Source organism: Rhipicephalus microplus, chromosome 2 (assembly GCF_043290135.1).
Source record: "Rhipicephalus microplus isolate Deutch F79 chromosome 2, USDA_Rmic, whole genome shotgun sequence".
Classification (NCBI taxonomy): domain Eukaryota; kingdom Metazoa; phylum Arthropoda; class Arachnida; order Ixodida; family Ixodidae; genus Rhipicephalus; species Rhipicephalus microplus.
In genome coordinates, this window is record NC_134701.1 from 32639992 (window position 1) to 32712080 (window position 72089).

Genomic DNA, 72089 nt, shown 5'->3' on the forward strand with positions numbered 1-72089 from the left:
TCAAAAATGGGACGTGTTCCCGGAACCGTCTGGAGCTGTATTCTCCCCATGGCCCTGGAGGCGAACCTGGAGGGACCTGGCGAACGAGCGCACCTGACATCCGAGCCCCGTGGAAGCAGCTCGTCTTTCCGGTGCATTGTCTGGCGGCGGGGGTGCTGTTATGCCAGCGAGTCCTCGTCAAACGTCCGTGCCTCTGAAAAAGGCAATCTGGGTCAAGGCCAGCCCGCAGTCCGCCTGGCGCGATCAACCCGACGGCGTGAACACGCGCGGCGCCCCTCTGGCCCACGTGCATTGAGTCAGCTGCGCACGCGACAGCGAGCCGGCGTCCTCGTGTCTGGTGGTCGGACGCATGGCGCGGCTACCCCATTGGAGGAATCTGCCCTGACGACTAGCGGCGCTTCTGATTGGACATTTTGGTTGGACCCGGTGTAAATAAAAGAAGCCCTGCGGCGTGTCGCGATGGGCAGTCCTATGAGAGAGGAGTCCCCATGTCGGAGAGCCGACATGTGTGTGAGTCAGCGGTCTTAGGCGAAAAGTTGACCTATGTATTAGAGAGGAGAGCTCGGCTCTTCGAGTCTCTGTCGGCCCCAGTGCCGAAATTGTAACGCCTCTGTATATATGCTGTACATAAACCTTGTTTAACTCACCGTCGTCTCGTCCGCTCGTCTTATCAGCTCTGCGCAGAAGCAGTCGCGGGCTGAGAAACATACGCTACCAAACGGCTGGTGACCTTCCCGGCGGAGTTGAAAGCAGTGGCGCCTTCGGGGCCGTGTCGGCGTCGCCGTCTTTCGCAACAGTGGTGGCTTCGGCGGGATAGGTCCGTCTTTCGCAACAACCCTCAATCGTGCACCCATATCTTGCAGTGGGGAGGATCGTTTTTTTTTGGCTAGCTTTGGAGTTCAGTCGGAACGATTCTCTTGTAGTTATAACCGGGCACACAAAGGTAACAGCAATTGTTGCATAGCATCCGTTTGCGAAAAGGGCATGCTTTTCAGACACAACAAAGAAGCAACTGAGACGCTTTATCCCGTTAATCTGTATCTGTGAGTAGGTTTCGTGCGTCATTTGTGCGTGAGACACGTGGGGCACGTTTCAATCTGTTTGCCATTCTGCGCGTGACTTTCCAATTTGTTGCTATTGCGTTCATTGCTTCGTCTTTGCAACAAAGCTGCGAATTTTTTTGTTGTACCGATACCTATGAAGAAAAGATCAGCCATGTTTCTTTGAAAGCTTAAAGTATCGTACCCGCAGAGCTATGATTTTCGCAATTTTGGTGCGCGTACACAATCCCTCGCGCCACCCAATTTCGGACACGCTTGTTACGAATTTCGTCCATTCGTGATGACCTTGACTGCAGCCACTGAAAGTGTCAGTACAGTGTGTGTGCAATAAGTGAATTGAACGTGCGCGAACGCAGAGAGAACAGAGGTGCAGGAAACAGTCCTAAGCAGATGTTTCAAAATACGCTACCTGCGATGCGTATGGTACCCGAAAGTGTTATAGAACTAAAACCTTTGCGATGTTGCTAACCTGTACAAGCGTTATTTACTCCCCTGTTGCAATTATCAACGTTTGTTTACAATTGCTGCCAAAAGCACTGTTTTTTTCTTTTTTGTGAGACACCCGGGATGGCGTATCCACTACATGTATGCCACGTGATTGATATGCCCTAATAGGCATATCAATTACACGGAAAACCGACAGGCATATATAAGCATATATGCACTGGCTGATGTATCCACTACATATTTGTCGATATTTACCTGTTGCTTTTTCAATTAGTTTGTATGCCTATTCAGGCATATCAACAACACTGAAAATATACAAGTAAAGTTAGAACAGTTACTAAAGATTACTCAAAACTGCGTGGCGTCAGTCAACTAATTCCTCTCGTCGATTTAAAAAAACTAACTCACATTCACGATTTGAATCACTTTTAACGTCGTAAACTGGATGATGTTGAACGTTTTGAGAATGACATCTAGTTTAATGCTACTCAAAAGTCTTCCCCGCATTAGTACGATGTCCTGATAATAATTTTTGCCTTTCCCATTAGTATTGTGAAGATGCTAATATTGCATAATTATTTAACTCTAACGACAATAGTCTATAGGTCAAATTCAATTTAACGACAAAATGCGAAAAATATTTTGTCATGACGTCAAAGCAGAACTCTGGACGCAGAGATCGAATCTTTACAATACTATCTGCACGTTTTTAGATTCATCTTGTCGTTCCTTGCCACACAGCTGGCGTGCAATGAAAGTAAGACTACTTTTAAAATAAGGCATTCGCTTCGAGTGCTGTGACTCCACACTCATTTATTTGGCGCAAACCTTCTCAAAGATGCTCAATGATGTATTTACTCACAGATTACTATTTTCGGGGAGATCCCTAAAAACGTTCTTCAAACCAGCGTGATTTTTAAGAACTGATCTTATTGGGGTCAGTTTGCAAGAACAGTATACAAACAACCTGTATATTTTCATAGCGTCAAATTTTATGCTTACGCTTTCTTTCTGAAATTTTGAGTGAATGTGCTTATGTCCCTCTTCACGGATTACTACTTCAGCTAACGAATCTCAGCATTACCCGACATTGCAGCTGCAAGGATTAAATTATTCCTTCCCACTTGCATTGAATTTTTATCCGTTAAAAATTATAATTCTTTATTGGCGCAAGTTATATCTTCGTGTTCCACAAAAGCGTGCTTAGCCGTCAACTTTTTAGAATATATATTCATATTTTATACAGAAGAACTTCTTCTCAAGTTACATTATTCACTGTTGACTGGTCAGTGTGTCGAGCCAATGCCTCAAAGAGAGAAGGCGCTGATCGAGCCATAAAAAGTGACGTTGACCACCAATCTTTACAAAGTGAGATGAACTCTATTTTCTTGTGGCTCATGACTAGCTAAGGCAAACCCCTTTAAGAGTAATCTCGTCTACTTCACAAGAAATACTAGCCATGTCCCGACCGCCTATACCCTAATATTTACACAGCCATATAGTCAGCTGTGCCATGCAAATATGTAGGAGTTCATTTCTGACCCGGCCTTTTCCTGGAACTGCCTCATCGATTGAATACGTACAGATGCTAATTTGTACAAATGCCAATTCGTACAGATTATGGCTTTTATATATGATGAATACATAATGAAGAGATGTGAGATGATCTCTTGGTATCTAAAAACTAATGTTGCTGTGCTTGCTCTTTCTTATATTTTTTGAAAATTTGTCATTTTATATCTATCTTTGTTTTCCTGTCTATCATTTTCTCTTGGTCTCCTGTCTTTTTTAAAGCTGTTTTTATGTGTTTCTTTGTCTCTCCCTGTAGTGGTCCATCCTTTTTTCACTTGTTTATATTTTTCTTTTTGTCTTCATTCATTCTACCTTATTTTCCTCCTCCTAACCTTCATATTTGCCTTGCTAATCAGTTTCACATACCTTTACCGTCTATTTACTTGCAATATTAACTATAGAATGATATCTATGAACAGCTTTAGGGGCGAAGCTCCTTAGGATGTGGGTCTGTTCATCCTCCGATGGTGTATGTAGCCACTGGTGGCACATACCCGAAAGAGAAGTCCTTTGAATGTACAGTTTTGAAACCCTTTGTATAGTACTTTGTACAGTCCTTTGACGAATACAGTTTGCAAGTGCTGCGGCCGTTGCGGGCGAAGCAGACGCCATAAGAGTTTTTAAAATAGCGTTTGCCCTGCTGCTAACCGCAACGCACAATTGCAGTGACACCTTAGCCTCAAAACCAGCGCTTGAGGGCCACATACAGGCCGCCATCACCCTGCGCAATTTCGAATTTTCTGCGTGCAGTCCGCGAACGCGAATGCCGACTCACGTTGCCACGCATACGTTGTGGCAGCGACCGCACCACAAGGGCTCGTGATGCGCTATATTAAAACTCCCTAATGACGAATATGCTGGCGTAAGTGTCGAGAAGCGCTTGTACAGGCACACCATCTACTCAACGTCTATTGTACTTCGTCTGATGAAAACGGAGAGAGGATTAGCTGTGGAAGTCGTCAATGCAGCTCTACATCTGGTGGCTCCACTTTTTAGTTTCCCGAGATGGTGTGGCCGGAAGCTGCTGGGGACGAGGGGTGCCTTGAGTGTCGCGAACGGTACACTGTCGACGTGTTTGCGGTGAAGGAGATAGATCCCTACGTGGTGAAAGTAAGCAGCTGTACCAATTATTTCGATAATTGTTAACAACGTTGGACTCATTAGGCAGGTGAAAAAGTGCGGGCGGTACCACCAAAACAGGTCATATGGGTCATTGCGTGAGGTGCCGAGAACCATGTGTTGCGGCAGTTGCGAGCAATATTTCCAACGGGGTGGTATTTGAAACATATACACCAAAACACAGTGAGCTCAGTGCATGCTGCCATATTGAAAAGTGCGTGGCGCCATCTGTTGCCAGAACGGCGAAGTAACACTCTCAACTGCCAGGCGAGCAGACGCTCTGCAAATCAGATGCGAAACTACACAATTCGAGTCCGGCTGTAAGCATGTTTCACTGTTCAGCTGTAAGCTGTTCCTGTGCTGGAATTTTATGCTGATTTCATGCGGAAACATCGAGGAGACCTTCCTCGAAAGCCCGGAGTGTCTGCAACACGTGCATTGGAGACTACGGAAGCAGCTCATCAGGTACGTACTATTGCGATTGAAAGAAACGCGAACGGCAGAAAGCGTTGCTTTCGACTCAGTCGAACTGCGGCGCGCCTTGGATGTGACATGGCAGAATTTGTGCTGTAAGCCGGCGTCAACGTAACGCTTGTATCTGGTTCCAACTTACGCTCATGCATCGCATGTGTATCAATTGCCAGTCCTGCCGGGCACTCGGAACACACACGCGCTGCAAAAGTGCCAGCCAGAACAATATTGTGAGAAGGAGACCAACTCGGAGAGGTAGTCAGAGGCAACGTTACTAGATTCTTCTTCAGTTTGCAAACTCCGCTGGGACGAGACGGCAAAACGCGGCCCCTTTCGTTTCCCGCTCCCTAGGTGGCGCTTCCGATCCCGTTTGACCGGTCGCCGCGAGGTAATGGATCCTATGCACAGTGTTAAACGGAGTTCTTGCGGTTAATTTGGCTTTGCGGGAGTTATTCCCCGTGATAGTGCACTAAGGTTATTACGAGTGGGCAATTAAAGCAGCAGTAGTGCGTTTGATGTGGTGCCACATGGCGGAGATGCCACTGCGATGCCTGAATCTTGCAGGCATTGTGTTAATTTAGCCGTATTGCGTTTTTGTTCGTTAAAACTCAGCCGTATATATTTAAAAACCGTTGCAGTCGGCTTAGGGTAAATGCTGAGGGAGTATGCACTGCAATTAAGGCGCATATAAGAGAAACCAAAGGGGGCCGAATTTTTTAAAGCTCTTTAACACGACGTGCCTCGTAATCGTATAACCTTAATTATTGTTATATTATGAGGCACACATCACATTCATCTGATGCCGCCGGAGATACTGGAAGTGTAAAGCCTAGAACAATTTGTTCGTTCTAGATAACTCAAATTTACGATCCGAACGTTTTTTTTTTCAAGGAAAGATAGCACATGAATTCAATAAGTGCGTGTCCCTTATAAGGCACTAAAATACAAAATACAATGAGTTCAGCAAAGTCTTATTGAATGAACACAATTTATTGAACGCTACATCAAACAAACTGGAAGTCACTTTTGTTCGCGCGGTGTCAAAACTACTTCACCATACGGTATGAAAACGATTTCACCGTGAACATTGTGCACGTAGTCAAGATATCGTCCTCCTGGAAGTGGAGGTTACACAGAGTGCTGAATCTTGATATTTCCTTATCCAATCTCGGTATTGCTCGTTGCCACTGTTGAAGACCCTCCTCATCAACGGGTGGCTTGAAAAAATGCCTTTTTTTGGTCTCAGATTTCGCTGTGTCGTAGCCGCTTCGGCAACCAGTGACAAAGCAGCAAGTCATGTTTTATAACATAGAAAAACCGTCACACAACGCATGAGAGCTATGCAGCTAACACCCTGCACGATGACACAACAGAGCTGACCGCAAGTGAGACACAACGTCAATTGTCACCATGATATCGCAGGAAACAGCAGTGGGAGCACCAACTGCGCGAGTGTCGTCGATCTCGCTGAGACGCTCAATGATAGCAATTGCCACGGAACACACTTGCACTATACTTGCAGGCTACGATGAAGCATCTGCTGTTTTGCTTCGCCGACGTGGTCGGTGGCGGGCGCCTAGCCGCGGTGATCCTCGTCAGACCGGTCAAAAAACGACGAGTGCGCCCCCTCGTGGTGGTACATAGAAGGGTGACACCTGTGGTGGCACAGTTTGCAAACTGAATAAAGAATCTAGTAGCGTTAGTCAGAGATGTATTTACAGTCGGTTAAGCGAGCATCGCCAGCCACAGAGATTCGCTCGCGCCAATCTAGACGTTTTTCTTCTTCGTCTCTATGCCCTGGCACGTAGCATGACCCCCGGTGGTGGAGGCCTCGTCACGGTGCTTTGAAAGTCGTTATCTGAAGCATTCTTGTAGGGCTTGATCCGCGATACGTGTACAATGTCACTGGACCGCACAGCAGATGATGATGAATAGATGGGGCTTATCTCGTAGGTGGCAGGTGTTACTTGACGCAATATACGGTAAGGTCCCGTATAATGAGACAAAGGTTTTTCTGACAGGCCCAGCCGACGATGAGGGGACCAGAGTAAAACGAGGGTACCGGGAGTGAAATGTACGTCTCTATGTTCCGCATCGTACCGACGGCATTAGTTGGTTTGCGACGCCACCAGCCGAGCGTGGGCGAGCTGACGGGCATGATCGGCTCGCGCATTAGCGGGCATACTCGCTGGTGAAAGAGGTGTGAGCTGAGATGATTGTGTCCAGTGGTAAAGTCGGCTCTTTTCCGTAAATTAAGTAGAATGGCGAAAAGCCCGCTGTGTCGTGACGGGATGAATTATACGTGAAAGTTGCGTAGGTAAGACAAGGTCCCAGTCTCGGTGGTCGGGCGACACGTACATTGCGAGCATAGTTCTTAGAGTACGGTTAAATCGTTCGGTGAGGCCGTTCGTTTGTTTGAGGGTGGTAAGCGGTTGTCAGTGTGTGTTGCGAGGAACAAGAACTCAGAATGTCGGTGATGACTTGGGATAGAAATGTACGGCCACGGTCTGTGAGGAGTTGTCTCGGAGCACCGTGAATCAATATAACGTCCCGTAACAAAAAGTCTGCGACGTCGGTTGCACAGCTGGTCGGCAAAGCTCGCGTAACAGCGTAGCGTGTAGCTTCGTTTGTAATCACGGCTATCCATTTGTTTCCCAAAGTTGATATGGGAAAAGGACCAAGCAGGTCTAACCAACACGGTAAAATGGTTCCGGGGGTGTGTCGATTGGTTGAAGATGGCCAGCGGGTAGCAGCGATGGTGTTTTACGACGTTGGTATACGTCACACGTGGCGACGTATAGGCGTACCGAGCGAGCAAGGCCTGGCCAGAAGAAACGGCGCCGGACGCGCTCGTACTTGCGGAATAGGCCAAGGTGTCCTGCCATGGGAACGTCATGAAGTTCCGTGAGAACACAGCGGCACAAATGCTTAGGCACAACAATGAAAAGGTCCGGCCCGTCTGGTCGAAAATTGCGGCGGTATAGCACACCTTTTTGAATGACAAAGTAGCGGATGGAAGCATCATTTGGGGAGGATTCCGTACGGCTGATGATGTCAAGCAGCACTGGATCGCGCTTCTGTTCTTCCCCAATGTTAAAAAAGTCGGACACTGACAAGATAGAGTTCTCCGTAGGCCCGTCAGTGTCCTCAGGATCGTCGACAGGGTACCGGGAGAGGCAATTGGCATCATGGTGTAGACGCCCAGATTTGTAGACCACCGATTATGAAAACTCTTGCAGGCGCAAAGCCCAGCGACCAAGGCGGCCTGATGTATATATAAGAGAGTTGAGCCAGCAGAGCGCGTGGTGGTCGGTAACTACCGAAAAATGGCGTCCGTATAGATAAGATCGGAATTTCGCCACCGCCCAAGGAAGAGCCAAGCACTCACACTTTGTGATCGAATAGTTACGTGTGGTGCGGATAGGAGGCGGCTGGCATATGCAATAACGCAATCATGACCATGTTGTGCCTGTGCCAGCACTACACCTTGCCATGTCCACTTGCATCTGTACGTATTTTCGTAGGGGCAGCAGGGTTGAAGTGTGGCAGAATCGTAGGAGGAGTAAGAAGAGCTATGAGGGTCGAGAAAGCAGAAGCCGCTTCGGAGCCCCATGAAAACGGGACGTCTTTCTTGAGGATCTCGGTAAGCGGCCTCACTATGTGTACAAAATTTTTCACGAAGCGTCGGAAGTAGGAACGTAGTCATATGAAGCTGCGTACATCCTTCGCAGATCGTAGTACAGGAAAGTTTTTGACGGCGCTGATTTTTGCCGGGTCTGGTTGTACACCTTTGGCTTCTACTAAATGGCCAAGTATTGTGATTTGATGGCGTCCAAGTGACATTTGGATAAGTTGAGCTGCAGGCCAGCGCGACGGAAGATTCCTAGGGTGGCTGAGAGGCGCTATATATGAGTTTCAAATGTTGGTGAAAAGACGATGATGCCTTCCAAGTAACCCAAACAGGTGGAGCATTTGAATCCTCTGAGCAGGGAGTCCATCATTCGTTCGAAGGTGGCTGGAATGTTACAAAAGCCGAAGGGCGTGACTTTAAACTGACATAGGACATTGGGGGTGATGAATGGCGTCTTTTAACAATTCATTTCATCTACCTCTATCTGCCAGTAGCCGGAACGAAGGTCTATGAAAAAAAATAGTGGGAGCCATAGAGGCAATCAAGCGCATCATCTATTCGTGGCAGAGCGTACATGTCTTTTTTGGTAATTTTGTTGAGGTGTCGATAATCAACGCAGAAATGCCATGCACCGTCTCTCTTGCGGACTAGCACTACAGGCGAAGCCCAAGGATTGCAGGATGGCTCAATGATGTCCTTGGCGAGCATTTTGTCGACCTCACTTTGGATAATATGACGCTCGGCCGCCGACACTCGATATGGACCCCTATGAATAGGATGCTCATTACTAGTGTTTATGGGGTGAATCATAGCAGTAGCTTTCCGCAACGGGCGGCCACTGAGGTCAAAAACGTAGAAGTGGACAGCAGAACCCGGTGAAGCTCGTCAGTCTGCTGCGGCGTTAATTTGGAAGTGATCATCGATGTAATAGCACTATCGGAGCAAGTGTCAGGTTGATGTTGAGTGTGGGGATCAGAAGGAGCGGCCATCGTGAAAACTTCTACCGCATTGTCGTCTAAGGTGCAGAGCGACGCCAAAGATATCCCTTGTGGCAGCACTCGAGGTGTCAAGCTGAAGTTGACAACTGGGAGACACATTGAGTTTTTTGCGACAGACAGAATGAAGTGCAGTAATGTAATGCCACAGTTTATGAGGACATCGGCGATAGCGATCACAACATAGTCACCATCGGGAACTGGTGGTATTGAGACGAGCTCTACGTAGGTCAGTGTCTGGAGAGTGAGACGGGAATGTCCCATTGTGCAGAGACGACCCGGCCGTTGTGCAAGAGGTTCTGTAGCGGGCAAGTGTAGACGGAGTGTACTGGTTGAACAGTCTATGAGGGCAGAATGCGCGGACAGGAAGTCGAGGCCTAAGATTTCGTCGTGAGGGCATTTATCAAGGACGGTGAACTGATCAACTGTGTGTCGATCAGCAATGCTTACACGAGCGGAGCACATTCCAAAGATAGACGCTATTGCGCCATCCGCAACACGGACGAACTGAGAGGTCGCAGGTGTGATAACCTTCTTGAGCTTGTGGCGGAAACCACTCGTCATCACGGAACGTTTTGCGCAAGTGTCGACAAGAGCAGTGACATATACGCCGTCTACTTGTACGTCTATAATGATCTGTTTCGTCCGTATCGTCTAGAGAGGATTTTCAGTCTGTCGGAGTGATGCAGCGCCACCTCCGGGTGCTGCAACACTTAGTTTTCTGTCGAAGAACCTCGTGGGAATTCGGGGGAAGATGGTCGGTGGGGCTGTGGAGAACGAGACTGGCGACGTTGGGGGGATGAATAGAGGGAGTAGCGGTGTTCGGTAACATGTTCTTGGGCTAAATCGTCGCGGCTGGTCTCATGGCAATAGGCAGTACGTGCATGGAAGTGACGAGAGGAGGCTTGTGCAGGAGAACCCCAGCGACTTCTGCAGTGGCGAGAAATGTGCCCGATTCGATGACCGGAAAAGCAGATCGGCTTGTCATAATGTGTACGCCATGCGGACGTATTACGAAACGTTCAGGGAGAGCTGGTCGGAAAGAGACGTGCAGGCGTGTATTGGGGCTGGAAGTCGGTGCGGCGAGGCGGTGAAATAGAGTGAATTCCCAAGCTGGCGATTTCCTGCCGGACGACTGCTTGAATGAGGGGCAACGTACTTGGAGGAGAAGGATCAGGGGCCGTTGGTCCCACAATACCTCGAGCAGCCGCTTCAAGTTCTCGCCTGACGAGTCGCGTCAACTTGTCACAGGTGTCTGGTGGATGATATGTGTCGAGACACGAGGACGTCACACCGGTGTTCGGAAGGCGCTTGAACTGATGGGAGATGCGCCTGTTTTAGCTCGTTGGAACCGGCGGCATTCTTGAATATTCGCATCAACAGATGACACATTGTTGAATACCAACAGGTTGAACACGTCATCGGCGATACGCTTTAGATTATGCGCAACTTTGTCAGGCTCCGATATGTGTTCATCAGCTTGGCGGCATAGTGAGATGATAGCCTGAATGCAATTGATGTAGGATTCCGTCGAAGATTGTGCGCGAGTCAACAACTCCTTCTTCGCAGCTTCACGACTACCAAAGGGGTTGCCAAAAAGCTCACGGATCTTTTTCTTGAAGCTGTCCCAGCTCGAGTTGTCATGTTCGAGGTTATCAAACCAAACACGAGGGGTTCCGTTGAGATAAAAGAGGACGTTTGTGAGCATAAGTGTGGGATCCTACTTGTGTGTGGCACTGACGCGTTCGTAGAGGCGTAGCCACTTGTCCACGTCCAAAACCTCGGAGCCCGAGAACACGCCGGGGTCTTTGAGGGCGGGAAGCGTCACGAAAGTTGTTGTGGGAGCGGGGTTGACAGGCCGAGCCAAAGGGCGGGCGACCGAGGAGGATGTCGCCGAGTCTTGAATGATCATGTTGAAAGCCATGAGGGAACGTTCGCTTCGGAGTTCTGTGGCGAAGACGGGGATCGCACAACTCCACCAAATATGTTACGAGAAGGAGACCAACTCGGAGGGGTAGTCAGAGATGTATTTACAGCAGGTTAGGCGAGCAGTGCCAGCCACAGAGATTCGCTCGCGCCAGTCTATATGCTTTTCTTCTTCTCCTTGCACTGGCACGTAGCACATGAGTAAATTGCTACGGTGACGCTGGCTGAAATCACATGTAGATTTGCCTAGAGACAGTCAAGGCATCTTGCAGTTCATCTGAGTTGAAAGTCTTGCTTTCTGCGCCGTTCCCGAATTGCGATGGTAGGCCGTTGCAGTTGTACTAAACATGCGTGGTGCGTGCATCCACGCGTGAGTTGTAACACGTATATTTTATTATTGATATGCGGCCTGTGAAAGAGTACGGCAATAGTTTTGTGCCTCATACTACAGGCATACTGCACGCAAGTCGCTGCTGTAAAGTGAAAAGGCTGGAGTCGCACTTGAATAAACGGAATAAGTATACTTGTACACTTCACTGAACTCGCAGTTTTTCCTGCTGATCGCGAATATATCCTAAGGAGGCGGAGCTCAGCGTTTTGCGTTGTGGACGGAAATCTGTGCAAACGCAAAACAGTACACCGGCATGATTCCCGTGATGCGCTAAGAACTTCACAGGCAGTGCTCAGCAATCTCTTCCTCTTGCGCTGGTTCTTGTCGCATCAGATGACAGCGGAGTAGTACCCAGATGGCATTTTGTCAGCGGGTGCAGCGTGAGCAGGCGCTTTTTACGCATTTGAAACTCCCAGAGATACTGCAATGCACGCTAGCGAGGCGCGTCTTGGCAGTTGCAAACAAATTATGGCGTCTCTAGGAGCGAGGGTATACCGCCGAATGCGCCTGGCTGCGAGATAAGGGTGCTCTCGTCTATAGGACGGTCATCTGTATTTCGCCACTCAGCCGGGTCGTGAGTGCGTGTGAAAACCATCGGGTGAAGGAGAACATCGCAAAAGGGTGTTGGTTGTTTCTTGGCCTCTTGACAGAGCACATGAAATGCACTACGATATTTTCATGCTTCTGGCGAACGATGGCTTGAATAACAGAAAAGATAACAGGAGTGGCATTGGTGCTAGAGCCCTGGACGGGCCTGATTTTCCGTCCCGAGCCCAGCCCGGGCACGGCCGTGCATGACCGACCCCAGCCCAAGCCCGGCCCGGGCCCGAGGTTCCAAGCCCGGGCCCGGCCCCGGCTGGGGTGTTCATTGCTAAACTTGCTAAACTCATCATTAGGCCAAGCCCGGGCCTACTAGAGAATATTCGTTGTTGGCTATGTTATTATTGATGCTTAGCGCTTTGCAGCGGCGAATCAGAGGAAAAATTGAGTGTGAACATGCATTAAAATGCTGCTTTACCCGCGGTGACAAATCAGAGGTTCAGCTGTCTTGCTGTTAAGTAGTAGGACGTGGGTGCAATTACCACAACTACGGTGGCCACATTTTGACGCGGCGAAAGGCAAGAACACCCATGTACCTATTTTTAGGTGCGCGTTAAAGAACTCCAGGTGGTCGGAATTCATCCGGTCTCCCCTACAGCGTGCCTCGCAATTATATCTTGGTGTGGGAGCAATGAATATAAATGAAATGTTGCCTATATGTCACATGGCAAGTCATTAAAATAGCAGTATAGGAAAAATAAAACATAGCAACAAAATTTATTCAAAAGTGTAAAACTAACATGAAAAAGCGGATAGAATCAAACCCAGGACATTTCCGTTGATTATCTTTTCTACACTCGCGTTAGAAACATTATATACACAATTTTTAAGAGGATCCTTATTAGTGATTTCTTGCGGCAAGATAAAAAAACTCGAACAATATATATTGTGAACAACCACCAAAAGCAGATGAAATATATATTTTTCGTATTTTAACGTTGTCACGGTATTGTAATCGCCATTTGCAATATAATTATATATTCAAGCTGCTACTTCAAGCTGCTATTCAAGCTGCTATTTTTATTGAAGTAGCTTGATGCTACTTCAAATAAAGGGTTTCACCCATTAGTGTGAAATAAAAATAGAAAATACGCTTAAAACAACACTCAATGACATAGCATAACCGCACTTGAAAACGATGCCACAGGAATACGAGTGCGAAAAGGCTAGAAAAAGGCGAAAATCTACGTGCTTCTGTGCAAAAACAGCAAGTTGTCCAGGCTCTCCAGCTTCAAGCAGGTCCTCCTTGTCTTGGAGTACCTACCCAGCTGCACTGAAATTGCGTTCCCTACTGGTGCTCGTTGATGGGATGCAAAGTACTTTTTTTGCAAGAAATGAAAGGCCACGGTAAACGATGGGCTCCTCACCATTCAAGCCTTTTTTCAATGTCCTCGCGCGAGTCACTGTCGCGAAGGCAATTGTCAAGCTCACTGCCGGCTGGTAGAGTTCCCGCAGCATCGCGCCTCTCCTTGAATTTGTCAAGGAACGTACGTTTCGTGGGGGGTTCATAATCAGGATGATCTATGTTCGTCTCTCCTTGTGGCAAACGCAGATGCACATCAATTAAGAATACGCGTACTCTGTCATGAACGCTTTTCCTCTCCTGGTGATCGAGAACGCGGAGATGGCGGAAATGCGGCCACAAGAACGTTGCCACTTTGTGAAGCTCTTATATGAGCAGTTTCATTTGAAAGAATTCTGGTGTCCTCGACTTGAGCTGGCACACTTCTCGTGAGTTTGTCGATTCGGCAGTAATTAGGGTGCTTCTTCGGTTTTGTGTAGTACATCAGTACAAGAGATATCGTTACCACTTTATTCTGCTTAAGCTTTTCGCTGACCTCCTTGAAGTGCTCCACGAGTTCGGCAACCTGCGTCAACAAAGTTTTATTGACGTCTGCCAAGGGCAGGTTTCCCCTTGAGTCTAGGAGGTTCTCTATCGCATCCTACTGACTAAGCACGGAGTGGATCATGGCGAGCTTTGATTTCCACCACGGGCATATCTCCTGGCACACACCATGTGGTAGCTGGCTCGTCAGCCCGCTTTGTTTTAAAAAAGTCACGACAGCTTTCACTTTTTGCAGTTGTTCCAAAAGGTCGAGACGTTCCTAAGTGAGGTACCCCTCATCAAACGTGCTCCGAAGAACAGTGTTGAGGACGTTAGCACAGCAGTTCATCCTCGCATATGGACGCAGCGCGCTAAATATGTTGGCACCCTGGTCTGTCACGAACACCATATTGCTCAACATGCCTTTACAATCTTCAAATTAGCGCGCCTTCGTGAAATCTTCTTACGGATGTTCTCTTCCGTTTTTTCATCGTGGGGAATGTCACCAGTGAAGAGAACAAGGCTCCCCAGTTCCCATTTCACACTTACGTAATGCGCCGTCGCAGTGATATAGTGATGTAGGCAATTTTCTTGTGGTCGTCGGTCCACATGTCAAGTGTAATCAGCAGCGACATTCCTTCATTGCTGACTGAATCGCAGGCAACACCACTTCTCCGAGTTCATTGGCAACTTCGGACACCCTTCGAGACACCGTCGTAGGATGCGGAAACACGGTCCTCGCGGATATGCTCCCGTACTTGGCACCGATAGCAATCAGTTCGACGGCAACACTTAGGAATACATCTTCGCAAACAACGTCAAATTGCCGAAAATCTTTAGCGCACCACTTCACGCAAGCAGTCGTCAGATTCCTCTAACGGTAGATGAAGCCTGGGGTTTCTTCTCAGTGAAGAACGAAGAAATGGCAGTGGTGTCACCCGCAGCCTTGCACTTGTGGCGGTTCAGATGCGATGTTCCCGTCTTTCCACCATCATATACGAAAAAAGATTTGCAGCTTTTGCACTGCATATGTCCTACTGGTGATAAGGTGTGCACGTCGACAACTTGCAGCAATTGTTTCCAAACCTGGCTTTTCTTAGCTTGCTTAGAGACGAGCTTAAGCTTGTCTCGCTATACAGCTGCATTCATAGCGCCACATATAGAGGAGACAAATACGAACTATAGAACGCCAGTAATCAACACAATAAAAGTATAAGCACGCTCTGCCGAGCTACGACACAACATCCAAAGCTTTTTCTTTTTTACTCTCTCCTTTTCAGTAGATGGCCACACGGGCTCCACGCTACACACGCAGCAGTTTCTTGCTTAAGGTTCTTTATGGAGGGTGGGGGGGGGCTCTGCGCATGCTCCGCCTAGCTGGGTGTCGCCTAGCAACGGAGGCCGTCTTTACTCTCTTAATCTTACGCGCTTCTTCCCACGCGTGCCTCTTATTTTGTACTCACGCATGAGGAGTTATTGAATCTCCCAGTGATCACTGCAAGGCGGTAGGGCCTTCATTGTTCGGATGGCGCGAATTACGCGCGCTTTCACCTCAACCTGCTTCAGGTGTGCGCCTCATCAAGACAGTTACGAGCTTGCGATGTCTGTGACAAGTTATGTCCCCTTCATTCCTTCACTGCCCAAGCGAAAATTAACATGACGATTTGAAGGTGATTTACGGCTTAAAATTTGACCAGAAGAATAGCCACGTACAATTCGGCCTACACCTTTATAGGCGCAACGAAGAACGCGAGCAACAAATATCTTTGTTTACTAACAGATTGTACCGCATGTGTCAACCACAAATAAAAAAACCAAAATCTTTATTGCTCCCGCACGCTGAAGCCCAGGCCCCACCCCGGCCCGTAGCTTCAAGCCCGGGCCCAGCCGAGGCCTGCACTTTCAAGCCCGCGCCCATCCCGGGCTTTCGGACAGGCCCGGGTCCGTGCAGTGCTCTAATCGGTGCTTCTCGAATAGAACGTTGAGGGCGCCATAGCTTCCAGTTCATGACGAGCAATGCGTGTCAGGTCTTCCGGCGGCGATGGGCGTTGTGGCGTGGACTGGTCTTCGCAAGTCTCTTTGTGATCGTTCTGTTGTCCCGCTATAACTATCGTCGTGCTTGAGCGGTGTTTGGAAGTCTAGCGAATTGTTGCAGATTGGGGCGGCTTTTCACTTTCTTGGACTGACGACACTTCTTGATGATCGCGGCCACAATGAAACAGCCCTTACACGTCAGCAGATTCAATGCGTCGCCGGCGATTCCTTTCACGCATGCTCGATCTAGTCACCTTCCGTCATGTCACTGTCAGCCTTTCGGCAGAGGGTGCGCACGTCTTGAATGTATGAGAGACAACATTTCGGGTGGGGAATAGGTGATCAGTAAAATAGGCAATCGCAGGAAACTGTGCGATACGACGGCTTCCGGTTCGACACACCACGCGCGTTAGCAGCGGCACGCATGTACTTTTGTACCACTCCGTTGAAAAAAGCACCTCTCCGTTAAATGTCAGTGCTTTAGAAGTTGTTTTCTTTTGTTTCTGCAGGCCGCAACTGTGACACTTACCAGCTATGAAAGTCACAAAAAGTAAGGAAACTTTTTATCGCACCAAAATGTCTTGCAATGCTTTTATGCTGCTCGGAGATACTGCCAGTTTTGCTAGCAGATCAGTCAATACAGAAGACAGTTTTTATTATACGATACGTTAGTGCAGATAAAAAATCACAATTTTCAAGATCTCAGGAGATAGTGATGACTCTGGCAGTGTGTTAAGAGTTGATTTCGACATCGCTGCTTCGGCCGACATCGTCAGTCAATCGGCATGAAGCGCAGCATTTGCCGAACGCGTTGAAATATCTTTTTTTTTCTAGCCTTCAGTGCGCTCTAAGATGCATTTCTTACCCCCGTATTCAGAAACGCTCCACGACTCGACTTTCAGCCTTCATTTGACAGAGGTGAGCACTGCGCCGCTGCTCGGCTGAAAATGATGCTGCGCTAATGAAGAATCGCAGCAGAATAGTGCTGATATTCAGTGACTTGCCGTGCCTAGAGATGGCGCTTCCGTCGGCTTTTTCAAGTGAAGATGAAGCGTTGAGTGAAGGGACGGTGTAGAATACGGTGTTTAGTCAAAGCTGCTTATTTGAACGCTCAACTTGGCCAAGCTGAGCGGCACAGCGACAAATAAATAATACAGTCAAACATAGACGGCGCCGAAGAATCAAAAGCCTGCGCTTGTTTACCGCACTTCTTCCTTTGCTTGCCGTCCTGACACACCGTTTGACCAAGATAAACACAAAGGGACTCGTCCACTGCTTCGTATAAACTTATCCTTGAGTGAAGCTATCGCGTTTTCTTTTGTCATATATATGAGTGCAATTCCGGCGCTCATTTCATATGACAGGTAGATTTCACCTGCACGTTCCCATATCTTTGCTAGGCGTGCCTGCGCGACTATTTGTTTATGGATATAATATTCGCATCAATTCATGCGTAAGCTTTTTATTAGTGCGGATAACACACGTACTTGTGATAAAATGGTCTTCGCACACTCTGGATCCAAAGTTGGGTACCCAAAGGATACTTGTCGCTGCGGCTCTCTTCACAGCTGTGGCGCACCTCATTTTTCTTTCTTCGTTCTATGGCAATCGATACATGCGTTTGCCTTTCACGCTCGAGTTGGAGCAGGCAGCGGCCTAACAACCTACCATGGTTTAGCAGGAGAAAGGTAAACGGGCAACCAACGCATGAATCCTGAATAGTCTGAGGCTTGTGGTGAAGCGGTTCACCGTCGTCTACTCTTCTCGAACCGGAAGCCTGTAGCAGACGGTGTATCCCACAATTCCTCGCTCTTTTAGTAGTCACCTATTGGGCACGGCAGGCTAATTCCTTTTTGGCAGCGATTATACGGCTGGCGGGTTCGGCAAATACCTATCCTATCTTTTCTTTGGATTGGTCCCAGCTTGTTGGTTCCTTGTCTTCATACCACAACTTGGCTGTGCCTGTCAGGGTAAAACAAGACATCAGCCAACTGATGAGTGTGATTCCATCTGTTCAGCTCACTCACACGTTCAAAGAAGGCCAAACAATTTTTTAACGTCGATGCCATCGGTCCCGCAGAGGGTACCAGGATCCTTAAAGGGGCCCTTCGACACTTTTGCAACTGCCTTATTTATCACCGGAACACGTGTAGCGATGATTGCTGAGACGATTGCAACAAAAATGATGGAAATTGGTGCGCGAAAAGCCATTATCAGTCGCCAAAGTTCTAATGTCGAGCCGATGACGAAGAGAAACGTTCTTTTTCGCATTTCACTCACCTGCTGACGTCGAAGACCGCTTCCAGTCAAAGCGTGCGTCGCATAAAGACATACCGGAAATGTCACCTGATGGTGTCCTTCACAAAACTCCTCACTACCACTCTTTTTGACGGTGTCGTTAGCATGGTTACTATGAACCATGTGCGTCGATTTGAAGACGCTCCCACAGTCACACTGTGTAAGATACACACATACACTTTTGGCAAGGTCACTTCTTGGCTTTCATGAAAGACTCGTTCAACGGCAACACCGGCGCCCACCATCCGTCGCATTTTTGGCTCACTAAATATGCGGTATGCCCTTGCACTTTAGTTGCTTGCTGGTTTACCGTAGCCTCATTCACAGTATGTGTTGTGTTCATTGTTCTGAAAACGCATCATTTAAAACAGGAATGATGTCTTTCTGAGGAAGTATAAAAGTTTTTTGCTGTTTTTAGCAATCTCACGTATGTCCTAGCTACCACCATATGAATATTGCATGCTATTTCTCACGTCTGGAAAATCAAAAGCGAGTGGTGCTTGTCGTCACGGCACATGACATTATGTGACTTCCGATATCACAAACAGCCGATGGGTGTAGCCGTAGTTTGAAATCAAGGTAGTTTGTTCCTTGAATTAAAATTATAACAGCACAAATTTAGGCGTTGCCATTTGCGCAGTAATATCCGCGTGTTTCACAGCCCCTGAAGAACAGTTGAAAAACACATGCTCAAATAGTGTCACAGCTGCAGGGCCCCTTTAAGTGGCAAAAAACGTACGATGGCGACGCCGTGTTCCTCGAAGGCACTGGCGTTAACTCGGAGGGCTCAACAATGGTGATGGCTGGGATAGCGATACGACTTCTACTGCGGAACTCCGTTGCCTGATGTTGTATCCACGCCTCCTAATATTGTTACGGGCTTATTACGAAATGCATTTACATAGGAAAAACACAGGCAAGAGTCACGACCACTCATCGACACACTCGTGCGCCTGTAAGCTGCTTCTGCCCTTCATCTTCCTTCACTTCGGCTCCCTTACCAATATTTTGTGTGTCCTCCTGATTGCTAGGGCTTGAGAAGACCACAAAAACGAGCCATTAAAAATGCTTATGCATGGGCACACAAGGTGTCAAATAAGACCGTTAGGCCTCACTGCTTGTGAAAGAAGCTAAATAACTTGTTTATTCCTGCTACTCAGTAAAGTATCACCGTTATCAAAATCTCGTCAACCTTTTTATTCGACACTTTGAGGTTCTTGGAACAATTTAGGGATGCTGAAGGGACGCCTGCCCTTCAGCATCCCTAACAATTTAGGGACGCCTGCCGGCCACAGCCTATCCACCTCGACGCCTATCACGCAGTGTGGCAGCTTGGGCTAGTTGGTATGGCATGACGAAGTAGTTATATTATCTTTACTTTCTGTTTTGTATCCTTATAGACTTTTCTTTGCCTTTTTCTGTGCTTTTGTTTTTGTTTTTCTCTTACTCAAGTTTTGCTCTTTGTGCCATATGGTTTTTGTCCCGTGGTTAATGTCTCCTCTATATATTTTCGTCCTCTGTGCAATAAACTCAGTTGAAAGTCAGCGCTCGTGTCCTTCGTGTCCTTCTCTCTTTGTTGTCGTTTTGTTCTCGCGCTATAACTATCGTCTACCACGACTTTTGTCAGGATTCTTTTTAACAAAAAAGGGTTTTATTGCTAGGTTCTTTACGGCTCCATGATGTGTTCCCGTCACAGAGTCGTCGTGGATTCCGTCAAAAAACTTTTTAGTCATATCTGTCACAGATATGACGTAAAATATTTACTTACATATTGCAAAAAAGAAAACGAGGAGGGACCACAGTGCGGCGTCGTACCAGTGACCCCACACTCCTCAGCGCGCGACGCTAATAACTATGACACTTCTCAAGTGTGAATGTGACCTAAGTGTCGTCGTTATGCTCCATCGTGCGAGTTGCTCTGTGCGCGCGCTTCCCCATGGCGAGGTCATAGAGCATATCGATGCTCTCTAGTGTGTTGGCTCACTCGCGCGCACGTTTATCTCGTGATTAGAGTGATTTGTACCTAATGTGCATCCACCGCAAGTTTGATTTCAAGTTACAGTAGCTAAATAAAGCACGAACGTCATATTTATCACTGCTGCAGCCATGTTTACGAAAGAAGTGCGCTGCTTACACACGAAGAAATAAGAATTGTGACCATTGTTCGCGCTCGTACTGTGTACACATTTCCCTTCGTTTCGTGCGTCTTTCTGTGTGAGTAGCATGCATAAGTATTGAGCTGGGACGTTTCTTTTTCCACGCTCATCTTGTCCATGATCATTTCGTGTGTGTTGCCTGTTTGAGGTGTGCGCTGCAGGTGTCGAGCTGCTTGCCGTTCTTCGCGTGACATTGAAATTTATTACTGCAGCATTCATTCCGTCTCCATAGGGGCGAAAAAATACAGAATGAATGCTGAACTACGTAGGCACCCGTCTCACTTTTGTGTAATGCCGATTCTTAAAAAGAAAAATCAAACACTTTGTTTTTTTTTGCTCCCAGCTATGCCAAAACGCCACATTGTTCGTGTCGATCGCAGCGGCTATTGTCGATAAAATCACAGCATATCCTCGGAGTGAACGATGAATAGTGGGCGAAGCTGCAGAGGTAGATCGGTAAACGCGAATACTCCGTAAATCTTGCCCAATCAATCGTCATGTACAGACGTCGCAAACATGTTGTGAGCGTTTTACCGCTGCTTGGTGGGCTCTTAGATAAGAATCTTCTTGCCGGTGTTTCCGTGCAGCTTCGGCATCACGGGCTCTCACTGCAGCGTGTGCTGAAGCTGCTTTTCAGAACCCCCGTGCAACTGTCTTCGTCGCTCATACTCGAAGCACCCAGACTATCGGGAAAATAGGAAGCGCGCGAACAGCGAATGCATTTTGTAGCTGTACCTCAAGGAGTTTCCTATCACACTGGAGCACGGATCCGAGTGAAGCTAGCGCCGCTGCACCATCGCCAAAGCAATGACTATTACGGACTACGAAGGCGGACGAGAATACGCCTTAAGGAGCTTCACCCATAAAGTTTTACCCCAAGAAACAGCAGTTCTGGTTTCATTTCTCAGTTGTGAAAAGATAGGTGGTATGGTGTCCCTTGACACTACTAATGCCGAAATTGCAATGTCCAAGCGGTCTGCGGCTAGTTAAATGCTAATGAGGGCAGGGCTGTCAAACTCATGTAGGCCAGTGGACGAGAAGGAGGGCAGTGAACTTTGTATGATTAGCCAGCAAACAGTCACTATTCATAGAAAAGTTTCTTTATCATATACAGGTCATTTGTGAAGGAGATTTGATGCCAGGGTTCCTACAACAGGTCAACACTAATCTTCAATTGAAACGACTCATATCTTCACGCCGATTATGAATATAACGGTTTCATTCTTACGTTTTAAATCAAGGTGAATAATTGGGAGACCCTAAACCTTCGCCTTTATTATTAGAACTTGATAGCGATATCCTGTTACTATTGCCCACTTTAATAACCTAAAGCATACTTTTCATTGTATTCTGTTTCTCTAGAAGTTGGATTATTACAATGTAATCGATAGTGATGGAAGTGGCTTGTATCAGTGAAACTTTGGCGTGCGGCTGAATTCTGTGTATGAGTAGAATGCTTTAAGCCACGACCACCTAAGCACATGAAATATTTTGAGCCTGCAATGACCGACTACGTGGCCTTAAGGGTGTACTTTTTGTAATAAATGGCTGGCTTTAAGCCATGAATTCGCCATGATACTCACATATTGCGACGCCTGGCGGCAATTTACGCTTTTACCATCGAATAAAATTGGGATATACTATGTTGTATTGTGAATCCCGTATAAAGAGCGCGTGTGGTTGTGAAGCATGAACGTTATTCTTAGTCCGTTTTTAAGCCGAGCAATGTATTTTCACTCTATTTTCCAGCAGACGTGTGACTTCATGGTTGAACACCTGCCTTCACGCAAACAGTCTGGCTTCGATCGTAACACAGACGAGAAAAATTTATCGTTTATTTCAATCGCATAATTTTAGAGGTTTCGATCACGATTATTTATCATCATTTTTTGCTGACAGCGAACAGCGTTGATGCCGCAATTTCTGTGAAACCAGTTCTTCCTCGCTATCGCGTTAGGAGCACACGGTTTGCCTCACGGAGACAAAACGCTTTAGATCAGTAAGGCCTATAGAGCTCACGCTTACACTTAATAAAGATGGTTGCAATTTGACACACATGCAGCCAAAACTTTTAAAGTTGGTTCAGTTGCCGAACTCTCAGTCCCCACCATGCATTGAAAGGTGGTGCGAAGCTTACTTCCGGTACAGGTAGCGCTACTGAAGCAACAGGTTCCTCGTAACAGATGCCGAAGCGTGAGCAAACGCTGCGTGTGCAGCTGTTATCAGGTGAATAATAGAAGTGGTTGAAAACACAAGAAAGAGTATGACTAGTTTTTCTCGTTGGGCAATCGTAAAATTTAGCACATTTGCATGAACGTCTGAAAGTTTGTTATGCGGTTTTCTATGTTGCGCGAACTGTAGCAGGCGCCCGGCGATCGGCAGATGGTGCGGCTCCCATAAAGTTCAGCGCGACAGGAATTAGCGTTGTTCATTGTCTAAGCGACCAGCTGTGAAACATTTCAGGGTTGAAGCTCCTTAAGTCATGGATCCTGCGTCCGCGATGTATGTACTAGTAGTAGGGCGTCGTAGCCACTTCCACGGCTGGACTACAGAAGCGGCATGCACAAACTCATTTAAATTGAGGAGGAAACCCGTGCACAATAATCGTAACTAAAAAGATAGTTGTTTATGATGAAATAACCTGCAGAGACGAATCGGTGAATGAATCTCCAATAAAATTTGCCCTGAATATGATGCTTATTAAACAAAACTAGTACCAGAAGGACGCATTTTGAGCACTATATCAGCAGAAAGGGTTGCCATGTCAATTTCGCTAGGCGTAACCTCCTTTGTTTTAGCAGGGTTTAGGGAGGGTTGGGCCATGGTGTCCTAAACTAGAGGTGGAGAAAGTTGGGATGCAGACACGAAGCGCATGACTTACGTCACGCACTTCCTTACGAAAGTGCGTTCGTGCCGCGTCTCTAGTTCGGCCTTGCCACCTCTCGTTTAGTCTTTGAAAATTCCGCTGGAAGGCGGTACTTCCATAAAATGAATACATGATAAAAAGATCGAAGATGGTGGTACTTAGAGTGTTCACTACACTCTAAGGCAAAATTACCCGAAAAAGGTGTAACAGAGCCCGATTGGCGTGCGCGATGAACGGATAGACCCTTGAGGAGCAACCACAGAGGGAAGTGTGCCGCGTGGACATGATTGTCCTTGATTTGCACATTGTCCTCCATTCACGTCACGTAATACCAAACTTGGCATACGAGAAGCTAGTGAAACGACCGTGAGCACATCATGGGTGTGCCGTGTAGTCATGACTTCCATGACATGCATGTCATTATTTTCACGTTAAAGCCTGCCACTCATGTTCACTATGCAGTCATTGCATTGCATACCTGTTTTGCAATACGTCATGTGAACGAAACCACCACAAGAGCAGCAAGACGATGGCTTTTATATCGCAATATTGTCACGAGGTGAGAGAATGAAAAAAATAACAATATTTACAGAACATACAGGGAGAGTGAGAGGCAGCTGCAGCCAAGATGGAGGAACTACAGCAACAACAACACGAGCGTGATCGCATTCATCGTTTTCGTCATCTGCCTGATGCTCCCTCGTTGCCGATGTCGTGTAACATACAACCCGCGCCGCCGGTAGCACCGTCTTTGTGCCTAAAGGAGAGTAAGATAATATGCAGAAATGTATGGTTTCAGGCGGGACACGTGGACGACATTAGTGGTAGGTGCGGACGACGACGACTGACTGTCCAACGGAGCAATCTCATATGTGACCCCAGTACGCCAGCGCGAAACCATGTAAGGCCCTGAGTAGCGAGATAAGAGCTTTGAAGAAAGGCAAACGTGGCGGCATGGTGTCCAGAGGAGGACCAATGAATCTGGAGAGTAGGGAACTACTCTGTGATGGCTATCGTAGCGGGCCTTTTTAGAGAGCTGCAATTCAAGAAGGCATCCCCGTGCAATTTGGCTGGCCACTTGAGACCGAGCAGTGGCATCCCGGCCGTTCTCTTTAACCGTTTGCGTAGTTGATAGCAGAAAAGTCTCGAAGGGTAATGCTGCATGGTGGCCGAACAATAAATAGAACGGGGAGAAGCCAGCGATGTTGTGGCGTAGCAAATTGTATGCGAATGTCACATAAGGCACAGTACTAACCCAATCGCGGTGATCTTTAGAAATGTACGTGGAGAGCATTGATGTCAAGGTTCAATTTAGGCACTCGGTAAGACCTTTTGTTTGCGAAATTCTCCGTAGCCGCCGCTTCTTTGTCATTCACCGCCGCGGGCGGCAATCCGCGCAGAACGCAGTAATGAGCCCTGGAGCCACGGAGGTTGACGGAAAGTCTTACTGGACCCGGCACAAGCGCCGCGGCAGCGTCGCATTCCCCGAATTAACAAAAGGCACATTGCTGCTCCCCCATGCAACAAATCAGAAGGGTGCGCGCCGATTATCTCCACCATACCCTGTCACACAGTCTGTAGACGACAAGGTGCCGCCCGGTCCTCGTGTTTGCGCGGGGGAGCCCGTGAGAATAGTAGAAGTAATCCTTATGGTACTTCACTCGGGAATGCCCATTCGTTACACCGTAGGTTTTCTTTTCTTTTTTTATGCGTGGGTTTCAGAAACAAACGAAAACATTTTGAAAAGAGCGGGGTTCAGTCCGTGTTTGCGGGGACGTCACAATCCTTTCATCTTGCAGAAGAATTTTCCCTGCGGGGAAAATCAAACACGAGATATGCAGGCGCATAACGCCTTCGGGTTGCGCAGCGAAATTGAGACATTGCGGCAGTCTTAGGAATACGATATGCGAACAAAGTACACTTGTGATTCAGCCGTGGCGGTGGCGCATCGCTGAGAGGAACCAAACTGTGATTGTCGCTGAATCATCACCCACCACGAAGCAGTTTGATTCCGTATTTCTACCGCGCGCAACACGCTTGAAGTCTTCAGAATCACTGCAGAAACTCGTGGATGACGCGTGGACAAAACGCACACTGGTCACAGCTGCTCGTCGGATGGTTTGACACGCAGCGTTCAGTCATGAATGCGGAAGGCTCAGTACCATGTGAGCACATCACACACTTTGCTTGCACTGTCCGCTCTCGGCACAACCGAACAGCGGATACACACATTTCAATACACTTTCATTTCACACATGCACAAAATTTTAAGACCTCGAACATTTCAAACCAGACAAAAAGCGGGATGGCGGGAGAACATAGGTCATGCAGGCAGCAACTGAATTACCCTCGCATACCATCTCCTGCCCTGTCTCTGCTGCACCTGTCGGTGAGGGAAAGGGACCTTCAACGTGAATTGTGCGTTCGGATGGGCAGAGAAAGTAGCGTATATGTTGTCCTATACAACTGTGACATTGGGCGTTGTACATCAATACCGATCATGACGCTCCCTGCCTCCTAACGAGGCGCGGCACTTCCGTGCGGGGAGACGCCATGAAGCCATTTCAATTTGAATTTTTTAAACTTTCTCGTTATTAAAACAGTCCCTTTTTCACCCTCCTTTCCGACAAGTGGCGAGATCTCGGTAACCTCACATTCACTGACTATATGTTCTTCCCCCATCATTTGGTGTTAGTCGGTCCCAAGTGGTACCACTTACTCAGTGATCAACATCAGATGCCGCAAACAACACAAAATCATAATAATCGAGCGAACAACCTGCCTCATTTCAAAACACAATCAACAAAATAAAACAAGTGACAAGCCAAAGCAAAAATTAAAAACTTAAACTTCGACAAAAGGTCTCCACTAAAATAACAAGCACAATGACCGAGCAGAAATCATAAGACATAAAATGGCATATAACATTGCTGGCTCTTATGACCCTAGCCGATCCCCGAGCACTCAGCGTGTACCTCTATGCAGACCTCTTCTCCGACTCCGAGTCGCGGACCCTCATTAGATGGTCCGGATTTCAACCTACTCAACTCAGTCGCGGACTGGGGCATATGCGAAGCTATCTCATAAGGCCACCGCTGCGCATGCCCGGGTTTAGTGCGGTGTACATCGAGTGTGCTGCAGTTCCACTTTGGCCCCACAAAAACCACCCCGTTGCGATCTAGGCAGTCCTCAATCTCATCTTCTCCCTCTAACGTTCGGTCTACCACCGCGTCGACCAAGACTCCGACAGCTGAATCCTCAGAAAACCCATTCTCATCCAACTCCATATCTTCCACTCGTACTGGTAATGCATCATCGTCTCGTGGGACCTTCGAGGTAAGAACCGCAGCTAAACCGTCTGTATCTGCTCCAGCAACCTCGACATCGACAGCATTTGTTTCACCCAGTGGCACCGGCGTGCCAGCGTTCCCTTCAAACACACACTCGCTCACGGCGGAACATCCTCCTCGATCACGGAAATTATATTAACCACTTCCGCACACGGTGAACTGCGACTCATTTTTACGGAGCTTGTTTCCTCGCAAATTTTTACGACTTTGATTGACCTCTGCGTGTCAACGTCATGAGGAGGAGTTGCGTCTAGATTTTCAGATTCAATTTTCGTCACCATCTCCTTGTCTTTGTGAATGCGGCTATCACCCATCGGATTCCAATTTCGTCGCCGGTACCGGTGGCATTCTCGCCGAATGTGACCAAACCTGCCACAGTTATAGCCCCCGCCAGCATAAGGGAGTTGCTTCGGTAAATCCTGCCAATTTTGTTCCGCCTTATTGCGGCCTGCAAAGCTCTCCACAAGTTTTTTGAGGTGGTCAAGGCGGCTATGCATCTCATAAACATCCGTGTCCTCTTCTACATATCGAATGGGTAACAAATGGCTGCTCGACACTTTCTCATTCCCTTCCTCCTTGACCACTATGGCAATGGCCTCATCAAACGTTTTTGGGTCTCGAGAGAGAACAAATCTGCGGACCAGATCCCTCAGGCCTAATAAAAATTGCTGGTGCAATTCTTCGGCCAGAATTTCGTGGCGAAGTGAAGCTTTCACCGGATCCTGACTATCGGAGCTCGCCAGGGTGGCGGTCCCGAGGATGCGCAAGTGACTTGCAAATGACCTCACCTCCTCATCTGCCTTCTGCCTCGCGTTTAAAAACCGTTCTGTTTTAAAGATAAGTGGTTCTGTATCGAACCTCTTGAGGGCCAAATATTTGACCTCGGAAAAATTTGCAGCCGCCGCGACGTTATCATCCCACCACGCAAAATCTTACGCCGCGCCTACCATCCTGCATCGTGCTATGCAGACCAGCTCACTATCCTGCCATCCACCGAAGCGACCAACCTGCTCCACAATTTTCAAGAAAACCCCAATATCCGAACCCGTATCACCTCCTGTGAACGATGGAACCATGTCCGCTAACATTAACGTGCTCATTTCTAGTGGGTCGTCTCTGTCGGTCATCTTGGTAGCCTGTTCGTTCATTTTGCTGCCTCTCCTTCCCTAGTACGAGGGTGAAATCTCGCACTGTTGCCCCAGCAGTAACCCCACCGCTGCCACCGCTTGAGACGTCCCCCGCTACGCCACCAATTACCAAAGAGAGGGAAGACCGCTCAACCCCTTGTCTATCCGGTTCCCTCTTGGCTATGTGTCTCAATCACTTCTCACATAGAGGGATTCGTGCTGGGGCTGGGAAGTAAGGGTCACTACGACCTCTTTATCTTTACTGATTCATTTAATTTATTAGCAAGTGCAAATGGTGTACACACATACTGTCCGTGAACGATATCTCTGTTACACGAAATTGTAACACATCAGCAAATACTCGCGACTCGCAAAACAGGATACATAAGTTAGGTAACTATGCCAATACAAGGGTGCTTCAATACAAAGTAAACACACGACGATAGAAATGATAAAGTCATTAACTAACAAAACCGCGCAATGTCTCAATTCGCCACCTCCCTTCCCGCAAAGCTAATCTAAATAAGGTGCACAAAGTCCGTCTCACGAAAGGTCCATGTAGTCGGTCTTTATCATCTTCGTCGTCTTCGTTGCCTCTCTCGGCGATTTCCATCTTAATCTTCCTTCATAACGTCCCGCAATCACTCGCTTCCTCGTTTCCCATATCTACTTCTCTTGTTTCGTCATATCTTCTCTGCCTCAGTCATCTTCTCATCGACTTTCATTGCTACCTCTTCACACCGTTATCTTCCTTTCCATACCGTCTCTCTACCACCTCGAGCTCATTGCATCGTATCTCTGACTCTCTTCGCATCGTATCTCTGACTCTCTTCGCATCGTATCTTTGACTCTCTTCGCATCGTATCTCTGACCACTCTCGCATCGTCTCGTAGTCCCTTTTTGTAGGACCCGACTCCGTCCTTCCGGGGCCCAAAACCAATCGCCACTATTCACGCGGCATATTTCTCTGTCAGTCGCTGTGTGTCATCTTCGACGGCCGCTCCCGCGGCCCGCACCAGTAGAAAACCCTCTCCCATACAAAGCTGAGCAAGTAACTGTGTACAAACTCAAGCCTCAGGGAGAGTGATGGGCGAGCCGTCTGAAGACACTTTAATTACGGGCGAACAATGGTCCCGATGCTTCCGGTACTTGGTGAGCCGATGTCCAGACCAAGTCTCAACGTTTCCATGTAGCTCGGTGTCTCCCGCGAAATTCTCCGTAGCCGCCGCTTCTTCGTCATTCACCGCCGCGGGCGGCCATCCGCGCAGAACGCAGTAATGAGCCCTGGAGCCACGGAGGCTGACGGAAAGTCTTACTGGACCCGGCACAAGCGCCGCGGCAGCGTCGCATTCCCCGAATTAACAAAAGGCACATTGCTGCTCCCCCATGCAACAAATCAGAAGGGTGCGCGCCGATTATCTCCACCATACCCTGTCACACAGTCTGTAGACGACAAGGCGCCACCCGGTACTCGTGTTTGCGCGGGGGAAACCGTGAGAATAGTAGAAATAATCCTTCTGGTACTTCACTCCGGAATGCCCATTCGTTACACCGAAGGTTTTTTTTTCTTTTTTTTATGCGTGGGTTTGAGAAACGAACGAAAACATTTTGAAAGGAGCGGGGTTCAGTCCGTGTTTGCCATGACTCATGACTTACATTACATGCATCTCATGATTTCTACGTTAGGGTTTGTCGCTTGTGTTCGCCATGCAGTCATGCCATACCATACCAGATTTGCTATATGTCATGTGAGCGAAAGCATCGCTAGAGCTGCAAGACCGTGAAATGTAAATCATGACTTTCATGAGGTACACGTCATAATTTTCAAGTCAGACAAGTCTCTTACACTCGCCATACAGTCACGTTATGCCATACCAAGTTTGGTATCGATACCATTGCCCCGCCGCGGTGGTATAGTGGCTAAGGTACTCGGCTACTGACCCGCAGGTCGCGGGTTCGAATCCCGGCTGCAGCGGCTGCATTTCCGATGGAGGCGGAAATGTTGTAGGCCTGTGTGCTCAGACTTGGGTGCACGTTAAAGAGCCTCAGGTCGTCGAAATTTCCGGAGCCCTCCACTACGGCGTCTCTTATAATCATATGGTGGATTTAGGACGTTAAACCCCTTATATCAATCAATTATCAATACCAATAGTGAAACCACCAGGAGAGCTAAAAGTCGTAAGAGGCGAGATAGATAGATAGATAGATGCGGTCAAAGTCACGGAAGTTCGTTAAAAATGCTTCGCGATAAATAACAGCAGACTTAGATATCGTGCCTAATGGCAGTGTCTTGGTCTCAGCATAACGCGTCAAGTAATTGGTTGCGACAATAATTACAATAATTCACTTGTTTCCGGAGGAAGATGGAGAAAACGACTTTGGGAGGTTCGATTCCTTTTGTTCAACCAGTGTACGTGGTGGATCGATCGGTCGTAGTTGGCCGGCAGGCTTTAAGGGTAATGTCTTACGGCGCTGGCATTCACGGCATCCCTTCACGTAGTGTTTGACGCAGGCAGGCATTTTAGGCCATAGTGGAGTTGTCGCAACCGATCTAGAGTTCTCGAGTATCCCAGATTGCCGGATGTAGGCTCGTCGTGGCAAGTTAATAGCACGTCAACGCGGAGGGCTGGAGGCCCCATCAGAAAATGATATCCGACTCCAGCAACGGTGTTAATTTTGTATAAGACGCCATTTTGTAGGCAAAGTGGTGGTAATGTTCGCGACCTTGGACCTTCTAAGTGATCTATATTCAGTCTTAGATCGGCGTCTTTTCGTTAATGAGAAATCAGATTCAGCACGCTTAGAGTTGCCACAAGGGCGCCGTCCTCTTCTGCGGCTGTACTGGCGAAATAAAGAGGTGCTCGTAATAGCGTGTCGGTATCTTCATGCTTTTTGCCCGTCTTGTACACAATCGTGACATCAAATTCCTGTAGGCGCAGACTCCATCGTGTTAACATCTTCGTCAAAATGGCCGAGTACAGGAGGGGACGATAGCTGGTGTTGTGGTTCCGCAAAGGCAGTTTGCTGTTCGTCAGCCCAGAAAAAAAGCGTGTCGTCACGCGCTAGGTCTTGATAGTGGCTCCGTAATCCTGTAGAAGTTTTTAATTAACCGCCGGTAATACGCGCACAGACCTAAAAATCATCGGACACTTTTTTTGTAAGTAGAATCTGGAAAAGCGGCGACGGCGGCAGTCTTGTCAGATTGATTTATTTGCGGGGTTTAACGTCCCACAACCACCATATGATTATGAGAGACGCCGTAGTGGAGGGCTATGGAAATTTCGACCACCAGGGGTTCTTTAACGTGCACAAAAATCTGAGCCCACGCAGTCTTGTCAGGATCAGGCTGAACAACACCATGACGAAGAAAGTTGAGTTCTTCGTAGCCGAAATGATATTTCTCAGCTTTGAGTCTGAAATCAGCCGATGAAATGACTTCGACGATTGCATTCCAAAGGCGAAAAAGATGCTCGTCAAACGATTCCGAAAACACAACGACGCCTTTGAGGTAGACGAAATAGATTTTCCACTTGAGGCCAGCCAGGATAGTATCCATCATTCGCTGAAATGTGGCTGGAGCAGAACGAAGGCCGAAAGGGAGCGCTTTGAATTCGCAAAGGCCATACGGGGTTACAAACGTGTTTTTTTCCCGGTCACGTTCATCGACCTCTGTTTCCTAGGAACCACTCTTCAAGTCGATAGAGGGAAATACTTTGCGCACCGCAGCCTGTCTAGAGAGTCACCGACCCTGACAAACGAGTACACATCTTCCCTTGTGGTATCGTTCAACTTCCTGTAGTTCACATAAAAGCGAAGCGTGCCATCTTTATTTTTCACTATAACGACTAATGAAGACCAGGGGCTGCTTTAAGTCTGTATCACGCCACCCTGGAACACTTCCTTAACCTGCATTTGAGGCACGTGCCGCTTTGTTGGTGAAACACGATAAGGCTACTGCCGTATGGAGTGCGCATCATCGTAGGTGATAATGCGATGTTTTGTTGTCGCTGTTTGACGTATCTTTGAAGAACGCGCAAAACATTACAGTATCAACTTACTTCAGTAGCATTACAGTTTCAGCTTACTCAAACGCTGCTTGTTCACTTGAGAAAGCGTTGGACTGATGTCGACGCTGCGGAGAGATGCCTCAGCAGTGCCGATGGCCTCGGAAGCAAAAAACTCGGTGACATTGGTGACTGAATCGGAGTAGGCGATGATGGTTCCGGGGAAAAGGTGGCGGTGCTCGTAGCTGACAGTGATAATCACGAAGGTGAACAAGGCTTCTCGCTACGCAGACACCTTGGGACTGCTGGAGCGAGTGATTGATTTTCACGACTGCTTCACCGTGCATCACTCCGTCACACGCCCTCTGAAAGACGACACTTGCACGGGGTGGCAACCTGGCAGCATTGTCGATGACGCAAAGAGACACTTGGGAGTAGCTGGGGTCCGCATAAGCTGCTGTGGCGTTTGTGATCGGGAACGTGACCAGACGTCGTCGTATGTAATTATAGCACGATGCTCCTTGAGAAAAAGCATTCCAATAATGAGGTCTCGAGAGCACCGACGGAGAATGCTCAAACTGACAACAAACCTAAAACCACGGACCTGCAATTTTTCCGAGCACACATGGAATGGCGGGACGATATGCCAGCCAGCTGTACTAATTAGTGTTCGGTTCAGAGGCATTATTACTTTCTTCAGAAGGGCGGTCACTTTTTCACTATATATCGAATAGTGCGCACCAGTGTCCACTAAAGCACTGACTTTGAGAATATTTAGCAGAACAGGACTATTTTGGGGTACTCTTCCCCAACTAGCCGGTGATGTTGTCGACATATCGTTGATATCGTCTGTCAGCGTCGATAGGGGGTCTTGAGCAAGGCCAGTCTAAGTGGCCTTGCCCCCAAACGTCACTGTGGCTAGCTTTCCCGACACGCTCCAGGTGACCAGCCATGCACCGTGCCCGCATAGGTGCAACAATTAGGCGAGAACTACCACGTTAACGCAGAAACGTGAGTGGTGCCGAGATCTCGATTCGCGCTGCTGGCAAACGTAGTCCGCAATTTCTGAAGGCCGCTTGCTGAAACCAGGAGGTGGAGAGTTGACCGAAAACCGCGAAGACCCAGCCCTCCATAAGTATACTGTCGATGGACGTGCCCAGCTTCGCCACAGGGAAAGAAAAGAGGACGTCGATAGGGGCTCGCCGCACGCCTGATTTTCGCGGAGTCGGCCGGTGGACGCTGTAGTAGAGATTCCACATGGACTGCCTGAAGAATCGCTGCGGCCGTGGTCTGAAGTAGAGTGACAGGTGGTGCAGGTTGGCGCAGAGTTTGTTCTGCTGAAAACATGGCCGGGGCTAAGTTGGGAAGCAGAGCGAAAGGTGGGGCTTGCTGGAGCAGTGTTTGCACGTACGACATGTGAGAGAAGTCAATTATGGCCGTGGTTCTGTTTGACAAGACGGTTCTCGCAGTGCCGGCTAAGCTTCGTCTCGGACGATGCCAGACGAAGAACTGACCGTAGGCGCCGAGGGTACTGGTATCTTCTGCTGCTCTTCTCGTATCACAGAGTGTATGAGCTCTAAGATGACGTCTACGTGGCCCCTAAAACCGCCATGTAGTCCACAGCACAGGCAAAGTTGACTTGTCGTTCATATGTTTAAGTCCGTTGCCGAAGCTTGCTTTCGATTAGGACAGCTTCAGCAACTAATCCGGACGTAGTTTCCGTTGGAGTGCGTATAAGACCACCGAACAACTGCTCCTTCGCTCCACGCATCAGGTATTGCACTTTCTTCTTCTCCACCATGTGACGGTCGGCTCGTCGAAAAAGACGCGTCATGTCCTCAACATACATTGCTCCGCCTTCGTTTTGCATTTGGATACGGCACTGGAGGTCATTTTCAGCTCACTCTCGGCAATTGGCTTTTGAATGCGTTTTGAGAAGCAGGCGTTTGAAGTCCTCCCATGACGTGAGAACGCCTGCACGGTTTTCGTACCTAGCACGTGCCCGCCCTATTGGAAAAATTGCCATGGTGGATACTGGAAAACATGGTGGGCGTAGTGGAAATAATAGTGGGCATGGTGGAAATAATAGTGGGCATGGTGGATATTATGATGGCTATGGTGGGACGTAGTGGAAAATATGGTGGTTATGCCGGGACATACTGGGTGGTATGGTGTACAGATGATGGGTAAAGTGGAAATGATGGTGGAAAGCAGAGGCTAGATAGTGGGCAATAATGGGACACTCTGCCCACCATTGCGATAATGCTGGATAGCCCTAAGCGTATGGTGGGTGGTGCTTATTATGGTGGGCTACATGGTGTACCAAGCTGAGAAACTCTTCCCACCATTGCGATAATGCTGGGAAGCACTAAGCAGATGATGGGTGCTGCTTGTTATGGTGGGCCACATGGTGTACCAAGCTGAGAAGCTCTGCCCACCATCAGGATAATGCTGGGAAGCAGTAAGCAGATGATGGGTGGGCTTATAATGGCGGGCAAATTATATAGTGTACCAAGCTGGGATCTGTACACTACATGTTCTACCATCATGATTTCCACCAAAGGTTAGGCCTACTGACCGAGCCCGTATCAGTGTGTTATCCGTGCTTCCGGGTTTCAGAATACACGATTACGACGATTAAGTATGACAATACAGCGCAGCCATATGGCATCAATTAACCTAAATGAAGCATTTTTCATTGTGTATGCTGTTCGCTCAAGAAGCAACAAACATCGATGCGACGCGATTAAAGCACTCCCAGAGAACGTAATTTAGTGTCTTCTCACCGACAGCCGCCGGTCGCACTCGCCGGCACTTCTCTAGCTTTTGTACGAGAACTCAGACGTGGCAATTCGTGTGCTTGGTGAACCATTATGATAGCGTAATGTTTCTGGTACACTGCATTCGTTTTGGCCAAGCCGTTATGTAGTTGTTGCTTTAGCGAAAGAGCAACAGCATTGCGCGAAAAGCATTCCAATACTCAATCAAATAAATTAGGCGGGCGTATCTATGAAATGAGCCTAGAAGCGTCATAAAGCGTGAGCAGATGTCGCCCTTTAGAACGAGCGCGAAACGGATATAAAACTTGGCAGACCCCGCCGGTAAACTGTTGCTGCTCCCCAGTCCACTTGGTTTTTTTTTCCTTTAAGTTGTGAATTGTAAAAAAAAAATAGCACTAGTGCCAATAACATAGTGGCAATCGTTACAGGGCGCAGTAGCTTGTGTTTAAAAAATGTGCAATTTTTAGTAGCAGGTGTAAATCTTGTCTATGTTGTGTACACGACAAACATAACTTAAGTTGAACCTTAAGTTTGTACGCCAACTAAGTATTTAACACGCCACCACCGTCATGTTGGTGTGGCGCAGTGGTTAGCGTCTTCGAATGGGAATCCGTAGGTTGCACGTTCGATCCTCCGTGGCGCCTTGTTTTTTTTTTTTACGGGACGGGTGTTTTTTTATACCGTTTTTATAGAATTCTTTTTTATTTTTTGTGGCAGCTCGTCACGGTGATTCTGACGTCATTTTGCGCTCAAGTGTTGCCGGCACTGCAGCACCCACCATACCCACCATGTGCCATGGTGGGTGTTTCCCACCATTCACCCACTACATTAATCCACTATAATGGTGGGTGGTGGTTTCCACCATGCCCATCATTCGTTTTTTTCCAATAGGGCGGTCATTAAAACTGAAGTATAGGCATGTCCGAGTTTATCTGCGTTATCCCAAGTGGTATGAGTGGGAAAAAAGTGATAGTGGACTAGCCAATCATCAACATCCTCCTGGGCAGCGCCGGGAAAGATAGTCGGCATTCGTGGTTTGAACAGCGTATAGTGCATGGGCGTTGCACCTTCCATGCAGGAGGGGTTAGAACCGCTTAAGACGGTGCTACCTGGGATGGTAGGAGCCGTCAACTTCTCTGGGAGGTCCCAATTCAGGGTACAGTTAACAGATCCTTCGGTAGTAACGGTGGATTGTCGTGCCTGCCGAAGGATCCGGGACTAGAGCTTTTTGTACTGGGCGAGGTTCCGTGCAGAGAGTACCCAGCATCTTCACTAGTTGTCACGCGCTAGGGGTTTGAACAAACACACAAGCAGACGGGTCTGTCAAAAAGTCAGACACAAAGAACAATGCTCCGGATGAAACAGGTTGCTTGTCTTCGTCATCTACGTCCAGTGGCACAGAACTATGCAAAACACAAAGTGGCATTATGCCACATGTCCATTTTTTCGCGTGTTCAATATCGGCCGTGGCGGTGACACTTCGATAGAGGCGAAACGCTAGAGGCCCGTGTACTGTACAGTGCCAGTGCACGCAAAAAACGCCATACGGTCGAAATTTCAGTCGCCCAACACTATGGTGAAACCCAAGATATTAATACGGGGAAGATTTATTCACCGACAGCAGGTCTTGCTCACGGCTTAAAGAGCGCACAGTCATGCAGGCTAACGGGAAAAGCTCGAGAGTCCAACCCACAACAACCACGTTGTCCTCTTCCTTCTTTTATGTGCTATTTCAGCTGTGCCAGAGCGACAGTTCCATACACGTATCATCACCCCGGCCGGTAAGGCACCATCTCGGCGCCTGGTAAATGAGCCAGTCCGCGTTGTAAGGCTTGAGACGAGAAACGTGGACAATTTCCGTTCTCGGTGCCGCAGCCGATGAGTTTGTTGTAGCGGCAATCTCGTAGGTCACAGGTGTGACCTGATGAAGGACTAGGTAGGGCCCAGCGTATCCCAATAGTAGTTTCTTGCAGAGGCCAACACGTCGAGATAGGAGCCACAGGAAAACAAGAAATCCCGCAGAAAAAACGGCATCTCTATGTTATTGGTCGTAAAGAGACTTTTGTGCTGTCTGCGACGAGAACCGAGTGCGGGCTACCACGCGTGTCATGACAGCACTGGTGATCGCATCCTGAGCGTACGAAGTGGAGGATGGGTGGTCTGATGAAAGCAGTGTGTCGAAGGGCAGTAAGAGATGACGTCCGAAGAGTAGATAAAAGCGGGAGTAGCCTGCTGTTTCATGACGCGACGAGGTATGAAGAAGGTGACGAACGGCAGAGCTATGTCCCAATCAGTGTGGTCGGTAGATAGGTACATGAAAAGCATGCCTGTCAATGTGCGGTTAAGGCGCTCCGTAAGGCCGTCAGTCTGAGGTTGGCAAGATGTGGTGAAGTTGTCACGGGTAGCACACGATCGGAGTACCTAATTATTACGCGAGATAGAAAGTAGCGACCACGGTCTTTGAGCAGGTGAGATGGAGCGCCAGGCTGCAGAATAATGTCGTAGAGAAGAAAGATGGCAACGTCGGTTGCGCAGCTGGTTGGTAGCGATCGAGTGATTACACACCTAGTGGCGTAATATGTGGCCGCTGCAATTCATTTATTTCCAGGTGTAGAAGTAGGAAAAGGACCTAGCAAGTCCAACCCCACTCGATAAAATGGCTCGGCTGGAACTTCAGTAGGTTGAAGAAGACCTTCAGGGGGAGTCGTAAGCTTCTTTCAGTGCTGGAAGAGGTCGGAAAATGTGACGTAGCGGCGAACGGAGCACTACAGACCCTTACAGAATACTCGCCGTCGAACGAGGTCGTAAGTTCTGGAAACTCCCAGATGTCCAGAAGTTGGAGCAGCGTGGAATTGTCGCAGAACATTCTTTCGCAGGTGATGTGGGACGACGAGTAAAAGTTCCGCGCCATCGGGATGTAAGTAGCCGCGGTATAAAGCGTTGTCATGAAGCAGGAATCTGCTAAGGGAAGGGTCAGTATGATGCGATTGAAGGCGGTCAATGATGGTGAGCAGCGATGGATCTCGGGGCTGTTCGTCGGCTACGTTCAGAAAGGCAGTGATGGCTAAAACGCAGGCATCGGATTTCAAATCAGTGGAGTTAGGTGGATCAATGGGGTGCCGGGACAAGTAGTCAGCATCGCTGTGCAGCTTTCCAGATTTGTACACAACCGAGAACATGTACTCCTGTATTCGAATTGTTCATCGGCTGAGTCTTCCTGTAGGATCCTCAAGCGTCAACAGCCAGCAAAGCGCATGATGATCGTGATGACTGCGAATGAACCTCCGCATAAGTACGGGCGGAATTTCGCAATGGCCCAAACGAGGGCTAATCATTCCCGCTCAGAGATGGAATAAATTATTCCGCTTGCGACGAAGGCGACTAGCATAGGCAGTGACACGGTTGGTGCATGCTGTATATGAGCGAGTATAGTACCAATGCCATGGCCACTTGCAACGGTGCGAAGCTCTGGTCGAGCCGCTGGATCAAAATGAGCCAACACAGCTGGTGATGTGAGGGTGGTAATGAACGATGCGAATGTATGTTTTTTTGTCCTTCCCTCAAGAAAAGCCCACATTATTTTTGAGGAGATCAGTGAGAGGCCTAGCAATATCCGCGAAGTTTAAGGCAAAGCGGCGCAAGTATGAGCGGAGCCCAATAAAACTGCGAACTTCTTGTGTGGAACGCGGAACCGGGAATTCTCGGACTGCACGGACTTCGTCAGGGTTGGGTTGAAAACCAGTGGCGTCAACAAGGTGGCCGGTTAGTTTAATCTGCCGGCGTCTAAATGAGCATTTCGACGAATTCAGTTGGAGACCAGCTCCACAAAAAACGTTAGGAATTGCCGAGAGACGAGACAGGTGGCTTTCGAAGGAGGGCGAAAAAACGATTACTTAGTCCAGATAGCAAAGGCAGGTCGACCATTTGAAACCACGGAGAAGAGAGTCCAACATACGTTCAAAAGTAGCTGGCGCATTGCACAACCCAAAAGGCATGACCTTGAATTGGTAAAGGCTGTCAGGTGTAATCAATGCTATCTTCTTGTGGTCGCGGTCATCGACCAAAATTAGCCAGTATTCGGATCGAAGGCCAAGGGACGAAACATAGTTCGCGCCGTAGAGGAAGTCGAGCGCATCATTGATTCGGGGTAAAGGATAAACGTCCTGCTTGGTGATCCGATTCAGGTGGCGATAGTCGACGCAAAAGCGCCAGGTGTTGTCCTTCTTTTTAACTAAGAGCACAGAGGATGCCCAATGACTCCATGAAGGCTCAATGAAGTCCTCGCTCCGCATTTTCTCAACCTCCATCTGTGTAACTTGGTGCTCAGCATGTGACATGCAACAAGGGCGTTTAAAGAGTGGACTGGCGTCACTGGTGTAGATGCGGTGGGTTACAGCACTTGTGCGGCCCTGGGGATGGTCGTCAACGTCAAAGATATCCAGGTAAGACAAACACCCTGGAGTGCTGCAACTTGGAAAGGTAAGAGTTCGCCGGATATCATTTTGTCGAGAAACGCCTTATGTTGCGAGGTGATGACAGGTTTCGTCATGGCCTTAGTGTCAGGGGTAAAAGAACGAATGGAGCATCCATCAAGGGTGGAGAGATCGGCTAAAGTGATGCCTTGGGGAAGAACTTGAGTCGACGTAAAGAAGTTCAGAACTGGAAGTAGCACCGTGTTGTTAGCAAAAACCACTATAGTATGTGTTAGTTCGATGTGGTGTGTAAAGGTAAAATCAATGAGGGGAGCCACCAGATAGGCTTCATCAGGAATGGACGAAAAGGGCGACAGAGGAATGCACATAGCAGTCTGAGGCAGTAGCCGTAGAGACTCCACAAATCGTAGCCGAGTGCGACTTGGAGGACTGAAATCGGTGCACGAAGGCAATTGGAGCCGTAAGATATTGGTAGAACAATCGATGAGGGTGGAGTGAGCGGTTAAGAAATCAATTCCAAGAATGAAGTCGTGTGGGCAAGCATCGAGGACTGTGAAGAGAACGGAAGTGTGGTGGCCTCTAACAGCAACGCGGGCAGTGCACATGCCAAGCACTGATGTTCGACTTCCGTTAGCCACTCGAACAGTAGAGAACATAGGCAGTGTGAGAACCTTTTTCAGGCGAGATCGACGTGTTGAACTCATAAGAGATACTTGGGCCCCAGTGTCAATTAGAGCAGTAACGGCGTGACAATAAACGAACACTCGAAGTAAATTGTGCCTTGAATTTGTACCCGGTTGAGGGTTTTCGTTCCGAGTCGTCAACGCAGTGCCACCTCCAGGAGCTGCACTCTTCAGTTTTCTGGAGGATGACTAAGATAGGCCGGTGACGGAAAGCGGCGGCTTTAAGGGGAGCGTGATGGCCGATGCTGAGGTGACGGCGAGCGGCTACACCATTTTTTTGGGAGACGACGACATCGTAGGACGGTTCAGAGCGTAGAGATGAACGGCGAGGTTAAGGGTCCTTAAAATGGGCATCCGAAATAGTGGGTTGCGAATAGTGTCCACGGTCCTGACGGTGGTAGACACTAGGAAAGCTTGGCCGGAAATACCACCTATTGCGGCAACGGCGGGAGATGTGTCCAACTCGAGAGCTAGAAAAGCAGATGGGTTGATCAATGTGCGTGCGCCACTCAGATATATTTCGGTAGCGTGGTGGAAACCGAGTAGTCGAAGTTGCCGCAGCGACAAATGAGGCAGAGTGGTGGTCAGCGTTGTGGACAGGAGTGCTCATGGGCTGCGGCATGAGCCTGGCGGGCTGGGGAACCTGGACGCCCAGGTTAGCAAACTCCTGACGTACGACGGCTTGAATAAGCGAGACAGTTTCTCAGTTCTCTTGCGCAGAGGGCTGATAGGAAGCGGTTGATTGATTGATTTGTGGGGTTTAACGTCCCAAAACTACCATATGATTATGAGAGACGCTGTAGTGGAGGGCTCCGGAAATTTTGACCACCTGGGGTTCCTTAACGTGCACCCAAATCTGAGCACACGGGCCTCCGACATTTCCGCCTCCATCGGAAATGCAGCCGCCGCAGCCGGGATTTGAACCCGTGACCTGCGGGTCAGCAGCCGAGTACCTTAGCCACTAGACCACCACGGCGGGGCGGCTCATAGGAAGTGGAAGCCATGGTCTCCAGCTCCTGGCGAACAATCCTTGCGATATTGGCAGAAGGCGCAAGTGAACAGGGAACTGCAGCATCCTCGTAAGACGAAGCCGCAGCGGAGTTTGGTAGTCTCTTGAAGTGCTGGGTTATTCACCTGCTTTTAGCTTGTTCAAATCGTCGGCATTCATATATGATAGGAGAGGAAGAAGAAGTGTCTCTTTAGAAGAACGCTTGTTTCTGCGCTCTATAATATTTTAGTGAAATCATCGGTCTTTTGAGGTGCCTCGCCTCTCCGTCTTGCGGTGATGGACATGGAGCATGCCAGAGGCCCGCCTGGTCACAGGTCCTCACACCCGTCAACCACAAGGAAGCGAGCTGGCTCTCCCAGTGACACTGAGGACACCGATCTCTATTCTATGTCGGAAGACGACACATCCGATGGCAGCTTTATACCTGTCTGGGGTAAGAGGGCGAAGAGAAGGACGACGAATACAGCAGCATCAGCTCCTGCAAGCACAGCGACTGTGCATTCAAGGCCTGCGCGCTGGCCGCACGTCATCATCTTCATGCCCGAAGATCCATCAAGCAACCTACGGCTTCTGAACAGGCAAGCCCTTTCGGTTGCTCTCGAATGTGCGGTGGGACATCAAATTAAGGACGTACGAGTAAACCCAAGGAAGAACACTCTCGCCATAGACGTGCACGATGTGAGTGCGCTGGGACAGCTGCAGCAAATGACTGAGCTAGGTGGCATTAAAATGCGCCCCTTTATCCCGATTGATGACAAATCGATTGCCGGTGTAATTTATGACATCGACACTGCCATTCCTAATGCTGACTTGTCTACCCTCATCAAGCCTGCAAACGAGGGAACTGTCATTACACAAGTGCGGCGCCTTGGAAATGCGCGCTGCGTAAAAGTGTTTTTCATGGGAGATTGCATACCGTCCCACGTTAAAGTTGGACATTTTCGACATCCGGTTCGACCATTCATCCAAAAGCCACTTCAATGTCATCAGTTCTTCAGGCTAGGACACGTCAAGGGCGTCTGCCCCAACTTACGACTGTGTCCCCGCTGCGCTGAACCTCATGCTAAAGACGCCTGTCGGGCGACTACTCTGAAGTGCGCCAACTGCAGTGGTCCTCATGCTGCCTCGTCGAAAGACTGTTCTCGAATTCAAAAGGAGCGCGCGGTTCTCAGACAAATGGCCTGAGACAACTCAACACACAGGGAGGCAGCCGAAGTAGTCCGGCGTCGGCGTCGACGTCGGCATCATCGGAAGTCTTCAAAGAAGGCACATTCCCGAGACGCTCCTTCCCACTCTTTAGCGGTTCTATCCAGTAGCGCCGCGAAAGGACCCACCACTTCTACGATAGAAACAGAGAAGCCTCCTTCTCTGGAGGAATGGCCCACGCTCTCGACGCGCTCTTCTGCCAAGGAACCTCAGCAGGTTGTGACCACACAAGAGCCGTCTCCAACCATGGAAGATTTGCCTAAAACTGATTGTCAAGTGATCTCGGTGCTGCGTTCCCTTATAGGAGCCATCCGAGCGATATTAAACGACATGAAGACACCATCTGCTCGAAGCGCACTTGGACTATTGGACGCCCTAAGCCCAGTGCTTGAATCTCTCAACTAGGAAGATGGCTACTCACACCTCAACATTTCGTAAAGAAGTCAAGGCTGCATCCGTCATCCAATGGAACGCAAGAGGACTAAAATCACGCCTTTCAGATTTTCGTCAGTTTGTGTTTACCAACGTGTTTCCAATCATCGTCATTTGTGAACCAAATTTGTCGAAACCAATAAGACTATCGGGGTACGAAGCTGTCATGTCTTCAACGAATGGTGCGTGCAGCAAAATCATCGTCTTTGTTCGTCGTGAACTGACGTATGTTGTGTAACCAATTGCATCTCACGATGACAATCAGTATGTCTGCATCATTGTGAAAAAGAACCAACTCATGTTTACTCTCATAGGCGTTTATATATCGCCGTCAAGTAATCTCAATTCCAGGAGATTAGCGGATATTTTGAGAGTGTGTCCTGCACCATGGGTCCTCATTGGTGATTTCAATGCGCACAGTCACGCATGGGGAAGTACGCGGACCAATGCAAGAAGACGCAGGTTAGCAAACATCGCCTACAACTATGGCCTTACTCTCCTGAACGACGGCAGCCCCACTTTTTTTCGAGGGGTGACATACGGCAGCTGTCTCGACCTTGCTTTTGTCTCCAACTCCCTCGCAAGATACGTCAAGTGGTTTCAAGATGTTGAGACACGAGGAAGTGATTACATTCCAATCTACCTTGACATCAAAGGCTTGTCTTGTTATGGTCCACGGACGACCATTCGAGCAGTCCAATGGACCAACTTCAAATCTGACATGAAAGACGCTTGCAGCGATGGCCTACGATCTGGGTTAGAGGAAACAATTAAGAGCACAATGCAAAACGCCACTCGCACGGTGACGATATCTTCCACACGAAACGACTTTGATATAGAGTTGGAGTGACTCCGAGCACTGCGACGCCGGGCGGAGCGTCGGTATCGGCGTACAAAATCAATTCACGATCTTAGGGCAGCCAGGAGGATGCAGAAGAAGATTCGGCGTCGCATGGATAGATTAGCGTCGGAACGATGGACAACGTTTTGCCAGTCACTAGACCCTCGCAAGCCACTCTCACACATTTGGAAAACGGTGCAAGGTCTGCGCAACCCTACGGAACAGCGCTTTCCATTCAAAGCGCTCGCGCTATTTCAAAGGAGGCAAGACATCGATGTCGCTGAAGGTTTCTGTGCACAGATCGCCAACCAAGCCACTCGTCCAGATTCTCCAGTGAGAGGTGACGTCCCCCGTTCCCGTGACTACCACATGGACCTCCTTTTTACAATAGAGGAGCTCGAGGCGGCACAAGCTCTCTGCAGGCGTTCAACTTCTCCGGGCCCAGGTGGTATTCCGTACCGAGCCTTGTGGAACCTTGGGGAAGGTTCAAGGAGAGAACTGTTGAGCCTCTACAGCATCTCGTGGCAGAATGGCATTGTTCCTGATGACTGGAATGTAAGCCGCTTGTTACCGATCTTGAAGCAGGGCCAATCCCCACTCGAACTCACCTCATACCGCCCAATAGCACTGGCCAGCTGCGTAGGGAAGATAATGGAACGAATGATACTAGGCCGCCTTGAGTGGTATCTTGAATACTACAAGATTTATCCAAATTCAATGGCTGGTTTCCGACGCGACCGCTCTTCTATTGACAATGTCGTTGATCTACTTTCGTACGTTCAGCACGAAAGATCCCGTAAGCGACTATCTGCAGCTTTGTTTTTAGATGTGAAAGGCGCTTATGATAATGTACTACATGAAGCCATCTTGGGTGCTCTTGTGGTGGTTGGCCTTGGTGGTCGAGTCTTTCGGTGAATTTCGAGTTATCTTGCTGCAAGGTCATTCTTTGTGTTAACAGAAGATGGCCCAACTACGCGACGCTATACTTCCAGGGGTGTTCCTCAAGGCGGAGTTCTTAGCCCGACGCTATTCAATCTTGCACTAATTGGCCTTGCTGAATACTTGCCAAGCACCATTAAAATCTCAATATACGCAGACGACATCTGTGTCTGGACATCGGCAGTCACACGTCCTCAGATACGTTCCCGACTTCGAAAAGCAGCAACTATGATTGCCAACTACTTGTTCAAACAAGGTCTCAGCATATCACCAGAAAAATGGACGCTGGTGGCCTTCACTCGCAAAGCAATGACCCCTTATGTCATCTCAATCTGCGGGCGACCAATTTCTTACGCCAAAACCTACCGGTTTCTGGGCAACATTATTGATAGGAACCTCTGTTGGAGTCCGCATGTGACCTATATGAAGAAGCGCCTGACCGCTATTTCTCAACTGTTCAAGTTCCTGGCAGGAAAGACGTGGGGGATGTCAGTAGACGCAATGACGGAGCTCTACAGGGCTGTGTTTCTCGGTTTCCTCAGATATAGCTTGCCCGTGCTTAGCAATACCTGCAAGACCAATGTTCGCGTTTTACAGGCAGTACAAGCGCAAGCGCTCAGAGTATGCCTCGGTCTGCCCAGATGTACGTCAACAGAAGCAAAATTGCAATTGCTGGTGACTATCCGATACAAACTCACATTGTTGTAGAATTCCTGAGAACGCACCGCCGACACTTCGCACGTGCCCCCGGCCATCAACTTGCACTGTTGCCTTCAGAGAGGCGCCAAGCATCGTTCGCCAAAATTATCGTGAAATACAACGATAAACTTTCCTTGGGCTTCACTCATGCATCTAAACCATCCATACCACCTTGGTGTCTTATTCGACCCACAGTGCATCTTAGTGTACCAGAGATCCGGAGGAAATCTGAGTTTTTGTCGCCCGTGCTGAAACAACTGTCTCTCCTTCTTTTGCACGAGAAATATTCAGACAGCATACATGTATACACCGATGGTTCCACGAACCACCAGTGTTCGTCAGGGGCAGTAGTTATCCCAGCAAGAGGTGTTACCATCAGCTTTAGGAATGACCACTCCACGCAATTTACAGCAGTGGAACTAGCTGCTTTGCGCGCTGCACTTTGTGTGGTCAATCGAGAACCACCGCAACCATGGTCAATTTTCAGCGACTCAAGGGCTGCCGTACAATCTGTGCTCTCAGCACTGCGTCGCGGCCCGTACGAACAGCTTGTTTTCGAAATTGGACGCCTTCTCCACACTTTACTCGAGAAAGGGCATCATGTGACGCTTCAATGGCTGCCAAGTCACTGCGGCATCACAGGGAACGAACATGCCGATACTGCCGCGCGGGCAGCCCTTGAAGGAACACGAGAAGAAGCCATACCACTTTCGAGGATTGATGCTGCCAGTAATCTTCAACGACTTGCGCGTGAAATCACGTTTTCACTATGGTGCCCACCAAGCATCGATACGAATCGTCCACACCACCTGTCCTCTTTGATGGCTCTCCGCATGCCCACTGGACTCGACCGAAGATAAGCCACCCTTCTTCATCGCTTATGGCTAGGAGTGGCATTTACAAAATCTTACTTCTTTGTCATAGGAATGGCCGACAACGCTCTCTGCGATGCCTGTCATTGCAAAGAGACGCTACACCACATCCTGTGTGACTGTCCATTGTATGAAATCCAGAGACAGTCACTGGCGTCTGCTTTTGCGCACATCGACAACAGCCAAATGTCTGTGAACACTATTCTGTCAAGTGCCCGAGAGAAGACCTTGCAACAGAAGGCGACGAAGGCTCTGTTGAAATTCCTACGCGACACCGACTTGAACAAGCGACTGTAACAGCAATGTCACACACCGCGAAAGACAAAACTGGACTATGACTGAGTGTGCGCGCGTGTGCTGCCGAATGTGCTGTTTCTATCTTCCCACTCCGCTCTCTTTCATCTGCCCATTACTCTCCCATGCGCAGGGTAGCAAACCGGCTGCCTATAGGCTGGTTAACCTCCTTGCCTTTCTTTTCCCTCTATTTTACTTCCTTTCTTTCATATATGATAGAATCGACAATGGTACAGTTCTTACACACTAGTACGCTGAAAGCATAGTCAGCAATGCCTTTCAACACGTTGCAGATCTTGTCCTCCTTGAACGTGTTGTTGTCAGTCTTCCGGCACAGTGCCAGTACGTCTTGGATGTACGTGACGTACGACTCCGTCGATGATTGAACACGCGACGCGAGTTCCTGCCTGGCTGACATCTGACGAGCAACTGACCGACCGAACAAGTTGCGAAGCTTTTGCTTGCATGTGTTTCAGCTGTCCAATTTTTCTTCATGCGTCTCATACCTGGCGCGTGCCGTACCCCGTAGGCAGAATAGAATATTTGCCATCATAAGCGTCTGGTCCCACCTGTAGTGCTAGCTGACGCGCTCGATAATGCGAGCCATTATTTGACGTACGTGCGGTCCGTCCCGGAAAACGTGTAAGGGTGAAGAAGATGGGGGGAATTACAGATGATGCAGCTGGCACGGATGACGAGGCCTGAGTGCCGGTTTCAGGCATCACGGCTTGACAAAGCTGGCATCCACTGCAGAGTTTCAGAGCCGGGTTGTGTGAATGCCCCGCACCTCCACCAAAAGATGCTACGGGTAAGATTTATTCACCGACAGTGGGTCTTGCTAACGGCTTAACGAGCGTACAGTCATGCAGGCTAACGGGGAAAGCTCGAGAATCCAACCCACAACAACCATGTTGTCTTCCTCCTTTTGGGTGCCATTTCAGCTGTGCTAGAGCGACAGTTCTATATACGTATCAATATCATTATTACTTTAATTTGTATTTAATAAAGCCATTCACAATAAAGCCATTCACTGATATCTCAGTTGGTGATTTGTCCGTATTGATACCGCCAGAGCCCATCCGAGGACCTGGCTCTTTAACTTCGCAGCAGCGTTATGTCGCCTAAGCTGTCGAATAAGCTTGAGTATTCGTGTCATGCGCCTTATCTTAACAAAATCCTCACAAAAAGTCGCGAAGCTTTCCGAAAATTGCGACCTCACCTGCCGTGAAAGTTGCCAAGAGTTTTGTGGCTGAAACACTGGACATCAAGTGCACCGACTGACGCGCATGACATTATGATAATCGAAAAACGCTTCATGCACTTTTTATCATCTTTTTCGCTCTCACAACCCATGCACAGATCTTGGTTGACGTAGAATGTATGCTAGAGACGGAATTTTAGGAAAATGCCTACTTTGTTGCATGCGTTGTTATGACGCCATTCTGATATATGAGCACGATTTACATGCTAAGAAGGGCTTTTAGAATGTTCTTATAGCACCTATTTCCTTATTTTTGGCGTTTGTACCTCAATGCATTTATTCAAAAAGTGCACCTATACAAACGGTATTTAAGCTGAAATTTCAACCTAAGCCCTAGTTTGAGACCATTATTGATGTTGCCGCCGGGCAGCAACATTGACTGTCCCGAAATATATGTGGTTCAGGCTAGTTCTATACCAACGTCCAGAAACCAACCGCTATGAGTAGTGGTATGATACGCCGTGGCCTGCGTACGCCACCACGCCGACATGGCGTGAGTGGTTAGCGAATGCGAAACTGAGAAGGATCATCAGGGGAGAAAATTGTAGCAATCAAATGAACAAGAATTTTATGTACACGTGGCTTTTCTGTTTGTAGTTTTCATATATTGGTACGTGTACACCGTTAGAGGAGAAATTGACCCTACGCCATTAGACACGCCTGATACGAGGCATTATACACATCTGGTATTAACCAAATATAGCGTTAAAGAGCTCGTTTTGCAGAAATTCTGGCGTGAGCGTCGATGTTGGCGTCGTTGGTTGTGAGCGAAAAATAATCATCTTTGCGTGGCCGAAAAATCGAGGTAGACGCAAAGCAAAATTCCTATGTGCCAGCGATGTTTTTAGATACTGTCAGTTGGAAAAGTTCGCTCCGGAGGCGGCACCAACTCGTATTCGCTCCGAGGGGCGGCGCTGGCATAGCGTTGAGAACTAGCAGCAAGATAGAAGTTGAGGAGCGATTGAGAAAAATGGAAGAGGAGCGTTGGACTAGGTAAGTTTTCAGTTACTTGCACATGAAGAATGTTGATACTAAATGGAGAAAATGAACTCCAAAATTGTCAAGCAAGTATTTAGACAACAGCAGAATACCAAGCGAAAAGGAAACATTGGTTAAAAAGGAGGTGAAGGAAACAGAGAGGGAAATGTGGAAGATAGGAATGCTTACAAAACCATCACTGGAGACCTACCGAACTTTTAGGCAGGAAATTGCAAGGGACAAGATCCACGATAATTCTTGGGGTAGTTCTCTGCTCTTCGAGGATAGAACGGGAGTATTGCGAACCAAGACGTACCGAGCAAAATACGAAGGCACAGGCACGGTATGTAGTGCGTGTGGAGAGTAGGAAGAAACGGCTCAACATTTCTTATGTTCTGTAAAGGGTTCTACCCTACAGTCGAAGATAATGGCGCCGAATTTTTCAGAGCATTGGGGTTTAGGGATAGTGAAGGCAAAACAGACTTTAAACGGGAGAGAATAACCAAGAGGAGGCTAACTGATTGGTGGCTACAATCGAGGCGCGAGTGAAATTCAATCCTTAAACACATAGTTAGAGTACTTTGTGGCTAGGTGGCGTGAGCCACCGCCCGATCTAAAGGGCACAGCCGGAGTCCATCCACCCATCCACCCATCCATCCATCCATCCATCCATCCATCCATCCATCCATCCATCCATCCATCCATCCATCCATCCATCCATCCATCCAGCCATCCATCCATCCATCCATCCGTCGGTCCATCCGTCCATCCATCCGTCCATCCGTCCGTCCGTCCGTCCGTCCGTCCGTCCGTCCATCTAACCATCCATCCATCCATCCATCCATCCATCCATCCATCCATCCATCCATCCATCCATCCATCCATCCATCCATTCATTCATTCATTCATTCATTCATTCATTCATTCATTCATCGAGCCGCCACCGCGGGCTTTCCGCGGCCTCGTTGACTTTTTTTTTTAATTTAGCTCGCTTGTTCATATCACAACGGCGGAAGCTTGACAGTTAGATTTCCGTCACCGCAAATAGTATTTAACATGGTACACGTAAATCCAGCATGCTTCAGTGAATTAACAGTTTAACATAGTAAACATGCCGACCTGCGGCGTGGTGTTCTGTCTAGGTGACTACGCCTCTGAGGAAAACACTTGCTAACGGCAGTACTTCTTCAAACCCCCCTATTATCCTGTAGTTCTCAAGGCCTGAACAGCTGGTATTCCACAAAGAGTCTTCCAGGTGACGGTGAGGACATACATTTCCGCCTTACATTTCGAATCTGAAGACCTAACACTTGCTACGAGCACATCGTAAAGAGAAACGTCAAAATTCTATGTGGTGAGGGGACACATGAGTCCACTGCTGTTCCTCGAAATTTCCTGAATATTTCTGCGCACTTGTCTAATCAGCAGCGGTAAAGCGCAAGAGAAAAACCACCGAAACCCACGAATATTGAGGGCGGTGTGGCGACTAGTGGTGGCGATGTGTAGGACGTTTACATAGAGGAGAACAGTTATGTTGACGAAGCTACCGACGTCCCATCAAATCCTGAGTTATATCCAGAGGTAGCAACTTAGTTCCTTACATTACAAACCTGAACAATGTTCCAATCCTAGAATGCTGAGCTTATCGAGGAAGAACTTTTTTTTTCAAATTCGCCCTTTGTGCTGTGCTGAAACCTTCAAAGCGAAGTCAGCCAGAGGGTAGCGCTATGAAACCGATTGACTGAATACTTGCCCGCTTATTGAAATATCGAGCCCTGCTGCTGCATATAGGTATATGTCAAAGGTGAACATACTGCCTCACCTGACATCATCACGACCTGCACAAAAATTATTAAGGGAATGCCTCACGAATTGGGGTTTAGAAAGGTATCACTCAGCAGCATCGGTTGTTGTGCTGGAGGAAGGCCGGTCATCACTTAGTCCACTTGACTGGTAGAACCTTTTGAAGGCTAAGTTTTGATTTTCCGAATGCCATCCTTCACATTTTCTGGAAAAAGAGTGGCCTTAATAACCGTCTTTTTTCGTTTTTTAATAGTCGAGCGTACTGTTTGGTGAAGCTTTGCTGGTTTCGTAGATTTCTCTTTTTTTTTCTACCGAGCTCGCAAATTCTTTCTTGTGTTCTTGAATGGTGGGCATAAGTCTTTCTGGGACCACCCGAAAGTGCTCCTCCACTCGTCCCGCATCTTCAGGGCTATGCTGCGGTGGTATCGAAGAGAATAAGCTGCTATGAAAGCCTGTGCATATCTTCAGGTGCGGAATATAAATGAGAAATTTGATACCACCTGCAAGCTCGTGGGTTTCAGCTGGCTTCCCAAACCATGTTTGCTGTATGCCCACGAGGGAACAAGCGTCCTTTTACAACCAAGGACAAAGGTTAAGTATTTTGTTAGCACCACTGCCTTGTAAATTTCGGCAACACATTTGTTTTTAATAACTTTGAAAGAAAAAAAAGAACTTCCTGGATAAGCTCGACCTTCCTGGATTGGAACTTTCTTCGGTTGTGTACTTTAGGCAACCAAGTTGCTACCTCTGGACCCAACTTTGGATCGGAGGGAATGCCAGTAGCTTCGTCAACACCACTGTACTCCGTGTTAACGTCAGACACACCACCACCAGTTACCGACGCACAGCCCTGGATATTTGTGGTTTCTTGTAGTTTTGGGGGTTTACTCTCGCGCTTTAATACTGCTTATATAAACAAGCGTGCAGAAATATTCGGCGAAATTCCAGGAACAGCACCGCGCTCTAGTGCCAACCTACCAGGAGAAATTTCTCCTGGTAGGTTCGCCTACTATGTGCTCGCAACAAGGAATTTGGTCTTCGGATTCAGAATGTAGGTCTTCCCTGTCACCTGGAAGGTTTCTCGTGGAATAGCAGCAGTCCAGACCTTGAGAACTACAGTGTTATATTGAGTTTGAATAAGTGCCGCCGATGGCAATGTTTTCCTCGGAGGCATAGCTACTTCGACAGTTCGGCGCGCGGGTCGGCATGTTTACTATTTTGAACTGCTCTTTCACTCAAGCATGCTTGATCGTCGTGTCAGGTGTGAAATACAAATTGCGAAGAGATTTTTCCAAATAAAAGTTACTTAAATACTGGCTGTACGTCATCTATTGCACTGAGTTCTAATTTTTTCTTGATTTATCTTTGAACCACTTTGGAAGTCCTTCTCGTAACTCCTCGGATAGTTTAAGCTCCAGTCCAAGGAGTTTGTGAGTGAAATGCATCTTCACATATAAATTATGCCATTCATGTCCGCTGTGCCAGATGTGAGGCATGAAAGCTCCCCCATTAAAACACAGCAGGATTGTGGCTTTAATTCAAACAAGGCTGCGCGTGTGGCCTGTCTATGTTTCCTTAGCTGTTCGAAAAAAGCACAACCGTTTCTGAATATATTCCTACACACAATTTATATGATGTGCAATTACAACAGGCTCATCCATCTAGAATCATCTTCAACGTGAAGGCGCAGATATGGCCCAATTATTGCAGAGGGCAAGGCAGAATTTTTTGTCGGGGAAGGGGCACCACCTTGATCTGAAGGAGGGTGCTGAGAGACAAGTGTGGTCAAGTGTCACTTTTTGCTCTGTAAACAATAGCGAAAAATTGGGGGGGGGGGTGGAAGAACGGTACAGGCCTACTGTGCCACCCGTTAGCCACACCACTTAGTCATTGCAGGCAAATAAATACTCAAACATTTCTCACGTACAGGTGCGGCCCTTATTTATCACAAAGTAGTATTCATCCAGCTCTCATCTAACTACTTTAGCTAAAATCAGCGTATTTGGAAACAAATTTCCCACTGTTTCGCATGCGGAGGTAGCAGACGACGCTCGTTCAGCAACCCCAAAGTGACAGCAGCGCCGCCGCTGTGCGGGAGACGGGAGAAGGCCGCTCCTCGCCGCTGCGACCGCGTGCGCTTACCCAACTGACTATCTAAAAACGTTGGGTTCCTATAAGGACGGAACCCAGATCGTTTGGGTTTGAGTGGTGATCGAACCGGCGTCGTTGGCGTGGTAAGCGAGTGATCCACCATGCAGCTATGCCCCCGCTTGTAAATAAAGCAAAAATAACTTCGTCTGTTTGCAAATGCAGTGGAAGTTACTTCGATGCTTTACAAAGACATTCGTTCTATATACATGCTTAACAATAAAACCTCAAATATTGCCCTAAGAATGCTCAATACAAACACAAATTTCCATAGGGAGTCAGAACATGGGATTCTCACATTGACTTTATAGCTTATAGTCAGTCACGAACTACAAAAGGCAAACGCACAACTGCACCATCAAGGCCATGTAGTTGGTGCAAAACAAGTTCGAAAGATTTCATACACTATAAGTCTTGAAGAACGCGCCAGGAAGACAATAACGCTATCACGTTCAACTCTTAAAGGCGAAACGTAAGGGTCTCCCAATTTTTTAGTGGTCTCACTATTTGCTTTTTTGCTGCCCTCATCAGCAGTGCCAACCGTTCACACCTTTACTATCATACACAAGAAAATTTTCAGCAACAAAGTTGTTCAATCCTTGACGAGTTAACTGTAATGATCCTCATCATGAATTAACGCATTTTCTTCAGCCTTGTTTTCCCCCTTTGTTCTCCACTGTCAGAGCACTAATTTTTGCAGCAGTGCGCGCAATAATTCCGATCGGTGAGAGGAAGAGTGGAGAAACATAGAAACAAAGAGAAAGAGATGTTCGCTCGGCGAAAAAAATTCTTGGTTCGGCGGGATTCGAAACAGCAGCATACACCCACACTCCAATTGCGAGCATAATAACCACTCATCTATGCCGGCACGTTCGCCGAAAATAACATATCAATACCATAATAATCATTTATTAACCCTTGAAGGCCCATGTTGGGGTATAACATAAGGGGGGAGCATACAAAAGAAAAAAAGAATGCTCAAAAAGTCACTATAAAGCAAAAAAAAAAGAATTTACAAAAAAACAGAATGAATTGCAAACAGTCAAAATACATGGAAGGATAATGCGACCGAAAAAAAGCAAGCACAAATTCACAGCAAGCTCAATCTGTTACGCAAGAGCACTCAATAAACTAGTACGTTTCGGAATTTTATGGGGTCTCGTACAATCACAACACGGTGAGTTAAACTATTTCGTTCTGCAAAGCCTAATGACAAAAAGAAGTTGTTCAACAAATAGGTAGAGTCATGAATATTTTGAAGTCTGAGGGAGTTTGACAAGCATCGTATGTGTGGTTTGACGGGAGAATAAGCATGTCACGTAACGTAAGTGTGGAAAGTTTTATTAGAGCTTATGAAAGAAGCATAGGCGGGAGATGTTTCTGCGAAGTGCTGGTGATTTAATGTCCAAAGACGATTTGATATTTGTGACAATGAGCCGATGGCCACGTAATAGAGAATGCTGCACGGTTTTGGACAGCTTCAATTAGGTCAACGAGGTACGCTCGATGTGGGTTCCATATTGCCGATGCGAACTCCAGTTTAGTGCGAATAATTGTATCGTATGCCAATTTTAGAATCCCAGGTGGTGATCATGATAGTGACCGTTGAATCAATCCCAAGAATTTGTTAGTGTCTGCTACCAGATTATGAATATATTCGGACAATGTAAGCTTGGTTGTGATGGTAACCACGAGGTACCTGTATGACTGAACCAGTTCAATATGAAGAGAATGCAAAAAAGTAGTAGTAGGGTATGAGAGAGTGCTTCCGTGATACGTGCATGGATTTACATTTTTGGCGTTTAGTGGCATGAACTGGTGATCGCACAATTTTTAAATTGTAGCGAAGTCACATTGCAAAAGCATCTGATCGTTATGTGAGGTAACGCGGTGGTACAGGAAGCAATCATCGGCAAAGAGCCGGATGGTTGATACAATATCGATGGGCAGGTCAGTGATAAAAATTAAAAAAAAAGAGTCCAAGGACTGAACAGTGCGGTAGTCCAGATAATCCTTCGGTGACCGTAGACTGATGGGGCCCGATCACTGTGAAGTGCGATCTGCCACTTAGGAAACAAGGGACCCATGACGTGATTAGTGGACGAATGCATAAGCTGTTTACTTTGACAATTAGTCGTTGATGAGGTACATAGTCAAATATTTGAAAAAAATCTAGGTAAAGGACGTCTGTTTGGAAGAGAGAATGATGGTTCAAATGAAGGTCAGTGGTGAATTCAAATAGTTGGGCTTCACTTTGCGTCTTGGGCGGAAGCCACACTGATTATTGAAAAAAAAAAGGAGTTAGCTTCAGGAAGAGAGGCAACATGTAAGTAGATAATGTGTTCGAGAAGTTTGCAGGCAATAAAAGTGAGTGATACCAGGCGATAACTTAAAGAATCCGTCTTGACACCACTTTAAATACCGGGTAAACCTTAACTTTCAGTCGTTCGGAATAGTATCGGTTCATATGGACTGTAAGAAATTAATTCGTAAGAATTTGCTTGTGACCCCTTTAGTGCCTTTGATTGCCATAGCGGTGATGTTATCCGGACCGAGAGCACTGAATACCCTAATTTGTCAATCAAAGCCGAGATGCCCACATGTGTGACATCAATTGAAGGCATTGTGGGAAAGCAGCAGTCATGAAGCGTGACACTGTTTAAGGTAGGCTCTTGGGTGAAAACAGAAGAAAAATAAGAATTCATGACATCAGATCAATTTTCAGTGAGGACAGTTGATCCGTCAGGGTATGATAGAGTTGTTTTGTGAGAAGCGCTATTGTTGGTTAGTAGAAGTTTACAAATTTTTGTGGGTTATCTTGAAGAATACCATGAAAATCAACATGAAAAATTGTTTTCTTTGATTGCCGCAGCAAATGATTGCGCTCTCGAAGGCATACGAAATACTTTTTCTATTACAAATGACTGTATGAGAGTTTTGCAGTCTGAAAAAGGTGATTCTTTTTGTTATCGAGCTTCCTGAGGGAGTTTATGAACCGTGTTTTGTCGGCGCCACCCTGAATACGGACAAGGGGCACATATTTGTCATCAAGATACGGCAATTTTTGGATACAAGAAACCATTTGCTTTCAAAATTTTGCATGGAAGCGAATTCCTCAAAATGCACAAAAAAGTATTCGATTCCTAATTAATTTTTGAGAAATATGCTTTTTTGTATTTACCGACATATTTTGTTGAAGGCCGACTAGTGTGTACCTGAAAGGTTAGGTCAAATAACAATATTCTGTGGTCATTCAGGCCATCAGTACACAGAACCAACTGGTGTCCGGGCTCGAAAGAATAATACAACAGCGAGTCGGTGTTCATAAGATTTGTGTGAAAATAAAAGGTCAAGAAATTACCCTGATAAGTAAGACAATGCTTCTACTTTATCCCAGCTAATGTCAACAAAGCTAAAATCACCACAGGAGAGGAATTTACTTTTGGAAAATTTAGCAAATACGTGCAAGATAACTTTATAGTGTAGTACGCCAAAGGGGTGGGAAAACAGGACAGAAGAGGAGAGCAGTGGGGGTTAGCAGAAAGGGCAAAGGTGCAGGAGAGCATGACCTAGTAGAAATAGAGAAACGAAAAGTTGTATGTACATAGAAAAAAATATAGAATTAACACAGAGGTGAGAGGAAACGTAAGATGAGAAAAAAAAGACAGTGAACGATAGAGAGAAATGAAAGCCAACCAGGTCCACTGTTTAGTAAGGCTTGGCACCCGCAGCGTTAAGCTATATCGAACTCGGAAGGGGCAGTGTGCCGTCGGGAACTCCAGAAGTGACTTTTTTGTTTTCTTTATTTTTTGCGATAACGGTCACCATTGTCGTAGAACACCGTATTACTGTGTAACCACCTGTCGGCATCTCCTGAAGTAATTTATGGGCAGCTGACATTCAAAGTATTCAAGATTGGTACTTTTAGTTGCCGCACTGGTCGTAAATTGTGTAAAAATGATAAGAATATGTATAAGGGAGTAAAGCAGTACGTCTTTGAGCGTTATTTTTTTAACAGCGCCACTGCTTACTCTCTTGGCTCATGCAGGTAAGTGATGGTCGTGGAACTCGCCCGCTGATAACATTATCCTTCAGGGCCTCCTCATTTTTTGTCACACGGCTTCAAGTTGGTATGATAGCTAGCCAAGGGCACATATGGGTCAAACGACTAGCCATGTGCTTTTTTATTCTTTTTGCAGTGAAAACAGTAAGCTAGCAGACGATCTGGGTCCCTGTGTGATAGACATTGTGTAAGCTCGACTACACAGAATCAGTATTATTTATCTCAATAATGCATTCATATGTGTTGGTGTATTTAAATCTTATAGATTCTTTTAACTTCAATTGTGTTATGTGACCATTTTACTTAATATATTTACAAGGGTCAGCACTTCTAATTTGAATTATGTGCGCTAGGTGCACCGTTCGGTGATACCCATGGCATCATCGCAAAAGCGACCACTACTGTCCCAGCGATTTGCTGTGAAGACGGCACACTGCTTCATTCCACCATAGTTACACCATACCATAATATAGTTACACCATAGTACACCATAACCAAGCTGCTTTTTTCTTACTTTCTTATCACAAATCGATCAGTTACATCTTTGTTTTGAAATTATTTGCGTTTTGGGAAATTTTATTGCCAGTACGTTGGTAAATTTTGAGTCCTGATACGTGTTTGCCAGGCTATCTTCAGTGCCTAAAACTCTGGCTTGCCTGCCTATTTTCGGCACTTGAAATGCAATTTTAGTGCCTAGAAATACGATTTGTAGTAATAACAATCTTGGGTGAATGATGTGTACTGAGAGAGAGAGAAAGAGAGAGAGAAAGAGAAGAAAACAAAATATAAATTCTGGGCGAAAGAATTTCTTGTCGACGCAGCATTAAAACCTTTATACCCACAATATGAAGCTGAGTGCCATGCATACCCCTAATTGTACGAGAGTGCACAGCATACCCTATTTGCGTCATTGTATAGTTATAGAAGGTAATGTAAAGCAGGAGGGAAAGAAAAATGAAAGTAAGGACAGATTTGTAGTGAGGAGCATTGAAGAGAGCGAAGGAACAAAGCAAAGAGAAGAAACCATTGATGAGAAAGCACTTGCTTGTGATACGCTACGTATATGTGCCACACCTAACCCCCTCCCCACCACACACACAGCTTGAACAGTATCATCGCTTTGGACTCTTTAGTAATGAAGTGTGCGGCAAACCACAACTGTAAATGTGACATATATTTTGCTAATGCCTAAATACACCTTCCTGTGTCCCATGATGTTATATAAGCAGTATTTTTGCCGCCTTTGAGCCACCACTGTTTAATACAGGACCAAATAAATAAATGAAAACATCGCTAAGGTAAATAACTGATACCGTGATAATTAGTACAATAGTAAGCACAAGTATTTGAAACGACAATCTCCATCTCAACATTCTTCTTGCATTTGCTCAGTCATTTATATCCAGTTGTCTTCAAGGCGCACTTCAAACTTTTCATTGCAGCTTTATAAACAAAGGAGCTTGATTTACGCAGTAACATCTTCACTTACTCGATATGAAATGAAAACACCTCAAGAATTGTGCTTTTGTAGATGTCGGCTCAATGAATAAGAACGTCTATTCTTTAGATATATAGTGAAGTAAGCACTGACAAATGACGATATTTGCGCATTATTTGTACTGGTGGGAATGTAACTTTTTAAAGCAGCTTTTTAAACAGAGGAGTTTGAGTTACGCAATAACATTATCAGTTACTCGATATGGAATGTAAATATCACAAGAATGGTGCTTCTGTAGATGGCACCTCAATCAATAAGAACGTCTCTTCTTTAGATATATAGCGAAGTAAGCACTGATGCATGACGACCTTTGCGCCATATACGTACTGGTGGGAATTTCGGTAGCCATCGATGCAGTTGACAGCCTCGTAACTGAACTGCTGCTTTTCTCTGGGTCTGTAGGTTGGGTGAAACAGAGTACAGATTATCATAGCAGTGACACTAATACAAAAAAATAGTGGGATCGTTGGTGTGTCATCCATCTATATATTTATTTATTTCGTTACGATGATTGTTATTTGTATTAATTCACTTGTTACTGCAAACATATCTTCAAGAAAAAAATGGGAGTTTGCTAATATATGTTCTGTGATATATTGTAAATACTGAACGAACCAGAGTATAAAGGAACAATGTCACTGACGACGAAACAATGATGGCGAACTTCAAGTGAGCCAAATGTCAAGAATACTGCGAAATTCGGAGTACAAACATGTATTATTAAAAATTACGATTCGTCTCGGCGAACTTTGAGTTTACGACACATGCGTTCTCCTAACATGTGTAGCGGGTGTCTATTCACTTCAGAACTACGCGAGCAGTTATTGGAGAGGCAGCTTTCGCCCCCACTTAATAAACCTTTCTTTTCGAGGTAGCTGTGCTTTCTTCGCTGTTGTCTCGCTCGTTCGCTCTGTGGCCAAGTGTCCCGTGAACTATACGCGCACCGTGAAACTGTTCATACTGAAAAATAAGCGTAAGCCTATGCTATGCAAAATTAAAAAAAAACCTTGTTTGTTAGACAATATCTATATCTATTTAAGAAATAATTAGCGCACCCGCACACAGCCCAATGACGCAAGAACACATCCACGCACCCGAGCAATGTACGCGTTTTCTGCCTAGGTTTGTGCGTAGATAAATGTTAAGCACATATTGTGTGCCTCTGACCTGTGAAGTCAGATCACTCTCACTTTTGCTTTAGCGCGTTCTATACGTTGTTCTACCAAAACACAGGGTTGAATCTTGTATTTCGTAACCTTTTACATAACGCTTCAGTTTATTTTAGTTTATTTTTCGATTTAGGTATTTTAAAATGAGTTTTTGGTTTTATAGAACTCAAAAAATAAAAAAAGCTTCAGCGTCTAGCTTAGCTAAGGCAATACATACGCGTGAACGAAGAAGTCTTGCGAAACTCTTTGAGCAGCGGTCTGAAGTTAAAGAACTTGTCACGTTTTCTTAAGCTTATTTAGGTCAACCAGTGAAGGACTAAAGAGGTTATTATTTAGTTTTTTCATCGCCAAAGTGGTTTTATGTCGTACACTTAAGTTAGCAAATTGCTTTTAACGTACATAAACTTGGAAATGAATGAACTCTGATGACCAGAAGCTTGGAACAACGTAGAGCCGGAAAGCTGGGCTTTGAAACAACTTGCATCTCTGGCATAAAAAAATAGTCGAGAAATACGTGTCTGGAACATTCCGCTTTACAACAGCGGCCGCGATGTTACGCGGTGCTTAAGAAACAACTTTATTAGTCATGCAATACAAGGTAAAGTTTTTTTACTGCTTTGAAACAGAGCACAGGGGAGCTGAAAGAAAACTTCATGGTGGTTGGTCCTAAAAGGAGCTAGTTGTCGAATAGGTAGGTCTTTGATAATCTTGAAAATAATCGCTTGATGTCAAAGTACAAAAACGAAAACATGAAAAGCAAGTAATTCACTAGGCAAGGCCGTAAAATAACGGTGAGCGATTCATGCGGATGAGAAGAAAAAAGCAAACACCGAACCTATTTTGTCGCACGAGGGAATCGTTTTGGCTAACATCACTGGTGAAAACCCAGTACATGGCGACAAGACGAGCACATGTACAAAAAGAGCCCCGCTATCACTTAAAGCAGTCCATCGTCGACTTCGGAATGTAGTGAATTGAAATATTCAGTAATATTTTAAGAAATTCCCAAAACAGTGAGCTCTTTGTGTAGATTTGATGCGAGAGATGACAAACAGAATAACAAATACTTACTTTGGTTGGTAGTAGCTGCTGTCAACAGAGAGCACAATCGGCAATGAAAGTTTTACTCGGGAAGAAAAAGTTATGTGTAATAGCGATTACTCTTGCGTAAATATGTAATGATGAACAAGTGTGTGATATTTACTCGTGAAAGACTTGTATATATAAGAAAAGAAAAAATCAACATCCGCTCTCGCTTGCGTTACTGACACAACACATCCGCAATTAGGCCAGATGCGACTGTGTTAGTAAACGCACATTGTGGTGTATTAAGGCTGCTGAAACAGTTCACGAGGACTCGTGATGTTGTGATGTTGTAGTTACCCGGAACTTTGAGCGCAAGCCGGGCATGCATGCCGTTGCATGCACAAAAGGCCATAATAAATCAGTATTAACTAAAGAAGGCAAGCAAAGGGATTAAATAATCACTAACTTGGTTAAAGGACAAGCAATACGTATACTGTTAATAAACGACCGATGATCTCCTGTCTTGTAGAGTGATGCAAGAACTGTCATCTATTATGGCGTGTGGTTGTGAAACCCTAAAATTTAGAGCCCCTTGCATACGTCAAGACAGTTTGTCAAAAGGTCTCTCTACTTGACGTAATGAAACATACAGGCCCTTATTCCGGAGCATACTCATATTCTGCGTTCGAGACATTTTTTTTGTGGACTGTTGGGCTGGTAATTTTTAGCTATATATATATATATATATATATATATATATATATATATATATATATATATATATATATATATATATATATATATATATATATATATATATATATATATATATATATATATATATATACATATATATATATATATATATATATATCATGGTCATGCACTTTCCACCAACGTAGTTTGCTGGATTTATTAAGGTGTACTTTTGTTTGGCGAGGCATATGCCACAGGGTTTGGGAACAGTTTTGTCTGTCTTGTTTGCTCAAGTGAAAGAAAGCGCGGATGTGTTTTCGTTTCGAGTCTCCATTTGCCCCGAGAACTGGTAGTTGGTTTGAATTTGGCGCTTTTTTTCTATATTTAATATTCAGAGGAATCGGTATCCCTGCTCTCTTACTTGAAAATGGCTGGAAGCCAACCTTCCATGAGAACCCCGAACGCAAGTGTTTAAGCGTCTCCTGTTGCTTCACGGGCCGTTTCGCAACTGAGACCGACGCGAACTCGGCATGTCGTGAGCACTCTCCGCAATCTTTTCGACCATGTTGACCGTGCGTGCCAGTATTCGCAACGAATTGAACGAAGGCACAAGTGTTGAACAAGACAATGTCAGTAGACGACGGATGCTTGAAGTGATGCGAAATATTTGAACAGGAAATGTCGTCGTCTCTTCACCAAACCAAGAACTGCATTGGTAGCGCACCTGTAACGAAGAGATATGAACAAGTGGTGAACATGTGATTAAGATCAAGTCCCGAGAGTGAAAATGTTTTGCTGTAATGCTGAAATGCCATAAACTAGAATGTGAACGACTGTAATGAGAAACGTTACGGTATACCGTGCGCATAATAAAATGCATATTATTAAATGGTAAGCAGGTGATTGGAAGCTATTCAGAGCTTCTCTGATCTGAAACTTCGTGAGAAATATCACTCTGGCAATTATACTCAGCGTACTGGTGACGTGCGCATACTTGCAGTTCACTTACGCAGCACCACTTTTGTTCACGTTGTGTGACGTTTGCGTTGGTCACTGAAGCCTACAATCGCCATCACTAAGTATTGACGCAGTCCGTCAATCACCGTGAAGTACCATGACTAAAGCGGCGTAAAAAATGTATAGGAGAAACAATCAATAATTTCCCAATCACAACTTTAGTGCTCTTGAAATGGGGTGTATTGGTTCAAGTGCAGAACTTGAACAGGAGGCTTACGGACGCTGAGAACGGTGGTGACAACCGGAACACGAATATCTGCGCGGATTACGGCTCGCGCTCGCCTCTCCATGCCAGGGTCGTGCTTCACTGCGTCATATCGCCCTTCTTCCTCCTTACACTCTCAAATTTTACAGCTTCTAAATGAGGACAATTAGGCAGTAATACACAGAGTACAAAAGTGACTACTCAAGTAAATTTTGTGTTTTGTTAAGTCAAACTTGTTATATCCTAATGATTGCTTTATTACGACACTCATTGACGAATCAGCACTGTGCCATTTTATGGCACTCCAGTGTGTAAATTGTTTGGAAATTCGGACCGTACTACAGTCAGCATTGTAATAGAGGAAAGCTTCATTGTATATTCATGGTTGTATAAAACCACTTAGGATGACTGCCAGTTGGGCGTGTCGGTAAAGGTTCATGATGAAACAAGCGCTAAAAATACACACACTCAGAGAGGACACAGACAAACGCGAGTCACTGAAATTCAAATGCTCTAACAAATGCGAAGCATTCCTTTGCGCCCTGCAAGCACTTTTGTGGCCAGCCAGACGGCAGGCCTGCTGGCCTGCCTGCCCTGCCCTGCCTGCCCTGCCCTGCCCTGCCCTGCCCTGCCTACCCTGCCTACCCTGCCCTGCCTACCCTGCCTACCCTGCCCTGCCCTGCCTACCCTGCCTGCCCTGCCCTGCCCGCCCGCCCGCCCGTTCGTTTGTCTGCCCTGCCTGCCCTGCCTGCCCCGCCTGCCCTGCCCTACCCTGCCCTGCCCTGCCCTGCCCTGCCCTGCCTGTCTGTCTGTCTGCCTGCCTGCCTGCCTGCCTGCCTGCCTGCCTGCCTGCCTGCCTCCCGGGGCATCTGCGCAAGTAGACGTTTGGGGAGTGGCAACGCCAAGGATGCGAACCTGTGGGGCGGTGTCAACTACCTCTCATGTGTCGCCGTGTGCAGCTTAGACGTGTTTGTGGAAAAGGGGATCCGGGGAATTGAGCTAACGCTGGTTAATTCGACCTTTAAGGCCTCCCGGCAGAGGCAACACACCTCTTTGTCCCCGGTTTGACGTCGACAGCACCCCTGGGCTGACCCACTCAGGGGAATGCGGCCGTCGCCTTTTCCTGCCTCGTTCTCTTCTCAACTTTGTCTTTCTCTTTCACTCTTTTATCTTTCCTCTCTACTTCTCTCTTTTGTTTACTTCCGATCTCTCCTTGTTCTTTCCGATCTTTCCTGGATCTTTCCTAGCCTTGGCCATTTCATAATAGGTTATAGCAGCGCTGTACAGCTGCCGTTGACAGGATTTGCCTAGCATCTACTGCTACAACTCCTGGTTGGGCTCTGTAGTGGGCGGCTGACACACTGCCAAACATAGATGACCTGTTAGGTGCATCCTCCTCCAAAGCTGGTCGTAACCTGAAAAGGTTGCGCACCGAAGCAATCACCAAATTCTTTTCAAAGGTCAAAGTACGCTTTCCAAAGTAAGATGTAATACATAGTGAACAATCTGGTGGAAAACCGAGAGCTATCTTTTCATCTTTAGTGGCAAAAAACCTAATAGAAAAACTAAATATAGGACTTGGCTATAAGGGCTCTAATATATCTAGCGGTGATCTGCTGCTTGAACTACGAAACAGGAAGCAATGTGAAGCCCACCCCCCCCGCGAAACTCATTTCCATCGGAAATATCCTTATCACAGCCAGTCCACATATATCTATAAATACCGTTCGAGGTGTTGTCTCTGATGACGACCTCCTGGGCCTAACTGAAAATGAGCTCCTTGACGAATGGAAAGAGAAAATGTTATAAACGTTCATATAATAAATATCAGACAGGACAGTACAGAAATGCCAACAAAACACGTTATACTTACATTTGAGTCTAGTGAACTGCGAGAAAACATTGAAACAGGCTACACTAAACTCTGAGTGCAGCCATACGTACCGAACCTGCGAAGGTGCTTCAAGTGTCAATGGTATGATCGTGGCTCCCTTGCTTGCTGAGGGCAATCAATATGAGCCAAATGTGCAGCAAAAAACTATATTTCGAATAAATGCGATTCTTCATCTCATTGTGCAAACTGTGGTGGTGACCTCACAGTATACTTCCGATCGTGTCTAGCGCGGAAGAAAAAAACAAAATTACATTGAAAGTGATGGAAAACATCTCCTTCAGGGAGGCTAGGAGGAGGTGCTCATTGTTCTGGGGCAGAACCTACGCTGATGTGGCACGTCAAAGGGGCAGCGCCACACCAGCCTCCGCCACTTGCCCTGCCCGCGCAATGTGAGCCGATGGCTGTGGCGGCTGCCCCCAAGACGGCAGTAGTTGAGGCTTCTCCGCTAACTCGTGAACAGGAACCGGCGACTTCAGGGCCGTCGGTTTCCAAGGACTTGTTGCACCAGGTAAGGCTCCAAACTCGACCTAAACACCCGCACGTGCAGTCTTGCAGTGCCTTTCAGGAGGCTATGGAAACAACACCGGTATCTCTGGTGCCATAACGCCGGCACGGTTCCCTGGACCGCGCCAAGAAACAAAAAAAGCCAATACCAGGGCCAGACCAAGGTCCTGCCGCTTGAACCCTAAAATACACTAAGCCTTTTAAAATACACATAGCGCCATTCTATGCTCATCATGCAGACACAAATATTGCAGTGGAACATTCCAGGGCATCTTCGAAAGCTCGATTATCTACAAGAACTGCTCGAATAACTCAATCAACAAGTGCTGTGTGTACAAGAGACCCACTTGAAAGCAAAACACACAAACTTTCTACGAAATTACGTCATTTTTCAAAGAGACCGAGATGATGCAATGACATGATCTGGTGGCGTGGCCATTATAGTTAATTAAGGCGTTGCATGTACACACCTACGAACATCTCTTGAGGCAGTAGCTGTTCGAGCAGTTTTTTAAAACAAACTCCTCGCCATCTGCTCCTTTTACATACCTCCACAGTACCGCCTCGAGAAACTTAAATTCATGTCCTTAATAGATGAACTGCCAGAACCTTACTTGATTCTTGGTGACCTGAACGTGCTTAGCAGTCTATAGGGCGACTCTCGCTGGGATGCGCGAGGTCACCTAATCAAACGGTTTTTGTTCTCTTCCGGTGCATGTCTGTTGAGTAGGAAAGAACCAACGTACTACTCTCTCGCAAACCATAGGTACTCGGCCATAGAACTCAGCATTGCATCTGTGATGCTTATTTTCCAACCTAATTGAAAATTAGATGCGAAGCATCTTATACTCGCGCCTTGTAGTGCGCCGTCCGCACCGCTTCTCAAACATTCGACAGCTGACGCGCGCGCATGCGCCGTCGCCCACTCTTCCACCATCTGTGCATCCCTTCCTCCTCTACACACCGCGAGCGTCACTCCTCCACCATCTGTGTACCCTTCCTCCTCTACACACCGCGTTCGACATCTACAATTCTCCTGATTCTCCAGTGGACGCGCACGTGGCGTCGCGCTTCGAGAACATTCAACAGCTGACAGTGCATGCGCCGTCGAGCTGTATATATACTCAAGGTCGGCGCTCGCTCGCTCAGTTGCCGCTCGTCGGTTGGTTTGTACGGCGCGTCGACGTCCAAGGTCGCGGTGAAATGAATTCCAACGAATCCACAAACACAATGATCGACGTCCCTTCGACCAGCGCCGCCCTTTCGCATACGTGTGTACGTGTTCACTCATTTAACACCCCCTCCTACAACCACGTTAACCAATTTAGCCATCGACCCAAGTAAGTCGCAATTTAACACCCCATTTCACAACCACGTTAACCAATTTAGCCATCGACCCAAGTAAGTCGCACTTTAACACCCCGTTAACCAATTATATGCTCCGCATCCTCCTCAGTGTTCCCCCGAGGGAAGCTGCGGGCAATTTTTTATTGTGACCCCCTGCGAAAGAGACAATTTTCCAATAGCTCTGTTCGTACCAAATAGGAATGAATGTTCCCTACAGGTTCCTAAGGGGCAGATTGAGGAAGAAGATTGGGAACAGTTTAAAAAAGATACACTTTTATATTGGAGTGACTTGTGTGCCTTAAGCTCCAACGCAGCTGTCTACTGCTTCACCAAATTTTTGATTGATGCTGCCACAAAATGTATTCCACAAAGTGGATTGTCCGCAAAACGACGCGTGCCTTGGTGAAACATTGATTGTCGAAATGCTAAAAAAAAGCGAAATAAATCATGGAGGTTGGTTTGAAACTCAATGACAGCCGAGAACCTTGACAATTTTAAGAACATAAAATTCGAGAGCATAAGAACGCGTAGACAGGCGAAAAGGGAAAGCTGGCATACGTTTTCATCCGGAGTTAATTCATATACACAAGGGGCGAGAGTCTGGAACATAGTTGAAAGTGTAGCATGATGGCAATCTCATCCACTTCCTCTAGTAAACACACAAGGCGGCAGCTTGAAATACCAGGCGAACACCCTCTGCGTACACATCGAGCAGATGTCCAGCTTGTCCCACTACACCACATTCTTCAATGATACAAAACAATAATTGAAAAACAGTGGCTCGAGCGCCACTCTGCAAAACACGAAGAATGCAACGAACCATTTGTGTTAGCTGAGCTAGAGGCGTCGATAAACTGCTGCAACAACTCATCCCCAGGCCAGGACTGTGTAGTATATGAAATGCTAAAACATTTGCCCTCTAAAACTCAGAAAACCTTCCTCTTCCTGCATAATGCTATTTTGTTTTCTTGACAGATCCTATCAGTCTGGAAACAAACCATTCTTAATACGATTCTAAAACAAGGCAAGGATCCATCCTCCGTTACCAGCTACAGACCGATCGCTAACAAACTGTCTTTGCAAACATTTCGGAAAGACGAATAACCGCCAGAACTTACATTATCTAGAATCAAACAATTTGCTCAATCCACACCAGTGCGGATTTCGTGAGAGTAGATTCACCAAGGACCACGTGCTTCGCATCGAGGCACAAATCCGCGATGCTTTCGTTTAAACAGTTCTTTCTTTCAGTATTCCTAGATAGGGGAACGTCATAGGACATGACATGGAGTTTTGGCACACTGCGAGAACTCTCATACCTAGGTGTCCGAGGTAAAAGGCTGTACATAATAAAAACTTATTTGTCAAACCACCGTGTCCGTTTCCGAGTGGGGAATGTCGTGTCACGAACTTTTTTCCAGGAGACTGGAGTGCTGCAAGGTGGTGTATTGAGTTGAACATTTTTTTTTGTAAAACTGAATACACTGCATTCCTACATTCCACATTAGATATTGTATTTACATATGTCGATTACGTTCAGATCGGTTTTAAATCCCGCAATCTCGCACTCTGTGAGCCGTAGCTTCAGCTCAGTTTGAATAAGGTTACCAAATGGGCAGACAAAAATAGTTTCACCCTCAACCCGCACAAAAGCACGTGCGTATCATTTTCAAAGAAAGTCTCCATCACAATCCGATCATTCAACATCACGGCCAGAGACTAGCGTCAAAAAGAAACACAAGTTCTTAGGCATAGTTCTAGACTCGAAATTGACAGTCATACACCATATAAAAAATCTCAAAAACAAATGCGTCAATTGTATGAATTTATTAAAGGTCTTGTCACGGACATCGTGTGGCACTGATAGAGAATGTTTCATGAATATTTAAGGAAGCCTCTTATGCACGCGCTTAGATTATGGGGCGATCATCTATCAGTTTGCCCCACCAAGCACTTTGAAGATGCTTGACCTGGTCCATCACTCAGGTATCCGGCTCTGTACTGCTCGCTTTTGCAATAGTCCTGTAGAGAGCCTGTACGTTGAATCGAACGAGTTGTTGCAACTTCAGTGATCCTACATGTCCTTGCTGTATTATTTTAAAGCGAATGCAGAAAAATAACACTCTAAACATTCGACCAATAATGATACGTCGAGTTCCGTACTGATTCAAAACCAGCCTTCGTTGCTACAATCCTACAAGCTTCGTGGGACAGGCCTTGCTCAGGAAACCAGTGTACCACTTGAACACATTTGATGGCTCCTGTAGCGTATATGCCACAGTAGCAGTGGCAGAAGGTAGACTGTGGTGTGCCTTTCTTAGAGGTTACAAAGCACTCACCCATTGTACCCATTCACGCGTACTTTGTGGAACTGCAACATAAATACACTTGTGTTGAATTCTTTACTGATGCTTTAAAATCTTACACCTAATTGTCGTACGAAGTGGTCGCTCCATCCCTTTTGAGTGCCGGTGCTCTGCATCCTGACACAAGCACATTCCCTGTCGAACCTTTGCGATACTTGCGGCCGTTGAGCACATAAAAGAAGTAAGCTACAAAAGGCAATAATTTACACACACTCCCTAAGCGTTGTAAGGGCATTGAAAACTCTTAAAAACACAAAATCCCTGTCTTTGTCTCGCTATATTCAATACTATGCACAGTGTACAAGTCTAAACAACATGTTGTAGTGTGCTGGGTACCGGGACCCCACGAGATCTAAGGTAACGAGATGGCAGACCGCTAGCCACATCTGACCACGAAAACGGTGTTAGTACATCCGCGGCTATCCCTGCTCTTGACCTAAAACTACATTCTAAACAACAGCTCCGAGCTTATTGGCAGAGCACGTGGGATTGTCACACAGAAAATAAATTACATGTCACGAAGCTGTTTCTTTGTATCTGGCCGCCAGTAGCAAAATCATGCCACACAAAAGTCATACTTACAAGGCCAAGCACAAGACATACACACTGCACACACCTATACCTTTTGTGTACTGGCGATCCACTTTTGTGTGATAAGTGCGGTGAATCATTCACGATCAACCACATCCTCATCCATGCAGTGAATAAGACTCTATTAGAAAAAAAATAATTTTCCTTTAGCTTACCAAGAACACATTCCACTTAATCTTGGGATGTTCATGGACAAAGGCCCACTTTTTCATTATCAGTCATTATTTGCATGTTTAGATGAAATAGAAAGCTTAAGCATCATATACAAAGAAAATCCGTAGCCTAACCTTTCCGCAAAGAGTGTTACTGTGGTAGATACTCTGAGAAGCACCTGCCTCTCACACTTTGGTTTTCGAAGCGGCTGACGAGGCCTTCGGGCTATTTTAACATCGCTCACTTGTACATACCTTGGTCACTTGTGATTCATTTGAAACCCATACATGCAATCGCGAATGACTGTCATAATTTTATACTTTATACACACATTTTACGCTTTTATACAGCACGTGATTTTAGGCCTTTATACAGCCGTAATACACCATGTCCTCGAAATCATTGCTCATTGCTTACATCGCATCACAGACATGGCGCTCTTTCACCACCCATGGCCCCTGCACCACAAAACTCCACTGATCTATCTATCTATCTATCTATCTATCTATCTATCTATCTATCTATCTATCTATCTATCTATCTATCTATCTATCTATCTGTCTATCTGTCTATCTGTCTGTCTGTCTGTCTGTCTGTCTGTCTGTCTGTCTGTCTGTCTATCTATCTATCTATCTATCTATCTATCTATCTATCTATCTATCTATCTATCTATCTATCTATCGATGTATCCGATATAGCACCTTAGGTCTGGTTGCTCTCCTGATCACTCCCTTCACTTGGCGTAAACCAAGATTAGTAGGGGAAGGTAAGATGGTATGATGAATTCCGTGCGCTGATACACACATGAAAAATGTCACAATTCTGTGACCTACGTCGTCGAACACTTTCCGCCAGATCGTAGCACATAACCGCGGGCTCATATGTCTCACTTGAATACGGGTATAGGCCACAGGTGATTCAACTTGGCATCTACCCAGAAATGACGAGAACTCATTTGTAATTTTCACGCGTTAGTGGTGAAAAATCGGCAGATCCCACGCAGAGTGGGAATCCATGAAATGCGAAGCATGAATGACAAATGTTGATATATCACTTTAAAATCAGCTCAACGTTAAGAGGTGAAAAAATAATGCTGTACATGACTTCCGTGTCATGATTATCATGTCAGGAAGTGTCATTTACCTTCGTCATCTATTCAGGTCACGTGATACCAAATTTAGTATATGTAGAGCGGGCAAAACGGCTGCGAGCCCACTATGAGTATAGTATGTTGTCATGTTTTTTCATGACACGCGTGTCAGAATTATCATATTTGCACCAGTCATATACTTCGACATTGATTGACGTCTCATAACACCAAGTTTGGTATATGTGGAGCTAGCAAAATGGCCGCGAACGCATCACAAAGGGCCCATTGTACTCCAATATAGCGTTTACGTGCGCGCACGCTGGGCACAGCGATGCTACGTTAGCAAAATGGGAGCACTCTATAGCGTGACGCCAGGCGCGACCAGCGTCGGTCGGCGCGGCCCGACGGCAACCGGCGCGAAATGCGACATGCTGTATTTCGCACCAATGCGTTACCCAGACGGCACTGCGTCTCCCCCTTTTCGTGACGCAGAGACGCCGGACGTGCTGAAACGCGCATGCGTCAAAGTAACGCAGTGCGGCGCGTGGCTGTGAGTATATAGCAAGATCGGCACCTGGCATGACAACGCCGGCGTTATGCGACAAAATAAACGCCGGCGAGCACAAGCATCGGCGTCAAATCGAAATGCGTTGGCACCTTGACTGCGGCATGTAGTTATGTTGCTACAAGACACGAAACGCATGTTTCTCATGCCTGCACCAATATAATACCTTTGTCATCCATTCACGTCCCGTAATACCAAATTTGGCATAAATGAAACTAGCGAAAAGGCCGCCAGCGTAACATGAGCGGGACATGTAGTCATGTTACATGACATGCATCTCATGATTGTCATGTTTGCACCAGACACATAATTTCGTCATCCATTCACGTGTATTACCAAATGTCGTATATGTGAAGCTAGCGAAACGGCCGCGAGTGTATCATGAGCGTGGCGTATAGCCGTGCTTTTACATGACACGCATGTCATGATTTTCATGTTAGGCTCTGTAGCTTGTGTTCGCCATGCAATCGTGTCATATCATACCGGCTTTACAACATGCCATGTGAACGAAACCACCGCAAGAGTGAAAGGATCATGAAATGTGAACCATGACATTCATGAGATACATATCATTATTTTCACATTATGACTAGTCAAGTATGCTTTCCATACAGTCACGTTATGCCATACCGAGTTCGGTACCGATACCATTATCGAAACGGCCAGGAGAGCTAAATGTCGTAGGCGGCTAGATAGATAGATAGATAGATAGATAGATAGATAGATAGATAGATAGATAGATAGATAGATAGATAGATAGATAGATAGATAGATTAGATAGATAGATAGATAGATAGATAGATAGATAGATAGATAGATAGATAGATAGAGACGCTCAAAGTTCTTGAAGTTCACTAATAATGCTTCGCATTTAGAAAAAAAGCTGACATAGGCTGCGTTGACCCGACGAGTGCTAAGGAATAATGTCAGGGTGCCAGTAGGGATCAAACTCAAGCATTCAGCGTGGCACTCTTCCATTCTACCAAAGAAGTCATACGAGGCGTCGGAACTGCTCTTCAAATAGATCCTAATGTTCGTGAAACGTCAGTTGTTGCAGTGCTGGCTATCTGACTTCATAAAGATTACAAATGTACTATTTTGATACAATCGTCGCTACCCGAACCATGCCCCGCCGCGGTGGTCTAGTGGCTAAGGTACTCGGCTGCTGACCCGCAGGGCGCGGGTTCGAATCCCGGCTGCGGCGGCTGCATTTCCGATGGAGGCGGAAATGTTGTAGGCCCGTGTGCTCAGATTTGGGTGCACGTTAAAGAACCCCAGGTGGTCTAAATTTCCGGAGCCCTCCACTACGGCGTCTCTCATAATCATATAGTGGTTTTGGGACGTTAAACCCCACATATCAATCAATCGAACCATGCCGGCCTAGTGGCTAAGGTACTCAGCTGCTGATACGCTCTACGCGGGATCAAATCCCGGCTGCAGCGGCTGCATTTTTAACGGAGGTGCAAATGCTGTAGGTGCGTGTGCCCAGATTTGGGTGCAGTTTATGGAACCTCAGGTGGAAGAAATTTCCGGAGCCCACTACAGCGTCTCTCGTAATCATATGGTGGTTTTGGGGCGTTAAACCTCACATATCATCCTGTAATCACGATGGGTTAACGTTATTCATAGTTGGGCACGATACGCTGGCGTTGGT